This window comes from Orcinus orca, chromosome X (genome assembly GCF_937001465.1).
Source record: "Orcinus orca chromosome X, mOrcOrc1.1, whole genome shotgun sequence".
NCBI lineage: Eukaryota > Metazoa > Chordata > Mammalia > Artiodactyla > Delphinidae > Orcinus > Orcinus orca.
In genome coordinates, this window is record NC_064580.1 from 121,169,045 (window position 1) to 121,241,133 (window position 72,089).

At 39.2% G+C, this 72,089-nt stretch overlaps 1 protein-coding gene and 1 pseudogene across 1 annotated transcript; one reads left to right on the plus strand and one right to left on the minus strand.

The window, feature by feature from the left end:
• Positions 1–29,495: 29,495 nt before the first annotated feature.
• LOC101278498 (cerebellar degeneration-related antigen 1) lies at positions 29,496–31,161 on the minus strand. The gene is given in 5 exon segments (XM_004286957.2): positions 29,496–29,723; positions 29,725–29,847; positions 29,849–29,904; positions 29,907–29,972; positions 30,009–31,161. Coding segments are annotated over 5 exon segments (891 nt in total). The 5' UTR covers positions 30,427–31,161.
• An 8,286-nt stretch (positions 31,162–39,447) lies between these two features.
• LOC101278259 (52 kDa repressor of the inhibitor of the protein kinase-like) lies at positions 39,448–54,396 on the plus strand (annotated as a pseudogene).
• The last annotated feature ends 17,693 nt before the right edge of the window (positions 54,397–72,089 follow it).

Sequence of the window (72,089 nt, forward strand, 5' to 3'; positions counted from 1 at the left end):
AATTTTTATTGGAGTATAGTTGCTTTACAATGTGTTAGTTTCTACTGTACAGCAAAGTGAATCAGCTATACAGATGCATATGTCCCCTCTTTTTTGGATTTCCGTCCCATTTAGGTCACCACAGAGCATGGAGTAGAGTTCCCTGTGCTATACAGTAGGTTCTCATTAGTTATGTATTTTATATATAGTATCAGTAAAAATAAAATTTCCTTGCATTTCCAAAAATGTCCACCATAAATGTATAGGAGTTTTCTTAGTAGGAAAAATAAGAAATGCAATAAAAAAGGTTTATTTAGGTAGAGGGTGGGATGAACTGGGTTTTATGTCTTTTCAAAGCTTGGAGCTCTGGACCACAGTCATTGTGAGCATGTTAAGCCTGGTGTCCTGACTTGGATCTTTGTTCCGTCTCAGCCACCGGTGGGAAGGGATGCCTGTGTGCAGCTGCCTTCACTAAGAGCAGAACTTGGCCATGGGCAGTAAAATTCCTCTGGTGCCCTGGCCCATTTGGCTATATCCCATCCCCGCCTTGGACTCTGCTCTCCCTCTCACGGGCCAACAGTCTGTTAATGAGGAGCAGAGTGTATGATGGATGACAACGCCTTATGCACTTAAAGGCACCTCATGCTCCTTTACGGGTAAAGAACTGAGATAAGAAGAATGTAAAGTATTAACCTCCACTCCAGAAGGAACCATCTCACTTTTCTTTTTTTTTCTTTCTTTTTTTTTTTTTTTTTTGTGGTACGCGGGCCTCTCACTCTTGTGGCCTCTCCCGTTGCGGAGCGCAGGCTCAGCGGCCATGGCTCACGGGCCCAGCCGCTCTGCGGCATGTGGGATCTTCCCGCACCGGGGCACGAACCCATGTCCCCTGCATCGGCAGGCGGACTCTCAACCACTGCGCCACCAGGGAAGCCCTCACTTTTCATTTCAATGAAACTTTATTAAAGTTATGAGCTTAACATTTAATTTAAATAATCAGGAAACTGCTCCTTGGGTAGATGAAGTGAAACCATGAGGCAGCAAAGGTATTTCATTGAGTTTCAGTTAATGGCAGCCAGTGGACACTTGATCTGGGAGTGGTACAGATCTCTTCCTCTGCATATTCAATCTCTTTCTCTTCCCTCAACCCAATCAATTAAGGGTCAGTTCTCTGTTGTAATTTTACCCAGTTTCTTCAGACAATAAACATCTTATTATGGAATGCCAGACAATTACAGTTTACCCCATTCATATTTACTGGCCACAATCATGTTGAACAGTGTCGGGAGGGGGAAATTTCCTCCTTAGCCTTCTTGAGTTCTTTTGGCCGGTCTAATAATTAAATTGACATAAGACAGATTAACAGGAGAAAAAAAAGAGTGATTGAAGGAGGTAGAGAAGTCATATCTGTGCATAACTACTTGGAAAGTATTTTAAGTTTTGCCACTTAAAAACATGACTATTTATAGAGGACTGTTTAATCTATGAAATACACTGTGAGTCCAAAGTGAGATGCGTGTGATATAAAATAAGACCTGAAAATCTCTACTGGTTTTCTCGTGGGCAGAATAAGTTTTGAAGAGGCTCCAATTTCTTGCCATGGCTGGATGAACAATTTGCTGAGGTGGAGTTTCAGGGGAAACAAGAAGATTAGCTTTGTATGTGATGCAGAGTATTAAGGGCTTTCTAAAGAGATTAAATCAAAACCTTATTACAGTCCACTAATGCTTTATTAATATAGCAGACATTTTTTTGCTTTTCAAGCTTTTCATTTAAACTTGTGTTTGTGAATATTATTAAATTTCTTGGGATTAAGGACTTTGAAAGCCCCTAGTTTGTAAAGCTCTATTATTCAGTGCTCTGCAGGAGCTCAGAAAGCCCTCTGCACATTTAACCTCGGAGTCCTCATTATTACATGGGGGCTTAAGAAAGGCAGAGGATCTGAAACAGCTTTGGGAGAGAGAGGAACTTGGCCCAGGGAAGAGAGATGTTTGCTATTGTTCCTTCACCTGCGCCATATCATCCTATCACCCTGCTCCCTGATTCCTGAGTGATGATTATTCTAGGGACAGGGCATTAGATTTAGCCCCAATGGAGAACTTTGCCTCAGCCTGTTTAATGGGCTTGCAGGAGTTCCTGATTTGGAAGCGTAGGATCGCCGCCTCGCTCTGGCTCCTCTCAGTTCTTTAGGCTTTTCTCCCTCTCTCCCTTTGTGTGCCACTGCCTTTGCCTAGAATGTTCCTCTTCCTCAATTTGCCTGTTCAAACTCATCCCATCCTTAAAGGTTCATCTCAAACGCTTTGCTATCATCCCTTCCACCACCAGCAAGAAACAAAATCTTCAGTGATCTCTGGTATTCCCAGCTCTGCTCACTCAGTGGCAAAACCTAAAAATTTTATCAACTCCAAGGTCGAGAGAAGGAGGTGGAGAGAGCGAGGCCCTAGACTTTCCTGTGGGGAAAGGCTTCTCTGTTCCTAACATCAACAGTCCTGCACTGTGCTTATCGCTCCAACTGCCGGGCACGGTCATTTGCTTGTATCTTCCCAATAAGACTCATGAACACTGCCAGATTAACTGGGCTCTGTGCAAGCCCCATGATGAAGATTCTCTTGCTTCTGCTGGGCAAATGGTTAATGTCTTATAAATATATATTTGACTGGGAAGGCTGTCTTTCACATTTTTGGTGAAAATTCACACCCAACTCCTTCGGGGTAATGCAAAATTGGACAAGCAAGAATGCATTACTTTTCTGGGTAAATGGGGATTTTCTCACCACTGTGTAATTAAAGCAGAATAAACTAAGGCCGTAGCTTTCATACTTATGCCCTGATTTCAAGTGTTGGAGTTTATCAAATCTGCCTCTCTTCTCCCCCTGTCATGTCTGTGTCCCTCTCTCACCCAGATCTAAACACAAACTATATGGATAGAAAGCTGTAAAAAGATGCATCTCCCATAGTGTTGCATATGCATATCTCTGAACACTTAGTTTGGGGGGATCTATTTCAGCTGTTTGTATGTTCCTTTCTCAGGCATCTAAGACTCCTGAGGGTAGAAGTTCTATGTCCTTTACTTCTGTGTCCCTTGCAGGGAGTGCCCAGTCAATGACTGAACACACAAAGGACAGAATCAGTGTGTGTCAGTTTGTATCTGAGTGTTGGCTATTTGCACAGTTATGTGGTGTAACAGTGACAAGCCATAGAGAAGCCAACGATGAGTGAGGCAGACCTGTCTCCAGGTTAACCCCAACACAAAACACTGGGGAGAATAATTAAAGGAACAAATGGGACCCAGACACATCGACCCACAGCTCTCTCTAGTACACAACTGCAAATTAGGGAGGCGCATGTTGAAGAGTCTTTTCTTTTCTTTTTGTTTTTGGAAAGAGTTTTTCATTACCACACACTCCTGAATATCAGGCCGGTTGCTATTCGTATTTAAGTGACCTTGACTGACTCTTGTTTCCTTACAAAACAGATGAGAAACTGTAACCAACCAGTGGCCTTTAACACCTCAGACACCCTTTTGTTTAACACAAGTCTGTTCATGAGGCTTCTGATTGCTCCTTCCAGGTGTGTGGATTGTTCCAGAAATCAATCACTCTATTCAGCTGGGAACCTCCTGAGTTAATTTGGCCCTTGACCACCTCATTCGTTGCCTGTGTGTTGAAACTGAAGTTGAGGAAGCATCAGATAAGCTGGCCCAAGCCTGCTACACTAATAAGAAACTCCAACCAAGTGAAAATTCGGTATTTTAATTTTTAACGTAACATGAAAAGCTTCTTAGTTTCTTTGTTTTATTCAGCACTAGAGAAAACGCTTTTTTGCTAATCCAAAAGAGGGCGACCTAGGACAGACACCACCTTTTCAACTACTGATCTCTTTCAGGATAGTGAGAAGAGCCTAAAATTCCAGCACAAATTCTTTGCGCTGCCATAAATTATCAGTACAATCTGGTATAAGCCTTCCACCTTTGGGCCTCAATCACTTTGTTAATAGATAAAGGAGTTGGACCAAATATCTACAGACCCTTCCAGCAATTCTGTGAAACACCTTTTATTACTATATATGATGCCATTCTGGAGTGGTAGCCAATAGGGACGTAAAAACCATCCTCATTTGGGGTGTATCCCTTTGAACATATTCCCATGGTAGAAGAGTGCCTTTGCTCCTAGAGTCATGCTGTCCAGTACAGAATATATGCTGTACATGTAAAATACACACCGAACTTCCAAGACTTAGTTGCGAAAAAATTATAAAGTTTTCCATTATTTTTTTATATTGATTACATGTTGAAATGATAATATTTTGGATATATTTGGTTATATAAAATATGTTATAAAATTAATTTACCTGTTGCTTTTCACTTTTATCCATGTGTTATCTGAAAATTTTTAAATTATATTCATGACCCATATTATATTTGTATTGGATAGTCCTGGTCTAGAGAGTTACTCCTACTGCATGTGAAATGAGTTCCAGTTACTTAGAAACCTCCCAAGGTTGAAACCATCTAATCCTGTGGTTCTCAGTCCTGGAAGCATTTTAGAATCACATGGGGAATCTTTTTTTTAATTGAATTGGATTGAATTTACATTTTATTATTATTATTAAAATTTATTACGTGGGGAATCTTTTAAAAATACTTAATTCCCTCCTCCCTATGATTTTGATTCATCTAATACAACTCATAGTGATCTTTCTTCTATGCTCTGAGTTTCTTCCATAAGGTCATAGATGGTGTGATCATAATGAAATAAGACTCTGTTACATGAATGCCAGAAACATGTATAACCCCAGCTTGGACAGCTGCTGGATGAAAGGTGGATGCAACACTCAAACAGGCTAAGTTCAGACCCTGAACTAGTTCTCAAGAGTGAAAGGACCTTTTCCTTAGCTCTTCAGTTGTTAAAATTAAGCAAAGAGACAGGAAACACTAACTTGAATTAATTCTGTCTTACTGCTACTTCTGAAAATCAGCTTACTGCATTCCAACTGGCCTCCCAGGGAGATACTTAGTATTACTTGGTCTGCTTTCAGAGAGGAAAATGGGGCTCAAGGAGTTTGACCATCTCTTTGGTTAAGAGAATTCCTTCTGCCAAATTTGTGTTACTTTGTTTTGCTTTTGTTTTAGTGGAGAGATTTTTTGGAGGGGACTCTTAAGGGGTCTAAGGAAGGGAACATACAAAAGGTGGCTTGATTGGAACTGGCCCGTCCTCTAGCATGGAGCAAGCAGCCATCGAGTTCATGTTGATTCCTCGTAGCACAGGCTGCATTTTCTAGCTGGACCCTCAAATGTTGGGAATCACCTTCTCCGAGGTCTGCCATCCCCATCTGCTCCCTAAATCCACAGTTACCTGTGGCTGGGCCCTATCAGGGTAAGAAGGAAGCTACTCCTCTCTTCTCCTGATATTCTTCTTAATTCGCAGGGCTGCCAGTGCCTTCCCAGTCTCTATGGATGACCAAGGTTGGACACCTGGTAATGAATTCGAAATAGGTTGGCAAAATAACTAAAAACCCTAGGCTTTTAAATCAGATCCTACTGAATTGTATCTTGGGATCCTGGGAAGTCAGAGCACTTCCTGACTCTAGGGGTGCTTGAAAAAGACGTGCTGAATTACTGTGATCATGAATGGCCAAATTTGGTGCCACCTACAGTGGTGGTAATGTCTTGCCAAGGCAGTGCGAGTTAATAAGGGAAAAGTTCCAGTAAATAATCCTATGTGTCCACAGTGCTCTGAGGCTTTACCAATCTTCTGCCTAGGATTTTTGATTAAATACCACTTCCCTGAGTGAAAGATTGAGTAAAAGGTGTCCTGTTGTCTGAGTTATTATGGGGCAGCTCTGCCACTTACTAGCTATGTGACATTGGGCAAGTAACTTCTCTAAGCTCCACTTGTAAACTAGGAATCATAGTAGGACCTACTTCATACCTTTGTCAGGATGTGATGAGTTACTCTACATATCTCCAGCACCTTGCACAGTGATGTGCCCAGAATAGCAGCTGAGGAAAGCTTTGTGGAATGAATGAATTAATGAATATTAATATTGCAGTGGATCAATGTGAAGGTGCCGGGGTGTTATTGGGAGTGAATTGCTAAAAGCTAATTAGTTTCTCTATCAAATATTTAGACTCAGTGTGTCTTCATTCCCCTAGCATTTTCATAAAAGAGATACTAGACGTAGATGGAGAGCTAAAGATATCATCTTTTGCCAATGGCTTTGAGTCTCACAGTGGCCAGAGTACACATTTTACTTTACAGAGATGTTTTAGGGGATCGAATTGTTCTCAAATATGAAAAATGATAAATACAGCTAATTTATAGCCCGATGTAAGTAAATTCTACTAAGTAAGGAGCTATTAAAATGGACAAGCAAGAGTTAGAATGGTAATTAGTAACTATATATTATTGAAACATGTACCTTTAAGTGCTTGAAGAAAAAATAATTCTCTGAACTTCTTATATAACCTCTCCTCACTAAAAATAGAACAAACAAGTAACAAGTACCCAACTTTTTCTTTTTGAGAACAGTCATAAGAGGATAGTGATGTTAGCTCAACAAAGAGATATTACAGAGTCATGGGTTTAGATTTTTTTTAATATTAAGGTGAAGTTTGAAAAAATAACATCATGCTTTTTTTTTTCTGAAAGTCCATCTTTATATTATAGTCATAACCCAAATCACATTTGAATGAAACTTCAGAAAGGATGAAATTGGAAACCTCTTGTATTAAGAGATAGTTGTGGCTACAGTGAATAAAAGTGATGTGCTTTGAAGTCAGGTCAAGCGTAGAGAGAGTCAACCCTGGCATACTGCAATGGAATTCCAGTTTTAAAGCCAGATCACCTCCATGACTTCATTATATTTTTTCTTAATCCATGGATCATTTTGTCTTGGAATCTCCATCACAGGAGCTCTATGGAATGGGAAAGGGAGCAGAGAATAATAGAACTCCTTACACGTGCAGAGACAAAGTGAGAAATCAAAAAAGAGGTGCAACAAGTGTAAGGGAGGCTGAATATATAGCCAGCCCAGCAGGTACTACAGTGAGCTGGGTTGCAAAGTCATCTGGGCTTTACCCTGGGCAAACATCAGGAAATATGCATTTACAATGCCATTACTTTATTTTCAATTTCGTTAACAGCTTTTTAAATCAACATATTTTATAGCAATTAACTATACTTACAAATCTTAAAAACATTTTTATGGGAAATTATACACCTAATTATCGTTCCTTCATTTTCATTTAATTCTAAAAGAAATTAACTCTGCCGTGTTGACAAGTGCTTAGTGTTTTCAAAACTGTGAATACTCTATTACTTAAATTTGTTGTTATACATTTTCACAAACTTTTCCCCAGTCTGAAACTGTGTATGATACCTTAAAGTAAGTCCCCTGTCTACATGCTGGTCGCATACTACTCTCACGTCTGTGATTGCTTGGAAGGGGCTGTCACCACTGCTACAGAAAAATGACCCACCCAGTTAGTCAGTGGCAGACCAGAGGAGAATTGGGCTCCATATTTTCCAATGGCGGTTGTTTGGCCATCTGGCAGCTGGCCGCCAAGTGAATTTTGATCCATTGGAACATCTGGATTGCCACGATTGGCTTTCTGTCTTCAGGCTACTTAAACTGTGTGTTTGGGGGAGATGAAAAAAAATTTTTAAACACTACTCTGTAACTTAACGTGTTTAGGCTAACTACAGTAAGATATTTGATAGGCATTGACAATAGGGTGGCTTAATCGAAGACATACTGAGCACTGGGACTTAGATGTGTTGAATGAATCTCTGAAATTCAATGAACTGGCCCAGATAGCATCTGAAATGCTAGGGAAAAACCCGAGCGAACTTTTTGGCCAACCCAATAATATACACTTTTAAATTTATTACTTTTCTTATAGTACTAGGTGCTAAGATAAATTTTTAGTAATGTGAAAGGAATTCTACGTTTGGGATACAGTTGCACTGGCAAATGAATGCACAGTTCTTTTTCTAGAACATGTGCAGCTATTGTATGAACCTGAAACTAATTATTTTCTTATAAGCTTTTATCACATTGTCTTATTCTCTTGGAGAGTGGTGATGTTTGTTCTCCTAATTTCTCCAGTGGCAAAGCAAAGAATAATGAATTGCCTCTAATGTCAGTACTGACAATGATAAGTGATGGCCGCTTGTTTGTATCAGTGTCCATGACAGGTCCTATAGAGCTCACAGCCCTTCCATCACACACAGCTCACCTCAGCCTGGATGGCTAATTCCCACCCAGCTCAGCCTTCTTTCATTTATTCTTTGGGGCCTATGAGCCCATCATTAAGGGGCTACATTCATTGTGATGAATCGTTCATTCAAAAAATATTTATTGAGCCCATTTACTGAACCAGGAATTCTGCCCGGTGATGGAACCATAGAGATGCCTAAGCCTAACCTGAAGGTGCTTATAGTCTAACAAGGAGCTAAGACTTGTCTATGGATAACTCTAACACAAGGTAAGAAACAAAAATGTCACAAGGAAGAATGAGAAGCTATTGGAGTTCAGAGAAGGGAGTGATTACTTCTAGTTGGAGGAAATCAGGAAAGGCTTCACTCATTCATTCATTCAAAAAGCAAATGAGCAAGAGGCTACGCTAGGCTGAGGATACAAAGACAAAAAAACACAAACACCCTCTGCGCTCAAGGAGTTTACCTCCTAGGGAAAGGCAGATAGATACCCAAACTATGACAGCACTCTGGGGTAAGGTTGTTACAGACAATTAAGGTAAGAACAAAGTGATGAGGGAGCTTAGGAGTTAATATCATTGGGGAAGCTGTGGAAGAAGTCATGGTTGAAGTAGAGTTTGAGCTGGGTTTTCTTTACTGAGTTTATAGTCTAGTGGATGTGACTGCCATGCACATAAATAGTTCTAGTACCATGTAAAAAATTCTAGTACCATGCTAAGTGCCTAAGAGAAATTTAGACAAAGGGTTATGAGGGAGGATTCAGGGGTGGATGCATTTACTTCCAGCAGGGGCCTTAGGTACTGGGTTGGCCAAAAAGTTCATTTGGGTTTTCCATATGATTTTACACAAAAACCTGAACGAATTTTTGGCCAACCCAATATTTACCAAAGGGACAAAATTGGAGCTGGGCCTTACAGGATGAATAGAAGTTCAACAGGGAAAGGGGTGTTGGAGGGGATAGTACAGAAGGGACAGCATAAATAGAGGCATGGCCTGTTCCTGTTAATGAAGCCCAATCCAGCCTCTGTACCCTGGCACCGAATTAACTCTCAGAGACAGAGTTTTGGGTGAAGTAGAAAAGAATATCTTTATTGCTTTGCCAGACAAAGGGGACCACAGTGGGCTAATGCCCTCAAAACTGTGTGACCCCACCTGGAGGGGTAGTGAGAAGTTTTATAGTAATGGTTCAAAGAGGGTGTGATCAGCTTGTGGACTTTCTTCTGATTGGGTGGTGGTGAGATAAGTGGGCATCAGCATCATCAACTTTCTGGTTCCAACCGGTCTGGGGTCTACGTGCTGGTGGGCAGCACGTTAACTTGGTGCCCTTTAACATGTGTTTCAGCCTCTTGTATTTCTTTAAGTTAGTGGTTAGAGGTATAAGCTTGATCAGACTAAGTTAATTTCTCCCACCTGGTGGGGGTTTCAGTCTCTGCAAAACAGCTCAAAGATATTGTTAAGTGTATCCCTTGAAGGGGAACCAGGACCCTGCCCCAAGGCTGCACTGTTGTTTCTTGACTGCTCCCCTTTTGTCTCCGCACCCCCTCCCTCCCCTAATTAGCAACTGTTTGAACCTGCCCCTTGGAACTCGGGGAAGGTCTTGGAGGCTGAATGAAGCCTATTTCCTGTAATCAAGAAATGGATGACACAGAAAGGTGTTTGTGCCCAGGAGCCCCACAGGGTCCTGCTCGGTATCAGTAAGTTCTCTGAAGTGGCTGGAGTGGACTAGGCTGGGCGGTGGCACAGTGTGAGGAAAACATAAGATGCAGCCGGATCATGGAAGGTAGTGAATGCCAAGCTGGGTCGTTGGACTTCATTGAGTAGGCAGTGTCTTTTCTTCTTCTGACTGTGCTTTCGGATTGAGGCAATATTCATTAAAAGCTAGGGTTCTGGAATCAGACTGCTTGCATTCAAATATTGCTCCATCATTTATATTCAAGTTCACTAGTGAATTTGAGCAAGTCTCTTAGCCTGTCTGGGCCTTGATTTTAAAATCTGTAAAATGGGGGTGACAACAGACTGTATCCCACAGGTACAACCCATGAGGATTGATTTAGTTCATGTCTATGAAGCTCCTAGGACAGTGCCTAGCAAAAGGGAACACTATATGTGTCACTTGTTGGTGGCAGTAGTAGTAGCAGTAACAATAATAGTTGTGATGCAAATAAGTAGCAACTTCAGGGAATTTTTGTGCTGTGAACTTATAGGGACAACTTAGGATGACCTGACTTGCTTAAGAAAACCGGTAGTGAATCTCAGGGGCTATTTAACAGTGATCAGTACTATCCTCTTTGCATAATTGTTGAGGTACACCTGAGTTGAGCCATGTACTAGCCACACACGTAGTCAAGCTTCAGCAGCTAGAAATGGCTCAACCAGAATGTTGGCTGCCAAGACAATGGGGACAACCAATAAAACAGGTCCAAGATCATGTCCAAGTTAGAGTTTCAGGAAGCTCCTACATATATGATACAAATCATATCAGCAAAGCTTGCAAACAGTAGGGATCATCTGTGGTGAACTTAAGACTGTGCTGAAAGTCTAGCAATAAAAGAACTTAATTCCCATGTCCCAGGTGCCTTAGTTTTCATACCTGTAGCTCAAGCTAAAATTTTAATATGAAGTGCGGCTGTTTCCAAGTACAGTCTGCCCTCCTATCCGTGGTTTCCACATCCACAGATTCAACCAGTTGAATGCACAAATTCAGTCTGTGGTTGGCTGAATTCGCGGATGTGGAACCGGCAGATACGGAGGGCCGACTGTACTACACCATTTTATGTAAGGGGTCTTGAGCATCTGCGGATTTTGCTATCTGCGAGTAGTGAGGTGGGGTTCTGGAACAAACCCCCCGCAGATACGGAGGGATGACTGTAATACTGAAGTGTTCCCACTGGGGGCATGTTCACGAGGAACAGGCACAGCCTGAGAACCATGATCTGCAAAGCTGTGGAAACCGTTCTTTCTCATTTGACCCTTTGGGCATTTTTGGACACACTCAACCAGTACGGCTGTGTTTAGCAGGTGGCCCGTGATTGAGTATATTCCCATTGTGTGTCCGACTGTAGTCAGCAGATGGATGTCATCGTAAACATGACTCTTTCTTATGGGTTGCCCTAACCTTTGGTTTACTTAATCTGGTTCTTGGTCATCACTAAGCACACAGGCTGCTGTTACAAGACGGAGGCACCTTAATAAGCCCTGGAAGAGACCACAAATCTCCTTTTTCAAATGAGCTTTAGCGCAGCGAGCTCAAAGTCCCCTTTGCAGATTCGCAACAAGCCCCCGGAAGTTCCTGAGACACAGAGCAATTAAAATGGATCTCTTTTTGAGACCTCTATGTCTTACACTCTTAAAGTTCTGTGCAAACATCATTTTGTAGGCCTAAAAGTAAGGGGGTCATATTGCATTGGAAAAATGGTTATTATATGTCTTCATTGAAAAGGATTTAAAGGTGGCTGGTGGCAGGTATTCTGCCAGTGATCAAACAGCCCTCCAAGGATTAAGCCTTAAGCGTCTTCTGCCCAATTTGTGCACCTTCCATCAGAAAATGGATCTTAACTCATATCCTGTTTTTGATAAACATTAATTAAACATTTACCTAGAAAAAATTGTGATGACCTCCTTAGAATTCTTTTTCTTGAGGGGATATTTTAGATGGCTCATGTTTGTTTAAAAAGACTATCCGTGGAAGTTTCCTAAAATAACTGTATTTGCGGCAAATAGAAGCTTTCAAAAGCATTCATAAAGTAGAGCTAGAAATGTAGAAATGAGGGAACCTAAGTTCAGAGGGCTTCGGCGAACACTTAGGTTTCAGCCCACCGGTATGACCCTGAATAAATAAGCTAATGTTCAGACTCAGCTTCCTCATCTGAAAAATAGGGCAAAGAAGATCTGCTTATAACATTGCGTTGTCCTGAGGGAGGATTAATTAAAATACTATACGGGGAAGTGCTTTGTAAATGGCAAACTACCATTCAAATGTAAAGAATTACTATTATAATCATCACCGTCCAAGGTCCTACAGCTTAAAGCTAGCTAGTCAGTTTACCTAAATTAATTCACTCACATCTTTCCCCATTAGGTGGCAGGCGAACCACTTGGATCAAATGCTGTGCGAGTTAGGGATATAAAAACTACAGAGATTGTGGTTTGCGAGGCGGTGCAGCAGTGGACAAAGGGTGAATTAGAAACTGTGAAAAGCAGAGATGGCCTGTATTGTTACAACAAATCTCATTCAAATGCCATTGATTTTCAATCTACCAACATTTTGTATCTGTGAAAACATGGTCTTTTTCTTTTGACTGTTAGAAAAAGGACAGCTAAGCAAATATTTTCTGCAAATGAGGAAAATGTTTAGTCCACTCAGAGTTATAGCTGACTGAGTTAACAATTATTTGTAACAGCACTTTACAGGTAACGGTTTCCTCCATATCAGAGGTTGACAAACTTCTGTAAAGGCCTAGATAGTAAATATCTCTGGCTTTGCAGGTTGATTAGTCTCTGTTGCAATGACTCAAGTTTGCTTTTATAGCCTGAAAACAGCCTGAGACAGTAAGAAAATGAGTGGGTGTGGTCTAATTACAATAAAACTTTAATTATGGATACTGAAATTTGAAATTCATACAACTTTCACTGGCCACAGAATATTATTCTTCTTTTGATTCTTTTCTACCATTGAAAAATGTGAAAACCATTCTTAGCTCAAAAACCACACAATAAAATGGCTGCAGGCCTGATTTGGCCCCCAGGGAGTAGTTTGTAGATGCCTGCATTAATACCCTTAACTACCCGATTTGACGATCTCCTCAATTAATATAAATAAGCTTTTTACTGCTTTCCTAATAAATATTTCAAAGTGACCATTCATTTTTGTGTATAAATTAGTAAGAATCCTTGTGATAATTTTTGCCTACCTCTCCATGTAGACTTGCATCTTGTTTGTTGGACTATAAACAAAAGAATTCAAGCAGTCATTGCATTGTTCTTAGAGCTGCCAGAAAAAAAACAGGGCACCCTGTTATATTTAAATTTCAGTTAAACAACGAAGAGTTTTTAAAGTATAAGTGTGTCCCACATATTGCATAGGACATACTTGCATTAAAAAATATTTGTTTATCTGAGGTTCAATTTGAACTGGGCGACCTGTGTTTTTATTTGCTAAATCTGGCATTGGTTCTTGTACTTATGGACTTTGTTACTTATTGACTAAGGCCTGAAAAATAACCAAAGATCTAAAGACAGGCCTTCGGAAGCAAAATATGTCTTTTGCGCTTTGAGGGAAATGTACACCTTAACACGTTAAAACAACTGTGTGGCGTAAACAGCCGTTTTAGGCATCCATTTTTCCCGACGTATTTGTTTAGCATTCTTAGCTGCCAGTCTCACTTGGACAAGACATTTTAATTGCTTTGTAAGAAACCCAACCCACAGGCACTTGCAGAGAGCTTCAGAGAAATTCGAGGTCTTATAAAGGAGTTGAGTGGAAACAACAAATCCAATCCCCCCCAGGCTGGTGTTCTAAGGGGCTAGGCTTACTTTAGGACAGCTCCCCCCGAAACCCTTCCCTTCTCTAAACTTTTTTTCGTATCTCTTGATGGCGATTTCAAGGGTGCACAGGCAGCGATTGGGAGGGCTTGCTTTGACGGGTTTCTTTGTGTGTGTACTTGTAGGATGCACTACCAGTACTAAATGTTGACACATATTTCATTTGCTCGATGACTTTTCACGAAAGACATCGAAAGCTACATCCTACCCAAATCTGATGCTCCGTCCTGCTTTAAGGTTTGCCGCCCGCCCAAGCGACTGTTACCGCTATGGAATTACAGACCCTCACGGAGTCTCTAATCACTTTGGGCTTGACCGAGTTAATCGCGTGCCTCTCGGCTGCAGCTGTTGGGACCGAGTGGGGCGCGGGGTTGGGTGGGTCGAGGGTGTAACTGAGGAAGTGTCCTGACACACAGCGAGCAGGTCGAAAGTGACAGCAAACGGTCCTCCCAATCCTGCGGAGGATGAGCCGGCCCTGCGCGAGGGTGTGGGCCTCCCGTGGGGGCAGTTCTCTCACGAGAGCAGCCGGTGGATAAAGGCTGCGCCGAAGGGCACTGCTTCAGAGCAGGCGCCCTGCCCAGACGAGACGCATCCTCCCCACGGGGAGCAGAGCGGGCCTTGGCGGTTAGGAGGAGATCGTGGGGGTCTGGAGCATCCAGAACAAGGTAAGCCGACGTCCTTTCGGTATTCTCCTTTAACCAAGCTGGTTTCCCTCGGGGGCTGCCACAAATTACCCGAGCGAGCGGAGCATCGTCGGCTCCCAGCCAGCCAGCCGGAGCCCTCCTCTTCGGCCACCTCCTCCTCTTCCTGCGGCAGCCCAAGCTTCGGCTCCCAGGAGCCTCCTCCGGGCTGCCTTTTCCCTGTCTCTAGCTGAACGATCACACCCATCACCACGGGATTTGAGTGAGGCACAAAATTTAAGGGGGCAACGAGACACTCAGTAATGAAGATAAAAGTTTTAATGCACTACCTTTAAAATTCAAAGTTAAACGCAAAAAATTCCAAGATGAACAAAATATGAAAATATCACATAAAGACATGATCCGACCCTGACTTGGGCCTCACCCTAATCCCCGGCGTTGCAAATCAACTCTAAAGTGATTCCCTCCTCTCTCGTCGTCCCGAGTCCTGGACCTCTGTGGTACTTATTTATTTGATCTTCCGTTGCAATGAGTTGGGTTTTATTGTGTATGTGCCTCCTTGGCTCTGGGGAAGGGACTGCTGCTTCCCCGCCCCGGCTTTGCTCACGGAGGCGGCGGGGACACTGTGGCACTTGGAGGAGATGGAAGGTGAGCGCTTACATAATCGCCCCAGGTTGCAAAGCTCTGCATTGGAACCGCCGAAAAAACCCCACGGAAGTAAGGCACAAAAGGAACCGGTGATCCCTTAATTAGGGCTTAGGAACCCATTCAGAACTGGGTTGGGTTGAATATAAATACCTTAAAGGACCCACAAGTAGCAGGGAAGGGCTTTGAAATGGTTTTGCAGAAAGAAGGATGCCTCTGAACTTGGGGACGCCTCGTTCCACGCTGGCCTGTCATGAGCATTCCCTGGTATTGCAATTCAGTCTGAAATTGCAATGATAAAAACACCTTTAATAAGGATCACACTCCGTAATTTACAGTGCGTCTCCCCCTATCTTACCTCAGACACTCTGCTAGGCCAGACACTCTGCTAGGTGCTGGCTAAAAGCGCCTTTTAATCGTCATTACCTCCTGGAACCATTTTTATGCTGATCTTGTACTGTTCACTGTCCTTAAGGTTAAGAGAGGGGACAAACGGCGCATCTAGCCCGGGTTTTGGAGATGGCCTGGTTATATTCCAGATTGGGACGAGGCCGGCCACTAGGTCCATGATTGCCAGATTCCTTAAAGGGTTCCTTAACTAAAAGCTTTCTTTTGTCTTACGCAGGCCAGTGAAAATGAGGTAAAGAGGACGAGCAAATGGAGGAGGAGATCAGGAAACTATTGTTTAAACTTATGTGCCTTTTCTTAAAAAAAATCTTTGGAAGCTTTGGGTGTGGCTAGTCCTCCAAAAGATCAGGAAAAAAGGTGAAATTTGTTGGAGCACTTGCCGGATTCCTGCCCTGCTAAGACGAGTTTGCTTACCTTGAGGAGCTCCTAACTCAACATTCTGCTTAACATAAAAGGGGAAAAAATTGGGGAAGTGTGGACATTGTGGGCCTTGTCAGGCAGAGCGCACCGCAGACCCCTGAGCTGTTGCGTGCCTTCTCTCCCCGGCTTTAACTGTTCCTCTCTGTAGCCAGAGGAGGGCACTATTGCTACGTAGAATCTATTTTGACTTCTGGGGTGGCGGGGTGGGGGAGGAAGAATTTTAAGAGCTGTAAAGGATGCTTGGATCCAGTAAAAAATATGCATGATTCGCCATGTAATTTTAATGGGGAAAATAGATTATTATTAAGAACTTATGGATGTCTATTTGATTAATACCCATTGAACCAGAAAAGGGAAGTGAAGATGTTTCATACCTGTCTTTGTTATCAAGGATTAAAATAGCAAGAACATAATAGCTAAGTGATAGTAAATATCAGCACGATATCCCTAAATTATTTAGGACACAACTAGTTAGGGCTTTTTCTCCTAGGAATGTGTGTGCTGAGACCTAGTAACAGGGAAGAATAGGTCTGATTTATCCTAAACACCTGCTTTTTTATTCATTGCAAACGTAAACGCTTTCATTAATATTGGGACAGTTAAACGCAACTCCATCTCACCAAAGAAATCTGGCATCGGAGGCCCTCCATGATACGCCTCAACAGACTTTTCCAATTTTATTTTTGACGCTCCACTTCAGCCACCCTCTGTTTCAGGCTCATCTAATCAAACCCCCATACTTCCCTAGCAGTTCCTGCCTCTGCCTTTGCCGCCCTCACCTCCCACTCACTTGCCCCTTCACGCACTGGAAATCCTACCCAGTCTTCAAGGTCCAATTCAAATGCTGACCCTTTTGTGAGTGTTACGTGTAGCTCTTACTCTCTCTAGTGGAAGCATTTATGCAATAAAATGAGGACCTCTTCTGTTCCAGATACTGTCGAGGCATTCACAAATGATGAAAACACAGGGAAACAGATGGCGCTACAGGAAATGTCATAAATGCTGTAATCAGAGTAAGCATGGGAGGGAGGCTCTGAGAGCTTCGATCAGTGCTTCCGAGATGGCCAGAGGGAGCGGGGAAAGCTTCCTGCAAGAGATGGTACTTGAACTAGCGTTAAAGGTTAAGGAAATCTGGATGATTGAAATAGCCCCTTAACTGGCTGACTTGTAGATTACAGTGGAGGAAGGGAAGAGGTAGTGAAAGATAGGACTGGGAAAGTAGGCAGGTGCCATTGTACAGAGGGAGTTGGACTTTATTCAGTAAGCCATGGGGACTTCTTTCATGGGAGTGATTTAAAGTGGAGGAAGTACTGGATCAGACTCTATTTAGAAAGGTTGCTCTGGAGGCAGTGTCGTCGACAGGGTTGAGTGGCAGGCAGACTTAGGAATTTACACCACTCTTCAGATGGAATGAGAAGGGCCTGTATCTAAGTAGGAGTGGACATGGGAATTCCCAGGCGGTCCAGTGTTAGGACTTGGTGCTTTCACTGCGGTGCCCGGGTTCAATCCTGGTTGGGGAACTAGATCCTGCAAGCCGCACTGTGCAGCCGGAAAAAAAAAAAAAAAAAAAGGAATGGACAGAAAGGGGCAGATTAGGCCCCCATAACACATTGTTTGCAACTCTTTTGGAATGTGTGGCTTTCTACCTTATATTGTGTTCTATTTATCTTCCCTAGGAGACTAAGTTCCTTGAGATCAAGGTTTTTAAATTCATTCCTTTATTCCTCATATCACTTGGCCTTGTACATGATAAGTTCTTTGTCAGTATAAGTTGACCGAGGAGAAGGAATGAATGGCTGAAAGTTTTGATCATGAGCACTTTTGAAGTGCTCTACTATTGCCCTCTGGTCTCAAAAGTCAGTTGGATGACATCTTTGTTTAACATATTAGTAAATTCGTTTGGGGTAGTTTATAAATTTAAAAAAAAATAAGATTTCTCATGGAAACCTCACCATTGGTTACCATTTATGCGTACATACTTTAGAATGTTAAATGATTCTGACGGTCTGTACTTTTTGAGCTCACCACTTGAGTGTGTGTGTGTTTTAAGATTTTTGAAGGAGGAGGATGATAGCTCCGCACAGCTTTTATAAAAGCAAACTCCTTAAGACCAAATGTCCTTTCATAACAAAAGCTGCAGTGAACTCAATCTTCTTTGTCCATACAAATCCTCACAGTGTGTGGCGTTTTAAAAAATCCTTTGTTCTTGGTTAAAATGCTGACAGAAAAACATCCTGAGATCCTTCTGCCCTTTTGGGCACTTGAGCAGGATGAGCCCCAGCTCTTGACTACAGAGCTCAACCAGCCAGGCTCTATTTCTCCTCACAGAGGATGCCAGGCATTCTCGGACTCATGAGGACTAGAAGCACGATGTTACACTCTCTGGCTAAAGGTACTTTGGAAAAATACCTTGAGAAGAGGTGCACTTGATTATTCCATTATTTATTAGCATCCTAACAGCTTCAAGTCTCCTTACAGCTTGCAGAAGTGAAAGCTAACATGGGAAGTTTATTTCAGTCTTTATTCCTCACATTAACTTGGCTCCAGCATCTTGCAAAAGTGACGTATCTTTAGCAAACTCAGAGAACACAGGATTAAACTCTGACCCAAAGTGAGTTTTATGGGTAGAAGTATAGCTACCATTGGAAAGTTGGTTGAATGAAGTTTTACTCAGTGATTTAGTTAAACATAGAGTAATATCATTCTCCCTACCTGGAGTTATCAGTTTTAAAGCTCCTACTTCCTCCTTATTTCCTTTCATAAATCTCTATCTCTTGAATGGTATAGAAAATAGTTATTAGTATTATGAAGTTGAATTATCCCCAGGTTCAAATAATCAAGTTTCTAGTAAAATTGCTATAAACCTTCTGTTCAAATTTGGTAGAGAAAAAAAAAAAGACTTGGAAATTGAGTCTCTTACCTTCAAAATGATATTGGGATTCAGCTTCACAATGCCTTAGTATTTAATTTATTGACTAAAAACAAAGGAAAATATTTCATTTAAAGTGATTTCCCTCCAGCGATCAGTTGGTCTTTAGTTGTAACTCTTCATGTTGTATTTAACCTGAAAAGCCACTGATGTATATGGGATAGTGCCTAAAACATAGCCATGAAACATGAGATTATTACTTTATGCACATATGTGTATGCACACATACACTTTTTATTATGAGAACTTTCAAACCTATAGAGAAATAGAATAGTGCAATGAATGCCTACCTACCAACTACCTGGATTTAACAATTAACATTTTTCCATAAAACAAAACTGATTACATAACATGTGTTTACTTCAGCTCCCCCGCCAAAGTGAATATTTGCCTATATTACCACAGTTCCTTATTATACCTAATAGAGTCAATAGTAATCACCTAATCTCATCTAACGGACAACTCATATTCAGGTTTCTCCTGTTGTGCCACCAGAAGATCAGAGATCTGAGAACTCGGTACTGTCACTCAGTTGATAAAAGTTAGCAGTATAGATTGGTAGCAGAATGGAACTTAAGCCAGCAAAATGTATAGTAATTATTTATTCATTTGGAAACATCACCCTCCTCAAGCTATGCTGACCTCCAGAGAAATTGAGTATCAACTGCAATCAACTTGAGCCCCAACTTGGTCATCTTGGGGCTCTGACTCTACCAGAAGCTCCGTGGCTCTAGTACAGAGGAGAAATGCCATTGAGAGAGGCCTTCAGACATTCTTGTAGATGGATAGTCAGTTATTCCAACACCATTTATTGAGTAGTCCATCCTTTACTCAACAGCTTAAAATAATACCACAGAACTATGAAAACAATGAAAGAAAATATGTGAAAAATAAAAATGTATTTTTGTATGTATTTTTATTTTTATATGTTTTTTATCCTCTTAGGGAAGGGAAGATTTTTCAAAGCAAGGCATGAAACGTTTGACTACATAAATATTTGAAACATCTTTATGGCAAAAGACAAAATAAAATGTAAATGACAGGCTTCGAGAAAATGTTTGCAATATAGAATTACAAATAAGAGTTCCTTAATATGCTAATAGTGCCTACAAATCAGTAAGAAAAACATTAAAAACTGGGCAAAGGATATGAACAGACAAGTTAAAGATGAAATAGAAATGGCTTACCATATGGAAAGATGATTAAAGAAATGAAAATTAAAACCAAAATGAGATACCTTGTTATTCACCTTCTGCTTGACACAAATTGCAGAAGCCGATAGTATTTCATGTTGGTGAACACATGGGGGAAAAGGACTCTCATCCACTCTCAGTGAGCATGCAAATTGGCACAGCCTTTGAAAGGGCAATTTGGCATATATTATTATTATTATTCCACATTTCTGTTCTCCTCACTAGCTTATTACCTACTTGTGCACACTGCTTCTGTTCCTGACTCCATTTCCTATTTTTGTGTCTGCTTTTTCCTAGATGGTGATACTTGTTCTCATCTCAGCCTGCTAGCCTGACCTTGACTGCTGAGTTCTGTGGTGCCTTCACAACTACAAGTCATTCTCATATGAAATTTGAGTTTACCTAGTCTGCACCTTTGAGAGTTTTGTAACAATATGCAAATTCAAGTTACCATCATGTTGTCTTACTGACTATCTCATGTGACAAGACCAACGTTTGGATTGCTTGCTTGTACCCTGGTTCTTCTGCCTATTGTTCCCTCTGCGGCCGTCAATCACACACATGTGTAGTCATGCAAAAGCTATTTTGCCCTTTTTATTTGTCTTGTGAATGTCATCATTTGCTCCTTATAGTGTTGTGTATTGCTCAGTGATAGAAAACTTGCCGTAACTGTAAACTTGTGTAAGTTTGGGTGAGAATGGCATCCAAGCAAAAAACCAAGGAGGTAAATGATAGAAATGCAAGAAGAGTGAAGAGGTTAAGAAAGGTGGTGCCTATAGCAAACAAAATGAGAATTCTTGAAACGCTTGATAATGGTGAAACCAGACCTCTGTAGGGCGTTTTTTTTTGTGTGTTAATGAATCAGTAAAGAAAAATGAGAAAGCTATTAGGGCCAGTGCATCGAGGGGCACACCAGAATCACTGAGACAATCAGACATAACTTGAAATGCCAAACTAGAGAAAATGGAAAGAGATTTGCATTTGTGGCTTCTAAAACATAGAAGCCTGAATAAGCCTCTTTCCATGTGTATAATCTGGCAGTGAGCATCACAAAAATGCAAGTTTAAATTTTGATCTGGATGGAAAATTATAACATTTATCGTAATGGGTGGTTGGATAGGTTTAAGAACCGCTATGGTCTGTATGAAAAGAAGTGGCTGGCAGAGGAAGCAGATCATGAAGCCGCTGCAGAATATCCTGAAGAAATGGATAGAGAAAAATGGTTATTTGCCTGAGCAGGTCTTCAATGCTGATGAAATGGTCTTGTTCTGGAAGCGCATGCCTACTTGCACATCTATTGCAAAGGATGAGAAAAGGACCAGAGACTTCCAGCCTGGGAAAGAGAAGCTCAAAGTTCTTCTTTGTTCCAATGCTTCTGGTGACTTTCTGACTAAACCCATGTTGCTTCACAGATTCCGAAATTCTTGCCCTCTTAAAAGAAAATGCCAGAAACACTTTTCTGTGTACCTGAAAAGAAACCATAAAATATGGATCACTGAGAAACTCTTTTTGGACTGGTTTTTGAAATGTTTTGTTACTGAGGTCAAACAATATTTCAACCCAAAACATCTTGAATTCAAAGTGTTGCTGATTCTGGACACGGCTCCCAGTGACAAAAGCGTGATAGTAAATGCTGATCTTTGTGCTGAAGTCGTCTCCATTCCCCCCAGTACGACTCCACTCCTTCAATCCATGCACTTGTGAGTATATTTGACTACCCGGCAGATCTTATGAGAGAGACATCAGAAATTACTCTGAAAGTAGCTTGGCAAAATTTCTCCGTTTGTAACGCTTTAACTGTGGTAGAAGAATCAGTGAGGGAAATAAAACAATCAAACCTTAATGGAGGCTGGAAGAAACTTTGGAATGAGGTTGTAACTGATTCTGAAAGGTTCCTTCCAGTTGCAGAAAGAATTGAAAATGTTGTAGTATCTGCAAAACGTTTTGGTGGTGAAGGATTTGAAGACAGTGAATTAAGTGACATTGCTGAACTGTAGATTCTCACCCTCAGAAGACAGTTGAGAAATATTTCAGAGATGTGATCACATCAAAAGTTGATGAAAGAGGTCAGTATAGGTTAACTTCCAGAACTCGAAGAATGTTGAAGCACTCACTCTGCAAACCAAATTGCCGTGATGATTCAGAGAAAAGAGATCCTTCGGTGGAATATTTATTGACCTTCAGGCAAGGCTTAAATGATTACCCATAACCCTATAAAGCAGTAATAAGAAACCTTCAAACAAAGGCCAGTAAGTGTTTTCTCTCTGCTTGCTTCAACAGGGAGAAGAGGCTGGACCATCGGGCTGTGTCATGCAAACCCATTCTACAAACAGCAGGCAGAAAGACCTCACACAGATAGTTGAACCTTGGGATTCAGACTGACAACTCTGATGACGTGATGATCCACGTGCTGAAGGATGAAGGTGGAGCGGGAGACTGAGCTTACTCATATTCAGACAAAATTCTGTTTTTTCCATTCTTTCCCTGTCACTACTGTGATGATCAGCATTTTCATTGATGCATGACATTCCTCACCTCAGAGAGAAATAGAAATTAATTGCCCAACAATCACTATTGCTAATGTAAAATTAGTGAAATACCACCAAGAGTCACTTTACTTAGTGTTTTATTTCAGTGAACAAACCAATTGTCTGGGCTTTCATAATACTCTCTTCTCTCCCCCAATTTCCCCCCAAACCTTATATATTCCTCCAACACAAGTTCCCCTACAATGAGGGTTTCAGGAACTCAAGTCTAAGACCTAGGGAGGGGGTACTCAACTTGATTGGAAAATTTTGTATTCTTGATCCTGAAATTTATTTTAATTCTGTTTAAGCCTAACTTGCTATCTCAACCGAAAGGATACAAATCTTCCCCTTTTAATTAGCTTGGTATAAGTTAATTTGTTTTGCAGCAATTGTATCAGGTCCTGAAAGGCAGTACATTTATAATGGATTCCTGGATTTACTTTGGCACCTAATCAAGGAGGAGAAGCTGCTAGAGTTCATTTCCATCCATCTTCTCTGTTCTCATATCTGCTCTTCCCAGTGATTTGAATGCTTGAATATCCTCTTCCCTAAAGATGTTGGAAATCCAGTAATTTCCCTCCCAGCCTGGAGGTCTGAAAGATAGGCTACCTATATCTGAGTTTGAAGTGATCAGAGAAAAGGGAAAAAATACAAAAGTTAAAAGGCTTGCTCGCATAGTTACAGTCGAGATGACAGACATTCCTCAACATGTTCACAAGAGGCAGATGAGAGTTGAAAACCCATTATAGGGCGAGAGGGATCTAGTGACTTGCCACCGTGCCATAGGAGCTTACACTCTTCTCTAAGCCACGGTGGTTTTCAACACTGACTGCCCATCAAAAGCATTATGGGGAGCTTCAAAAAACACAGATTTCTGGGACCTGCCCCTGGACATGCTGAGTCAGAGGTGAGGCCAGCAGCTGTTTATTTTGAAAGCTTCTCAAATGATGTTTTAATATAGTTATGGTTGCAAACCACTGCTCTAAGTTTACACATAATTATGATAGAAAATGTAATACAAATGATAGTGGGCCCAGGGGCTAGGAAAACTTGATTCCAAGTTTCTCCTCTGCCACTAGCTCAATGGATGGTCTTATTCAAATCACCCTACTCTTTCCTTATCCGTCAAAGGAGAGAATAGGACCGCTTGGTCTCTGATGTCCTTCTATCTCTGACATTCTTACCTTGAGAGAAAGGTGCATCAGCCTCATTGGTTGATTTTGAGACTACCCAACCCCTTTCATAGAGACCAAGGTAAGTAGTAATATTACTGTCTTATACTGTTGTTATTTTAAAAATTGTTCTTGTGGTTCAAGCTTTATCATGTTTTAGCCCCTCTCAGAAAAGAGAGTTAGGCATAGATGCCATAGAAAAAAGGGAGACCAATATAACATCAACTCTCTGAAAGGAAAGATAGAGAGTGCCTCCTGTGAGTTTTTCAGTGTGATAATGGCTCTTTTTCTTCTGAGTTATAGGGTTTGCATTATGTATATAATGCATAGATATTGTGAGTAAAGCACTTTAACATTTTGTGTCATTTCCATAAACCAAAGCAGAGAAATCTGTGTTAACTGTTTCAAGGTTCCATGGATAATCGGTGTACTCTTAATCATACCTAGAGGTAAATATTTTTAAGTTAATGATTATTTTACCAGCATAATCAGTAGTTCCATATACTTTTTTTTTTTTGCGGTACGTGGGGCTCTCCCTGTTGTGGCCTCTCCTGTTGTGGAGCACAGGCTTTGGACGCGCAGGCTCAGCGGCCATGGCTCACGGGCCTATCCGGTCCGCGGCATGTGGGATCTTCCCGGACCGGGGCACGAACCCGCGTCCCCTGCATCGGCAGGCGGACTCTCAACCACTGTGCCACCAGGGAAGCCCTCCATATACTTTTAAAGAATGTAGTTTCTTGATAATTTTGCCATTTATTGAGATTATTTTGTTGGCCATTTTTTTTGTCTTAATTTGACCAGAATTAGATAAATCAAATTTTGAGTTGAATAGCATCCATCGGGACCAATTAGTATAAAATAATACAATGGGAAACTGACTATTGTATGATTTTGATTGTGGTAGGAATGCCTGGACTTTGGCTTGATATATGGAAACATTTGTCTAGGTCCCAGGCCATTTGAAATAAAATATTGGGATAGGTCTAATTCTTGTTTAAGGCAATATCCAGTTAAAATAATCTGAGAAGTATCACTGGTGAGGGTAAAAGAACATTTTAATATGGTTCAGTTTAACAAGTCAGCAGAACTTATAGGAGGATGTGAAAGTTGGTTTAGGCTAAGTGGTAGAAATAGAAATTAATGACAACAGTGCCATGTACATGGGTGTTTCTTTTTTCTTTTTTAAGTTAAGAATAGTCCCTAAAATTGAAATTTCTTTTAGTATATTTTATACACAGTTTGAGCGGAAAGAATCTTTCTCTTGTCAAATGGTTCAGGTAAATTCTTGTGGTCAATGTTATGAAGTGCATGGTAATTTCCTCCTTTGCAGATATTTAAAAACTTGCAAGAAGAAAAAAAGAAAGAAAAAGGGGGTAGAGAGAAAGGACAGTCCAGGTTGCTGAAATTTGTAGAAAATATTAGAAAACTGGCATTACATTAAAAAAGAGCTTTTTGTTTACTTAAAATCTTTTAAGATCAAAATGCAGAGAAGGCTCTTTAAACTACACATTTGGATTACATAGCTGCCGGCACCTGAATGCTAATAAAGGGCTTCTACAGTGTGTATAGTCTAAGAGTGTGTGGGTCATATTTGTGCTGTGAAATACATTACTCACTGAACTTTGCATAGTTTTTATTACCTTTTAATGGCCTTTGATGTCAGTTTGTTATGGTTGTTTTTCTAAGAATTCAGAAATAAATATGATGTGCTATGAACAGAATGTATATGTTCTTGGGAACCATAAAATCAAGTAGAAATAGATGAAAGGATTAATAGTACATTTCATTAGCATGAATAACAAATATTGAGAAATTAAATATGAATCTAGTGTGCTTGAGACACTGCACTTCATTTTTCTTGCATTACTACATAAAGCCAAAGATATAATTAATCTATCATTGCAAACACCCAGAGTTGGCTTTTGATTAACTGGCAGTGGTATGATGAGTGCCCTAATGACAGGAACATGGGAGTTAGAGTTAGGGCTTTGCCAACAGCTTCTTGTCTGCCCTGGGCTGGGGACTCCCTCTCTTTGGGTGAATGGTGCTTAGTCCTGGTAGGATAACCCTTGGCCTATTGGGGTGTGAGAAGTCAGCATGGGCCTAGGCTTTGGAATCAGACAGATCTGCCTACTTTCAATCCTGTCTCTCCCTGCCAATTACCAGCTATGTAACTGTGGCCATGTTTTTAAACCATTTCAAACTTGAATTTCTAATCTGTAAAACAGGGTCAAAAATACTTGCATTATAGGATTGCTATGAGATTGTATGAAATGTTTAGTACAGTGCCTGGCACATAGTAAGTGCTCAATAAATTGTTGCTATTATTATTATTATAACATGAATAATCATTATAGAATTAGAATATGATCGTTTACTCTTTGCCAAATTTTACCATTTTGATATTTTATCTAATTTCCCTCAAAATAAGTTATGCATGATGGTTTTAAGAAGAGAGAATGACTAAAAATTGATGTTAAATATTTTTCTTTGTTTGCTTATGAGAGATACCTGAAACAATAATTCCTCCGTCCCTGTTACACCTTGACCTACAGAGATTCTATATACTATATTTATAATGTGGTTATTTATTTAAATAGTGATTAGAAGTAATGACTTTTCTCACATGGATGTATTCCTATTCTTTAGAAACTAATTCATCCACTTGATCCCACTTTTAAGATAAAGTCACTCTGTGTTATAGGAGCCAAAGATAGAGCTATATAGGACCTACTTTGCTTAAACCACAAAGTATTAGCTCAGCTGCCTTTGAGAAAAATTGGATGTCTAAGTAATCTTACTAGGTGAGAACAAGACAATTCCTTATAACTAACTTCTGAACTTCCTCATATTTCATGTATTCTGTGTTGGCAATCAAGAAGTTTGAAATAGTGGTATTCAGAATTCTGAGTATTCATCATAACTCTGACGCTATATGTGCTGAGCAACAGAACTGTAATTCAACTTAGTTCAACCTTAATTCAACTGTAATGTTATAACTCACATCCCAACCTTTTAAGTGTTCTAATTTGGAGTCTTCGGTGTTCTAGTGTATTTATCTAGTGGTCTTTGGCATTCAGCATCTTGCTGCTTGACTAACTTTCCTTATGCCCAATTCTGATTCTGGTACTTTCTTGTTCAAAAATCATCAATGGCTGCCCATTGTCTATATATTCCATTATTTAACCTAAGTCCAGGCCTAATCCCAGTGTACCTTAACCAGTTTTATCTACCAGTGTTCTCTTTTATGCAATATATGTGATAGTACCTCTCTTCCTCAGCCCTATCTAAGTACTAAAGATCTTCTGGCCTATAGCTCAATCCTGCTCTCTTAAGCTTGTCAGTCTTGGATGGGTAAGATCAGAAATCAGATTATCTGAAGCCAGAGTGCCTGAGATGAGCCTACCAAGCTGTAATCTCCTTCCTGTTCTCCATCACTGCAAGCACCTAGAGTTGGCTCTTGATTATTTGGCAGTGGTATGATGACAAGAACATGGGACATAGAATGAAGGCTTTGCCACTGGCTTCTTGTCTCTCACTGGCTGGGGACTCTGTCTCTCTTTGGGTGAGTGGTGCTTAGTCTTGGCAGGATAACCCCAGTCTTTAGGGGTGAGTTTCTTCTTTTTTTAAAAAAAATATTTTTTGTGAGTTTCTTCTTAAGCTTCCAACCTACTAAATTAGGGCATCCTCACTGAACCTTATGCCCCTGGCCAGGGGCCTTGAATGCTACCCACTTAATTTTGGCTCTGAATACAAATCTCTTTGTTTAGGGCCCTGAAACAATTAATTGGAGATCTAAACTACATTCTTAGGTTCTTGCCAGCTTCATCTCCAAATATCATCACATAAATACTATCTTTATTTACCATTGGGCTTCAGATTGCTCTATCCATTCTTTTGCATGTGAATGCTAGCCTGGAAGTAGTTAAGTTTACCATTCCCTAGATTTGGCATCTAGAGCTGAGCCTGGTAAACTAAGGCCCATGGGCCAAATCTGGCCCAACTCATTTACGTATTATCTAAGGCTTCACTACAATGCCAGAGTTTAGTACTTGCAACAGAAACCATGTGGCCTGCAAAACCTTAAATATTTACTATCTGATCCTTTACAGAAAGCTTTTGCTGACCCCTGACCTAAAGTCAAGTAGTTCCCCTGCCATGTTGCTTATTCTTTGATAATTCCTCATTCCTCATGCTGTCAATCAATAAACCCCCAGAATCCCAGTTCGTTGAGACTATGAAGTAGGTTCCAACCCACTGAAACTACTCACTTTTAATTGAATTTCCCTGCTTCCTCTTTGTCATCTTCCTAAGAAGTCCTTTCTCTGTATTTTACTTTTTAGTGAAAGAGATGCCATAGTCATAAAGACTGAGTAGCCTTATTATGTCTTTTAATGTTACATCAGGTCCTAATATGATAGTCTTTCAACATTGCCAATATTTTTCAACATGACCTTCCAATAGCTCTAAGATTAGGCCTTTCAATTCTTCAGTGTCTCTAATATCAGGTCTTCTGAGCTACATAGCTTCTGATATCTCCAATTGCCAGATCTTCTAAATGTTACAATATCCATGTCTTCTACTCTCTGGCTTGCAGCATGTCCAGTGCTAATGTTTTTAGACTCCTCAATATCAGAGTCATTAAAAGTCTGGGTCTTCTAATAACTCCAAGAATCAATCTTCAAGTTCCAGGTCTTGTCTTTCAGGGGCCAGAGTTCTAATTTCCAATTTTTCTATGTTCCCAATCCTCCAATACCTCCTAGCTACAGGTCTTCTAGAGTCCATTTATTTCATTGTGTCCAAGTCTAGCTCTTCTAATATCTTCCAGCACATAAATAATTCAGTTCCTACAACTTATAGTATCTTCTAAATCCTGATTTTACAAAGTCTTGTCATCACAAGTTCCTCTAATGCCCAAGTCTTTCAATATCTCCAAGAGCCTGGTCTTCTAACATTCAGGTGTTCCAACATCCCCAGTGTTTGAATAACTAGGTCTCTCTTAATATCCCGATCTTTTAGTGTCCAGGTGTCCTAATGTTCAGGGCTGCCAACACTCTTGACTTCCAGAATCCTGAAAAGTACATCTTCCAAATTCTGTGTCTTTTAACATGAATATGTCAATATCCAGGTTTTCTAGTGTCTCCCAACATCCAGGGATTCTGATTTAAGATTTCTAAATGTCTAGGTCTTCTACTGTCCATACCTTCCAATGTTTAGGGCTTCCAAGGTACAGGACTTGCAATGTCTCTAGTGTTCAGGGCTTCCAGTATCCATGGCTTCCATATCCATTAATTCCAACACTCAGGGCCTCCAAAGTCTCCAATGTCCAGAATAACGAATGTCCTCAAAATCTAAGGCTTCCAATGTCTCCAACATCCTGTGCTTCCAATGTCTCCAATGTCCAGGGTTTCCAATGGCGCCAGTGTCAAGGTCTTCCAACGACTCCCAAGTCTTCCAGCAACTCCAAGTCTTCCAACTAATTCCAAGTCTTCCAACAACATCAAGGTCTTCCAGCTAACCCAGTCTTCCAGAAAATCCACATCTTCCAGACAATCCATGTCTTCCAGCAAATCTAGTCTTCCAGCAATTATAGGTCTTCCACAAAATCCATATCTTCCAGGAAAATCCATGTCTTCCAACAATTTCAAGTCTTCCGGCCAATCCACGTCTTCCAGAAAAATCTATGTCTTCCACCAAATCCAAGTCTTCCAGCTAATTTACGTCTTCCATAAAAATCCAAGTCTTCCAGTCAATCCATGTCTTCCAGAAAGAAATCCAGGTCTTCCTCTCAGTCCACGTCTTCCAGAAAAATCTACGTCTTCCATCAAATCCAGATCTTCCAGAAAAATCCATGTCTTCCACCAAATCCAGTCTTCCAATCAATCCATGTCTTCCAGACAAACTCTATGTCTTCCACTAAATCCAGGTCTTCCAATAAAGCCACGTCTTCCAGAAAATTCATGTCTTCCACTAAATTCAGGTCTTCCAGCAAACTTATGTCTTCCTAGAGATTAACGTCTTCCAGAAAATTCATGTCTTCCAGTAACGTCCAAGTCTTCCAGCAAATCTATGTCTTCCAAATAATCCAGGTCTTCCGGACAATTCGGGTCTTCCTGAAAATCCATGTCTTCCAGAAAAGCCATGTCTTCCAGGAAATCCATGTCTTCCAATGACCTCCAGGTCTTCCAGCCTATCCAAGTCTTCCAGAAAATCCATGTCTTCCATCAAATCCTGGCTTCCAGAAAATCCACGTCTTCCAGGAGATCCATGTCTTCCAGCAAATCCTTGTCTTCCAACAAAACTGTGTCTTCCATCAAATTCATGTCTTCCAGCCTACCCATGTCTTCCAGAAAATCCACGTCTTCCAGAAAATCCATGTCTTCCAACAAAGGTGCGTCTTCCAGAAAATCCACGTCTTCCAACAAAGCGGCATCTTCCAGAAAATCCACGTCTTCCAACAAAGCCGTGTCTTCCAGAAAATCCATGTCTTCCAACAAAGGTGCGTCTTCCAGAAAATTCACGTCTTCCAAAAAAGGTGCGTCTTCCAGAAAATCCATGTCTTCCAACAAAGGGGTGTCTTCCAGAAAATCCACGTCTTCCAAAAAAACCATGTCTTCCAGAAAATCCATGTCTTCCTACATCTCCAGGTCTTCCAGCATCTCCAGGGCTTCCAGCATCTGCTCGTCTTCCAGCATCTCTGTGTCTTCCAGCATCTCCACGTCTTCCAACATCTCCACGTCTTCCAGCATCTCCATGTCTTCCAAACAGCTACTCAGTCTTCCAAAAGCAGGCTCAATATCCACGTCTTCCAACGTCTCCAGTGTACCGGTCTTCTAACATTCAGGTCTTCCAGTGTCTACGATATCCAGGTATTTTAACATGTTCCATAGTTCAGGCCTTCCGACCTTTCCCCAGGTCCAGACGTTTTCAAAATTAGTCTTCCCAAGTTCGAGCCTTTCCATGTTCAGATTTTTCCATATACAAGCCTTCCAACTCAAATATTTCTGCTTCTAGTTGAATTAGCTTCAAAAAATTGAATAGGGCATTCCTTCTTATAGACCAGATCTTATGGATCAACTGTACTTCAGCTCAATAGTGTTTTTGCTACTAGGAAATGTGCATTCATTCTTTACAACTTTTAAAGATAGTGTTCGTAAAACAGCTTCTATAGAATAAACACATAGATGGGATTGCTGTGACAAATTTTGCTAATTTACTAATGCTCATATATTTTATACAGTCAACTCTGTTTAGGTACAAGTAAAATTCTTATTTTGATGAGAAAAATTCCTGTTTAGAGACTTTATTATTTTAGATAAAGCTGACATACAGTGTATTTATCCATTTTTTATAACATCAATTTTTGTTGTTTGGTCTTATGTGACATAAATAATAATAATAATAACATTAACATAGCATTTACTATGTCCAGGCACTGTTCTAAGGTCCTTACATGCATCAACTCATTTAATCTTCACAAGAACTCATTGAGGTAGATACTATCATCCCTGTTTTACAGATGAGGAATCTAGCACACAGAGGTGAAGTAACTTGTCCAAAGGACACAACTAATAAAGTACAGCACTGGGATTTGAACACAGCTAGCCTGTTTCCAGAGTCTATGACCCTATCCATTATGCCATAATATCTGCTATTGAAAATCAAGATGAGAATTAGAGGATCCGAAGCTTGATTGCTCCCATTTTATGTGTAAATTATTATAAGATCTTATATATAAATGGTCTCACTTTATCCTGTCACTTATCAGAACCCATTTGTGTTCCTCAAATCTCATTCCTCAACTAGCTACTATCATTTCCTTGCTCATGTATACGGAACTAGGCACAAACATTTCCTGATATCATTTTCAGTTTGGGCAGAAATAACACAAGGGAGAACTGAATTCAAGTACCCTTTGCTTTAGAATCATATTCATAACTCCATGATTTGAGCACTGATGCCTGGAATTTAACTCTCCCATCTACTTTAATCCGTTCTCCAGTTTGCACCTTACTATCTAGACCATTTACCATTAGTTTGTTTCTGACCTCCAGGATCCACCTGCTTCTTCAAATATCACTGACATCCTGGATTCCTGACCACTGCCTTGTGTTTGTTTAATGGTAACTACAACTCCTTAACTCCCAGCTTGGTGACCTAGAGAACTAACTACTTGGTTCTCCAAGTCTCAGCTCCTACCAGGTGCTTCCAGCAACGTTGCTACCTGTGCCTCTGGCTGGCATGGCAAGCATTAACGCTACATAATGAAATTATGGTTAGGCAAGGAACCTCTAAAGATCTAGAATCATCTATACAAATTAATAATAATAATAATTGAAATACCTTCCAAATAAATGTCTAATGATTTAGTTTACAAAGTGCTGTCACTTCATTCCTCCATCTCCATCCATCCATTTTTTCTTTCATTCAACAAATATTTATTGAGCGTCAACTGTGTGCCAGGCATATTTTAATGGAGCTTAAAATCATTTGGGGGAAACAGACAATGTACAAATAATTGAACAATTATTTATCAGTTGTTGTAAAGCCATGAAGGAAAATTAAGTATAGGATGCTGTAAGAGTCCAGAAAGTTAAGAAAAGCATTCCTGAGGAAGTAACATATATGGTTGCTGGAGGATCTATTTTCTTATTTGATTATCAAAATAACCTTGTGACTAAGCTAAGACAGATGTTTTTATATCACTTTTACCTAACTAGAGGTTAAACAGCAAGTACTAAAGACGGGCATGGGATCCACATATTTTGACTTTTTTTTTCTACTTCTCCATGCTGCCTTAAAATATATAGTAAATACAGTTTTGGCAATATATATCAAGGTATACGAAAATGTTGGTACTCTTTGACTTAGTATTTTCACTTCAATAAATTTACTCAAGGAAATGATCTAAAATATGGATAATTCATGCACAAAGATATTCTTCCCATAGTTACTTGGTATAGTGAAAAACAGAAAAACCTAAGGGTCTAACTTTAAGGACATGATTAAGTAAATGTGCTATTTCCGTGTGATAGACTATTCTTCCATTAAAATATTTATGGTATGTTCATATTATATAATGTTAAGTGAGAAATCAGCATATAAGATTATATGGAGTATGGTTGCAATTATTTTAAATATATATAATCAGAGAAAAATGACTAGAAATACACACATTGGAGATTGTGAACTAATTATCTCTAGGTGGGTAGGATTATGTGTGATTTTTGTTTACTTCTCTATGTTCTTATTTTCTGCGAAAGTTCTTACAGTGTGAAAGTATTTTATATTCAGGAAAAATATTTAAATGATTGTGCATAAAATTCATTATTTATTCATCTTTTTATTATACATGTAATCAAGTTTTACTGTTGAAAACACTTTGAAATATAAGTAAGCAAAGTGAAAAAATTAAAAAAATAAACTCAATACTCAGACAAACACTGTAAAATTTTTGGTGTATGCTCTTCCACACTCTATGTATGTTAATTTTTTTTACAAAATGGAATCATACTGCCTTTTATCCTATTTTTTCCACTTAATAAATTGTAAACATTTCATGTCAGTAAACATGCATCTGTATTATAATTTTAATACATAGCTTATTTACTTCGTCTCCTACTGGTGGGCATTAAATTCTTTCCAATTTGTTTTGTATTCTAAAAACTGCTGTGATGAGCACATACATTGTGTAAGTTGTGCAGAACACAAACTGTGTTGTCCCACGTGGTAGCCCTGTACATAACTGTGTGCATAAATGTTCAGATATTACTTAGGATAAATTCTGAAAAGGAGAGTTGCTGAGTCAAAGGGTATATGCATCCATATTGCTTATGGCAAAAAAATTAAAAGCAATCTGGATGTCCGACAGTTGGGGGTGGTTAACTAAAATTATGTTGCAACAATATGATGACATATTATGCAGTCATTTAATATTCAGAAGAATATTTACTGAAATGGGAATATGTTCACAAGATCTCAGTAGTGAGAGAAACAGGTCACATGAAAGTATGTATAATATTCCAATTTTGTAGAAAGAAAACTATATAAATGTCTTCAGAAAAATGACCAGTAGAATATACACTAAAGTATTAGTAGTGAAAGTTCAAAAAGGATTGTGGTATATTTACACAATGGAATATTATACAGCAGAGAAATGAAGGCACTACAGGTAAATAATAATAATAATATGGGTAGATTTTACTTCTATCATGTTAAATTAAGGTATCAAGTCCCAGAAGACTACATATAATAGAATATTCCTTTTTTACTATTCAAAAACAAGTAAAACTGAAGGCTATATTATTTAGGTGTACATATATATTTGGGATTAAAAATATTTTATTAGAAATCAAAGGAATAGCAAGGAAAACTTCAGGATAATGGCCACTGGGGCTGAGGAAAGGGGGTTGGAATAGGAGGGGATCAGAGAAGTAGGTGGAAGTTATTGTCAGTATTCTAGTGCTCAGATTTGATGGGTGGGTGGGTAGGTGGGTATTCATTCTATAACTAAAAACATATCATTGACTATTTAGTGATTGTATGAGTATTATGAAAATTAAATAAAAGAACAAGTTCTTGGATCAAAATAAAAGAGGGCATGGGTCAGTGAAACAGTGTGCATGTTCTATGACAGTGTGGATGCATGACTCATAATTCAGTTCTGTGCACTTGAATTTCACATTTTCTTAAGCAATTATCTCTGGGTGGTGGAAATACATGGGCTTTTTATTCTCTGTGTCTCTTTATTCTCTGAATTTTCTATAGGGAAAATACAATATCATCTTAGTTGAAAGACAAGCCCCAAATTATGTAGAGTAAGATCTCAAGTATGTTAAAAATGCATAACAGGGACTGAAAAGACAAGTGGTGACACTAATGCCTCTGTGTGGTGAGAATTCATATCGCTTTTCTTCTGTTTCCTTACAGTTTTTTTAAAAATCCAAATGTTATACAGTGAGCTTATGTTACTTTTTCTGTTAGAAAAGTAATACATGCTTATTATAAAAGTAAAAAGTACAGTGGTTTATAAGGTAGCAAGTGAAAATATCCCTCTCCTAGTCCCACAGCCCAGAGACAGGCATGATTATTTGTTTTGTATCTTCCAAGTACTTTTTCTGTTTATGTGTTCTTGTGTGTCTTACAAAACGAAATTATCCTATGCATGTTATTCTATCTACAACTTGATCAACCCATACCTCTCATCCCCAGATCAATAGAAAGTCATTGTAACAGCTAGTAGAATTCTATAGTAGGGTGTACTATATAATTTATTCAACTCTTTCCACATGATACATCTTTAGGTTGTTAGCAGTTTTTTTTTCTATTACAGATAATGCTATAAGAAATGGTCTTTTGAATCTATCTTTTGCACATTTAGAAGTATTTTCATAGGCCAGTACCTTAGAAGTGTAATTGATAGATCAAAGAGTTTGAGCTAAATTGCCTCCCAGCATGCTAGACACTATTATTCTTTTTAATTTTTGTCAGCACTTTGGATGAAAAATCGAATCTCATTCCTTTATTTTTCCCTAATCGCCAGTGAAGTTAAGCACCTTTTAATATATTTATTAGCTATTTGTATTTCTTCTGTGGGAGATTGCTTGTTCATATCCTTTGCCTATTTTTTCTGTTGAATCATTTGTCTTTTTTCCTTCTTGATTTGTAGGAGGCCTCTGGATATTAGAGCTGGTATCCTTTTGTCTGCTATATGTTGCCATTGTCTGTCATTCGTCTTTTTTTTTTTTTTTTTTTTTTTGCGGTACGCGGGCCTCTCACTGTTGTGGCCTCTCCCGTTGCGGAGCACAGGCTCCGGACGCGCAGGCTCAGCGGCCATGGCTCACGGGCCTAGCCGCTCCACGGCATGTGGGATCTTCCCGGACCGGGGCACGAACTCGTGTCCCCTGCATCGGCAGGCAGACTCTCAACCACTGCGCGAAGCCCCTGTCATTTGTCTTTTTAAAAGTTTATTTATGATGGTATTTGGCATAGATTTTAATTATGTAAAAAGGCAAACATTGTAATCTTTTGTGTACAGTTTCTTGGTTTTGTCTTATATTTAGGTAGGCTTCTGTACCCAAAATTATTTTCCTCTACTAGTTTATATATTTGTATAGCTTAGTGCTTTAATCCATATATGTTGTGTATGGTGGAAAGTAGGAACCTATGTTTATTTTTTCAGAAGAGATAGCTAGTCTTCCCAACTTATTTATTGTATTGAATTATATCTGCACTGATTTGGAATTCTCTCTATGGGTATGCTGCTTATGTTTCTTTTCTATTCAATTTTTGTCTGTTACTGAGCTAGTACCTCACTGCTTTAATTATTGTAGCATTGTAATATATTTTTGAAATCTGTCCACCCTTCATTATTCTTTTTTTTTCCTAGAATTTACTTGGTTGTTTTTGTACATTTTCTTTTTCCAGACGAATTTTAGAATCAACTCATCAACTTCTGTAAAACTAAAAAATCCCTGGAAGTGCCTTGGACCTTTTGAGTAATGCGTCAAAATTGGCATCTTTACAATATAGAGTTTTGTAAACTCAGTTCTGTGGGGGTTTTTCCAGTTAGTTATCTTGAATTCTTAGATATGCAATCATGTCAGCAGTAAATAATGAAACATTTGTCTTTTCCTTGCTAATGTTTACATCTAATTGTATTCATTTTTAGCACATTGGTAAAGATCTTATGACTTCCAAGACAGTGCAGATTTATATGGCTTAATAAAGAGTAGGGGGGCTTCCCTGGTTGTGCAGTGGTTGATAATCTGCCTGCTAATGCAGGGGACATGGGTTCGAGCCCTGGTCTGGGAAGATCCCACATGCCGTGGAGCAGCTAGGCCTGTGAGCCACAACTACTGAGCCTGCGCGTCTGGAGCCTGTGCTCCGCAACAAAAGCGGCCGCGATAGTGAGAGGCCCGTGCACCGCGATGAGGAGTGGCCCCCGCTTGCCACAACTAGAGAAAGCACTCGCACAGAAACGAAGACCCAACACAGCAAAAATAAATAAATAAATTAATTAAAAAAAAAGAGTAGGCATCCTTCTCTTGTTTTTGACCTTAATAGAAGTAACTCATTGTTTCTAAAATATGATGATTGCCATTGTTTCTGATAGATACACTTTTTCAAGTTATGGAAATGCCCTTCTGGTCCTTATTCCTGATTGACTTATAGTTTTGTCAGGAACAGATATAGAATGTTATCAAAGACCTTTCCTGGTATCTGCCAAGGTGATAATATTGTTATTCTTTTTAACCTGTTAATGTATTAATTACACTAATAGATTTCCTAGTGTTGATCTATTCTTGCATTCTTGGAATAAAACTGACTTGGTAGTGATGTTTTGACTATGTTGATATTTCATTTAGAATATAAATCTCTGTATTAATAAGTCCCTAGAGCAGTGCCTCCTTACCTTTTTCAAATCATGGCAATTAAAGCAAATGTGTATTTTCTTTTTGTTTGGTAATATTATATTTCTACATATTAAATCAAACTTGTTAATTGTTATTTAGATTTTCCCTTTTTAACTGCTTGATCTAATTTTTCAGATAAAAGTATGTAAAATCTCTCACTGTTGTTTTGTCACAGCCTCCTATTTTTAACGTTTTCTGCTTTACATATTTGAACTTCTTTTTCATTGTGTTAAATTTCATGATTTTCTTACTGCATTGCGTTAATTCACAACATAAAGAAACCTTCTTTAACCCATTTAATGCTTTTTGCCTTACATTTCTTCCCCCCGCCACTTGATTTTTGTTAGCATTTTTCTGGTGTATCTTTATCCACTCCCATATTTTCAACATTTTTGTGTTTTGTTTTAGGTGTATCTTTTCAAAACAGCATGTGATGCGATTTTTTAAACTTCATCTGAGAATGTCTGCCTCTTAATTCATAATTAAACCCTTTACATAGATTACAACTGTAAAGTATTTATTATTAATCTGTCAATTAAATTTTTTTTGTTTTCTTCTTCTTCCTAGATTTGTCAAAGTGTGTTTCCTCCTTTTTCCTATATAGTGGTTTAGGAGTTTGAAATATAGCTTCTAAGAGTGGTTGCACTGATATATACATATTTTAGTTCATGTATTTTTATATTGTTAAAAATTTATATGTTAAAAATATGTTTAAGGTGAGCATATAATACTTCTGTAATAAAAAAAAGCATCTGCTTTTAAATGTGTCCAGTATTTGTTCATTCCTTACCAGTCTCATTCTCCTTGCTCAGGCTTTCATCATCTAGATTTTATATCCTTCCACAAACCTCTCAGTCTCTCACTACACCTGTCCATCTTGTATACTGCTACCAGATCATCTCCTTAAAATATAAGTTTCTCCATACAACTCAATTCCTAACTAAATCTAAACTCCTACACCTGACATCCAAGTTCTCCATGACCTTATCCCTATAACCATAACCGTTCCTGTTCTCTACTTGACCATGGACCATCTATTCCAGGCAGGCTGGTTTCCTCACTCCCTTATAAATCAGCATTTGTTCCTCTACTTTCATTTATTTTGTTTCCTACTTTTTTCCTATGTTTACCTGGAGTCCTACCCAACCACAAAGAGTGTAGATACCTGTCTTAGAAGATAAGTTATTCTTCTGTCATGATAGTTTTCCATTAGGGAAGACCTATGTCTTCAGGGATGCAACATTCTGGTCACAAAACTATGGGAACAGACTTCATTTTTGACCAGGAAACCTTAAAGCATTTGATGTCTATTGAAGAGGGACAATTTTGACTGTGTTCTAAAATGCTTTAACATTGAGGTTGATATTAACCCCTCACCCAAACCAAAGGTTTCTTTACAGTTCTTCCTTAATAACAGTGCAGGACAACATCACCTCAATGTAAACCTTTCCCGAGTTTCTGTAGTTTCTGGATCCTCTCTAACAGAGGATAGTCAGTCTCTCATTTCCTTGAGAGTTATTTGGGGGCATGTCAGCATTTAGTCCATGACCTTAAGCTCCTCTGGAAGTTTCTGTCAACTGCTCCAGGCCTGATTCCTCAACAGAGCTTTTGCTTTCATTTCAGTTAGTGTGACCCTTCCTTCCCCAGAATGGAGCTGGGAATGGGGCCCCAAATCTCTAGGCACTGAGGAAACATTTTCTTATCAGTGCCAAGAAATAATCATTCATCTACAGTGCTCCCACCCCCAAAAGACAAGGTCTTTAGCATACTTTGTACTTTTATTTCCCTTACCACCTCCTCCAGATCACTCTGCCCCCAAAGTTCCTAGAAAGGAGTACAGCTGTAAGTAATGCTATCCTCATGATGTGGTGTTCTCTGGATCAACAAAGCTGAATTCTTGATGAACCACTGCCCCTTTTCTAGACTTCAAAATATTTTTGGTTGTTTACACTATGCTCTTTCTACTTTATGACTTTAACTTAATAGTTGACTTAATTTCATAACCACATTACCAGTAATTATTGAGACCATATGTTTTCCTGGTTACCATTGTTAGCACCAAGTCGTCTCCCTTCTTGCATGCATTTCTCATTTTTCGTGAATAAAACACATTTTCCCTCCCTGGAGTGTGGTATAAAGTCTCAGCTTTTTCATATCACAACCAAGCTTCTCTTGGGTACCTAGATCACCAGGAACATATAGGTGCAAAAGTCCACACAGGTCCTGACATGTATAAACGCACTACAGCAACCACCTTTTTATACGTGGGTCTTATTCCTGAAGAACACAGCAAAATTGGTGCCTCCATTTTGAACCAAGCTCAGCATCAGAAAGTTTCCATCCTCATCAGCATTGTGAAAAATGAGGACGAGCTCAGGTGTTCATGCTGTATCTGCCCCCAAGTCCCCAGCAGGTGAGAAAGCCCACAGATTCAATTTAATATCCAGACTCAGATGGTCCTAATACAGAGTTTGTCTGAGGATTGTGATCATATATGCATTTTGTATTGCCTGCTTACTTTATGTCGCCCCTGTTGAGTATTGTCATGGACATTTGGCCGTTCACAGACTCCATTGGTTCCAGGAGACCAAAATCACTTTTTTAATGTTCAAATTTTCATAGACCAGTGGTGATGACTTTAAGCTGACTCTTATTCCACAACTCAGACACCTTCGAAAGTGTCCTTGCTTCCTCCAGGAACAGGATGTTTCAGGCTGATTTTAAAGTATGCTACTATCTAAGGACCCCAGTTCCTTTTTATTGAAAAACAGAGAGACCAAACTCAGGATGCTAAGAGTGAAAATAGTTTCACATGACTGCTTGGGGTAGAACACAGTAGCGTGGTGGCTACTATTCACTTTCATGATGAATCAAAAATATTACTTTTGGGCTTCCCTGGTGGCGCAGTGGTTGAGAGTCCGCCTGCTGATGCAGGGGACACGGGTTCGTGCCCCGGTCCGGGAAGATCCCACATGCCGCGGAGCGGCTGGGCCCGTGAGCCATGGCCGCTGAGCCTGCGCGTCCGGAGCCTGTGCTCCGCAACCGGAGAGGCCACAGCAGTGAGAGGCCTGCGTACCACAAAGAAAAAAAATTACTTTTTTTCCAAAATAACACCCAAGTTCATGTTATTGCTTTTAAGCCACTGTTTCTTTTTATCTGGTTTAATGAGGGCTTATTCATCCAATTTTTCAGTTGTGTTTTTAAGCTACTAATTTTTTTTTCCTTTTCTACTGGCTTTATTATACCATGATAGGTGTTATAAAACTATGAGTTCAAATGACAGCACTGGAAGCCTTATATTTCTTTGAAAAGGCCACAATTCACATGTATACAATGGAATATTACTCAGCCATAAAAAGAAACGAAATTGAATTATTTGTAGTGAGGTGGATGGACCTAGAGACTGTCATACAGAGTGAAGTAAGTCAGAAAGAGAAAAACAAATACTGTATGCTAACACATATATATGGGATCTAAAAAAAAAAAAAGGTTCTGAAGAACCTAGGGGCAGGACAGGAATAAAGACGCAGATGTAGAGAATGGACTTGAGTACATGGGGAGGGGGAAGGGTAAGCTGGGACGAAGTGAGAGAGTGGTATGGACATATATACACTACCAAATGTCAAATGGATAGGTAGTGGGAAGTAGCCGCATAGCACAGGGAGATCAGCTCCGTGCTTTGTGACCATCTACAGGGGTGGGATAGGGAGGGTGAGAGGGAGATGCAAGAGGGAAGAGGTACGTGGATATATGTATACGTATAGCTGATTCACTTTGTTATACAGCAGAAAGTAACACACCACTGTAAAGCAATTATACTCCAATAAAGATGTTAAAAATAAAGAAAAGGCCACAATTTGTGTAGCTCCAGACAATCTCCATCAATAGTCTTCAAACCCCAGTGATCTGAAAAGAAAAATCTCCATCCCCACCAAAGGAATCCAGAAGTGTGGGACATGACTAGCTCAAATAGATTATCAAGCAGTTGTCTAAAAGTTATCATTAATGCTTTATTTTTATGGGAACTAGTGTTTTTCTGTTGTTGCAGGCAGCTTTAATATTGAGCTCCAGTTTCTTAAAGGCTTTTAGATAAATACAGATATTTATTATCTCAGTACTGTACCAGTGCATCTTTGCAAATAGCAAGTAAGAATATCAGAAAATGTAGCCAATATAAAAAATCATCAAACTTAAATTTTATCCAGAAAGTTCAAGTGGGCTTATTTCTGTATGCCTGTATAATTCACAATTCTGTTTGTTTACTATAAGCACCAAAACATAAAATGCCAGAAAATTAAGATAGCAAACTTCAATTGCAATTTTATGTCCAAGTCACATTTACTTACCCTCCTTTTTCTCACCCTCCGCTGATTCCCACTAATCCAAGTAGTGACATTCTTTACATGGTTTCTTATTAAAACAAGGAAAAATAGCTATTTAAAGTTTTAGTGCAAAGATCAACATGGATTAAGATGTCTCATTTCAGTAAGCCCAATTTTGAGTTCAGTGGTAACTTGATCACTACAGAAAAGATATACAAAGTCACTCTTCTCTGGGTTACTTTGCTGATAGGGCCTGTATTGCTTACTTATTGTGGTATAAAAAACCACTTCAAAATACAGTGGCTTAAGTTGATAATCTTCTATTATCATGAGCCTATGAGTTAGCTGGGCATGCCTTCTTATCTATGCTAGACTCACTTATGTGTCTGCAGTCAGTTATGGGTAAGCTAGGAAGCAGCTCTGCTGATCTTGGCTGGGTTCTCTCTCATATTTGGGAATTTCTTAGAATAATCAGTTTCCCATTTACATGGCCTTTCCTTCTCCATCAGACTAGCCCAAGTATGTTCTCACAGCATGGCAAACTTCCAAGAAGGAGAATAGAAGTGTGCAAGTCCTCTTGAGGCCTATAGATGGAACTGGCACATTATCACTTCTTCCACATTCAGCTGGCCAAAGGAAGTTGCAATGGATCCCAGATTCAAGGTGTGGGGAAATAAACTCCACCTTTTAATGGGAAGAACTGCAAAGTCACATTGCAGCAGGTATGGATACAGGGAGTGTGTTAATGGTGGCCATCAGCTGTGGATGAGCTCTTCACTGTGCTCTTACATATTTGGGGGTCACTAGCCTTATGCTGCCCTAGGATGACCTCAGCTGGGACAACTGGGGTTTGTTCCACATTTTCTTGTTCTTCAGCAGTCTTGTTCTCAAGACGTGGCAGGGATCCAAGAGAGGATTTAAAAGGACTAAGCCTTTTGATGCCTAGAGATGGAACTGGCACATCATCCCTCTGCCACATTCTATTGGCCAAATCAAGTTACAGGGTGTTATCAACTGAATGTTTGTGTCCCCCTCCAAACTCATATGATGAAACCTAATCCCCAAGGTGCAGGTATTTGGAGATGGGGCCTTTGGGATATGATTAGGTTATGAGGGTAAAGCCCTCATGAATGGATGTTTCCATTTCAGAGAATATATTCAAATAGAATCCCTGAGCTATTGAAAATTGTCTCTGCCTTTATGTCCCTGTCCTGATGAGTTACTGAAAATTGTCTCTGTCCTGTTGCAAGACGGCAAACTAGGAGGTCCCAACACTCATCCCTCCCACAAAAACAACAAAAACAGTGAACTTCATGCCAATAAGAATGCCTCTAGGAGAGCTCCAGAGTACAAAAAAGAAGTACAATAAAGAAGCTGAAAGAGAGGAACAAAACAACTGCAAGATAAACATACAACAATTTAAAAAATTGCAACAGTAAGTTCTCACTTATCAATAATTACCTTCAATGTAAACAGATTAAACTTACCAAACAAAAGGTATAGAATGGATGAATGGATAAGTAAACATGATCTAGTCATATGCTACCTACAAGAGACTCACTTTAGAATTAAATACATAAGCTGAGAGTGAAGGGGTGGAAAAAGATATTTCATGCAAATGGTAACCATAAGAAAGCAGGGGTGGCTAAATTTATATCATGCAAAATAGACTTTAAGTCAAAAACTATCTCTAGAAACAGAGAAAGTCTTTACATAATGATTAAAAGGGTGATTCAACAGGAAGATATAACAGTTATAAATGTATATGCACCCAACATCAGAACACTTAAATATATAAAGCAAATACTGACAGATTTGAAGGCAGAAATTGAGAGCAATAAATAAAAGCAAAAGACTTCAATACCTCCATTTACAATAATGGATAGAAAATACAGACAGAAAATCAATAAAGAAACAGCTGACTTGAACTCTAGACCAAATGAGCCTAACTGATATATACAGAACTTTCCATTTAGAGCAGAAGAATACATATTAGTATCTCACACGATATACAAAGATCAACTCTAAAAGGATTAAAGATTTAAATGTAAGACCTGAAATCATAAAACTCCTGGAAGAAAAGGATCAGAAAAGTTCCTTGACATTGGTCTGGGGAAGGATATTTTGTATATGACAGGAAAAGCATTGGCAACAAAAGCAAAAATCAATGAATGGGATTATATTAAACTAAAAAGCTTCTGCACAGTAAACAAAGCAATCAATGAAGTGAAAAGGCAACCTATGGAATGGGAGAAAATATTTGTAAATCATGTATTTGATAAGGGGTTAATATCTAAAATGTATAAGAAACACATACAACTCAACAGCAAAAACAAAACAGCAAATAACTCAATGAAAAATGAGCAAAGATGTGAATAGATATTTCTCAAAAGAAGACATACAAATGGCCCACAAGTACATGAAAAGTTTCTCAGCACCACTAATCATCAGGGAAATCAAATCCATAATGGAATAACATTTCACTCTTGTTAGAGTGGCTATTACTGAAAGACAAAAGACAGCAAGTGTTGGTGAGGATGTGGAGAAAAAGGAACCCTTGTACACTGTTGGTTGAAATGCAAAATGATGTAGCCACTACAGCATGGAGTTTTCTCAAAAAATTAAAAATAGCACTACCATATGACCTAGAAATCCCACTTCTGGGTATATATCCAAAGGAAATGGAATCAGGATCTCAAAAGGATATCTACACTCCCACATTCATTTCAGCATCATTCACAATAATCAAGATATGGAAACAACCTAAGTGTCCACGGATGAACAAATGGATAAAGAAAATGTAGTGTGGTGTGTGTGTGTGTGTGTGTGTGTGTGTGTGTGTGTGTGTGTGTGTGTGTAGTAATGGGCATACCTTGTTTTATTCTGCTTCACTTTATTGCGCTTCACAGATATTGTGCTTTTTTACAGATTGAAGGTTTGTGACAACCCTGCATCAAGCAAATCTATCAGTGCCATTTTCCTAACAGCATTTGTTCACTTCATGTCTCTGTGTCACATTTTGGTAACTCTTGCAATATTTCAAACTTTTTCATTATTATTATATTTGTTATGGTGATCCGTGATCAGTGACTTTTGATGTTACTATTGTCACTGTTTTGGGGTGTCACAAACTGTGCCCAAATAAGATAGTGAATTTAATCAATAAATGTGTGTGTTTTGACTCTTCCACTGAACAGCTGTTTCCACCATCTCTTTCCTCTTCTCAGACCTCCCTATTCCTTGAGATACAATATTGAAATTATGCCAATTAATATTCCTACAATGACCTCTAAGTGTTCAAGTGAAAGGAAGAGTCACAAGTCTCTCACTTTAAATCAAAAGCTAGAAATAATTAAGCTTAGTGAGGAAGGCACGTTGAAAGCTGAGATAGGCCAAAAGCTAGGCCTCTTGCACCAAACAGGTAGCCAAGTTGTGAATGCAAAAGAAAAGTTCTTGAAGGAAATTAAAAGCACTACTCCAGTGAACACACAAATGATAAGAAAGCAAAACAGCCTCATCGCTGATATGGAGAAAGTTTGAGGGATCTGGATAGAAGATCAAATCAGCCATAACCTTACCTAATCCAGAGTAAGGCCCTAACTCTTCAATTCTATGAAGGCTGAGAGAGGTGAGGAAGCTGCAGAGGAAAAGTTTGAAGCTAGCAGAGGTTGGTTCATGAGGCTTAAGGAAAACAGCCGTCTCCATAACTTAAAAGTGCAAAGTGAAGCAGCATTTTCTGATGTAGAAGCTGCAGCAAGTTATCCAGAAAATCTAGCTAAGGTAATTAATGAAGGTGGCTACACGAAACAACAGATTTTCAATAGATGAAACAGCCTTCTATTAGAAGAAGATGCCATCTAGGACTTTCATAGCTAGATAGGAGATGTCAATGCCTGGCTTCAAAGCTTCAAAGGACAAGGCTGACTCTCTTGTTTGAGGCTAATGTAGCTTGTGATTTTCGGTTGAAGCGAGTGCTCAGTTACCATTCTGAAAATCCTAGGGCCCTTAAGAATTATACTAAATCTACTCTGCTTGTACTCTATAAATGGAACAACAAAGCCTGGATGACAACACATCTGTTTACAACATGATTTACTGAATATTTTAAGCTCACCTGTTGAGACCTATTGATGAGAATAAAAGAGTCCTTTCAAAATATTACTTCTCGCTGACAAAGAACCTGGTCACCCAAGAGTTCTAATGGAGGTGTACAATGAGATTCATGTTGTTTTCATGTCAGCTAACAGCATCCATTCTGCAGCCTATGGATCAAGGATAAGTTTTGACCTTCAGGTCTTACGATTTAAGAAATACATTTTTGGGGGTGGTGGTGTGATGAATTGGGCGATTGGGATTGACATGTATACACTGATGTGTATTAAATTGATGACTAATAAGAATCTGCTGTATAAAAAATAAATAAAGGGCTTCCCTGGTGGTGCAGTGGTTGAGAGTCCGCCTGCTGATGCAGGGGACCTGGGTTCGTGCCCCGGACTGGGAGGATCCCACATGCCGCGGAGCGGCTGGGCCCGTAAGCCATGGCCGCTGAGCCTGCGCGTCCGAAGCCTGCGCTCCGCAACGGGAGAGGCCACAGCAGTGAGAGGCCTGCATACCGCAAATAAATAAATAAATAAATAAATAAATAAAATAAAATAAAATTCAAAAAAATGTAAAAGAAATACATGTTGTAAGGCTATAGCTGCCCATACCTAGTGATTCCTCTGATGGATCTGGGCAAAGTAAATTGAAAACCTTTTGGAAAGGATTCACCATTCTAGATGCCATTAAGAACATTCGTGATTCATGTGAACGGGACAAAATATCAACGTTCACAGGAGTTTGGAAGAAGTTGATTCCAACCCTCATGGATGACTCTGTGGGGTTCAAGACTTCAGTGGAGGCAGTAACTGCATTTGTGGTGGAAATAGCAAGAGAACTATTAGAATTAGAAGCGGAGGCTAAAGATGTGACGGGATTGCTGCAATCTCATGATAAAACTTTAAGGGATGAGGAGTTGCTTCTTAAGGATGAGTAAAGCAAGTGGTTTCTTGAGGTGGAACTACTCCTAGTGAGGAAGCTGTGAAGATTGTTGAAATGGCAACACAGGATTTAGAATATGACATCAACTTAGTTGATAAAGCAGTGACAGGACTTAAGAGGATTGACTCCAATTTTGAAAGACGTTCTACTGTGTGTAAAATGCTATCAAATAGCATTGCATGCTACAGAGAAACTGTGAGAGGAAGTGTCAATCAATACAGCAAACTTCATTGTTGTCTTATTTTAAGAAAGTGCCACAGCCACCCCAGCCTTTGGCAACCATCACCCTGATTGGTCAGCAGCCACCAACATCAAGGTGAGACCCTCTACTGGCAAAAATATCATGATTTGCTGAAGGCTCAGATGATGGTTAGCATTTTTTAACAATAAAGTATTTTTAAATTAAGGTATGCACATTGTTTTCTAAGACAATGCTATTGCACATGTAATAGTTTATAGTGTTAACATAACTTTTATATACATTGGGAAACTAAAAATTTCATGTGACTTGCTTTATTGCAATATTCACTTTATTGTGATGGGCTGAAGCCAAACCCGAAATACCTTCCAAGTATGCCTGTATAGCACACAATGGAATACTATTCATACTTTAAAAAGAAGGAAATCCTGCTATTTGCAAGGACTTGGATGAATATGGAAGACACTATGCTAAGTGAAATAAGCCAGATAAAGATGAATACTCAATTACATGTGGAATCTAAAATACTGAGTTGGCCAAAAAGTTCGTTCCGGTAAGATGTTATGGAAAAAACGGAATGAACTTTTTGGCCAGCCCAATAGTTGAACTCATAGATTATGTTTTCCCATCTCTCCTTTCTCTCCTTCACCATTTGGAAATTCTATTAGAAAGACTTTTGACTCACCTATATCTATTCTCCATACCTCACAACTTTTCTTTCTTAGCTTTCCTATCTCTCCTTCCATCCCTCCCCAAATATTCTAAAAGAATGCTTTAATGGAATCTTCCAGACATCTAATTTGATTTCCTGCTATGTCCCTTCTGCTATTAGGCCTTATTTTGAGGCAATATTTTCTTTTTTAATCCGGCAATTATATTTATAATGTTCATAAACTGTTTGCTTTACAATTATACCCTTTTATCGCAGTAGCTTGTTCTACTCTTTTATGGATACAAAATTTTCTTGAATATCACTAAGGATTTTTTTCCTAAAGTTTTCTTCTGTTTCCTGCATTAATCCTTTGGAGTTAGTAACCTCTATTCAGCTTTGCATCACTTTTTCATGCTGTCATTATCTTCAGGCAATGGGCAATTATTTTTCAGCTGGCCTCTTCTGAACTGCTCAAGTTAATTATCAATGATCATAATATGAATACTATCCCTGTTGTTACTCTGGATCACATAACATCGAGTTATCTATTTGAGAAATAATTCAATAGAAAAGCAGTGCTTGTAATTTGGAGTATCTGCCTCTGTGACTTTCAAAAAGGGGCTTCTCTTTAAGCACTGTTTGATTTTTTCTCCTTGGCGTCTTAATGCATATGACAGTGCTTTCCTGATTAGCAGTCATAGAGGCCTCTGCTATAGCTGCTTTGAAGCATGTTTTTATGAAGTGAAGTTTCACAAAAAGTGAAGCTCCTGTATTTCAAAGAGCCTATGTTTTGAGTCAGACTATTCTAAACATGTCCTGCAAATTTGGTGAAAATTTATCCAGCCATTTTTATGTGATATGTGGTGATAAAAATATTCAACACAGCATAGTTTGCAATTTCAAATGATTGAAAACATATTAGAAGATCTTTTGGCATATTATACAGCATATATATTGATATATGTGCAGTGGAAGGATGCACTACTATACCGTTTGAGTTTTCTAATCATGTGTGTAACTTTAAAAAAAATGTCATCTGGGGTTAACTGATAGTACAGTTATGTGGAACTTTTGTTTCCTGTCTTACATATTTTAAACTAAGAGGAAGAAAGTTATTTAAAAAGCAAATTATGCAATGTTAGCTCAATAGCGTAAAAATGCATAGAAAAAAATGGGAGAAAAGATCCCAAAATGTTAATGGTAATAACAGAGTAATAGATGGTTTTTAAAATGTTTTCTGTATTTTAAAATATCTTTAATGAGTATATAATATTTTCTAAGCAGAAAATAAACAGTTGAACAAAAATAAGTTTCACAAGATGAACAAAAAAATAGGTCTTTTTGTGCTCATACTGTGTAAGTTATGAGTTTATCATTATAATGTTGGTGTCTAAAATCATTTAACTAAAGAATGGTTGATGCATTTCTGGAATAGTGAGGAAAGACAACTATGGTTTTGCTGAAACATATTAGGGATTAAATGGAGAAGATATCTAGATTTTATCCACACTCTGGCCCCAGGTCAAAGTTGTCTGTCTCTCCTCTGAACTCTTGGAGGGTTTATTTTGCATATTACTCATTAAGTGCATGTCCTTTACTCCAGTATTCCCAACGAAGTGGTTTCATGGGGACAGATTCCGTGTCTTTAAAGCTGTATTTTCTGTAAAGTCTAGTGCATAGTTATTCAATGAATACGTGATGGCTGATGAAAAAAGTGGCATAGCTCATTTTATGACACTGAATGGACTTTGACACAGCAACTTGCTCTTTTACTGTCATGGAGACTTAGATGATACATAACATGAAGAAATGACGACACAGAAAGTTTATGCACATTGCCCGAGATCACACAGTTCATAAGTGAGAGGGTTGGGATTTATATTCAGGTTGTCTTACTCTGGAGTTTGAGGCGTTTACTGATACACAGTATGTCAGACTCCATGACAGATTCTGCTGGAAAAAAACCCAATTAACCCAAATAGATTCAGACAATGTATTACGTAGTCAACAAAACCAAGATCACTATAGGGTCAGCTCCCCATACCCTTTGTGCCACAGAGAAACACTGAAACAATAGGGGGAAGGTGACAGGCAATATAAGTAGCGGAGTACATTGTTGCTGAGGGGCCAATTCCACACCACAGCTGAGAAGTTTTATAGCTTGCAGCTCTCCCTTAAGGGGATTGGCATGGAGCTCTCCTCTAAACTCTACTATCTAGATAAAATCTGATAAGTGGGCAAATAAGTCAGCTCATTTGAGTAAGTGGGAGATGTAAGGAAAGAAAAAGCAACAAACTGCACGTTTAGTTGATAAGGCTACGAGACAAAATGCCCTGATAATGTGAGTGAGGAGCTTGGTCTTGGTTTACAGCATCATGTAAAGTTCTAAGGAAGGATTATACAAGGCTGAGGTGTCCTTCAAGGAGAGCATTGTGTCAGAATAGCTGTTGAGGGCTTCCCTGGTGGCGCAGTGGTTGAGAGTCCGCCTGCCGATGCAGGGGACACGGGTTCGTGCCCCGGTCCAGGAAGATCCCACATGCCGCGGGGCGGCTGAGTCCGTGAGCCATGGCCGCTGAGCCTGCGCTCTGCAATGGGAGAGGCCACAACAGTGAGAGGCCCGCATACCGCAAAAAAAAAAAAAAAAAGAAAAAGAATAGCTGTTGAAGCCAAATCAGAGAAAAAGTTTGAACGGTTATATGATTATACTGTCTGCTCTTGAGAGTTTATTTTTTTAACATCTTTATTAGACTATAATTGCTTTACAATGTTGTGTTAGTTTCTGCTGTATAACAAAGTGAATCAGCTATACATATACATACATCCCCATATCTCCTCCCTCTTGCGTCTCCCTCCCACCCTCCCTATCCCCCCCCCAGGTGGTCACAAAGCACCAAGCTGATCTCCCTGTGCTATGCACCTGCTTCCCACTAGCTACCTATTTTACATTTGGTAGTATATATATGTCAGTGTCACTCTCGCACTTTGTCGCAGCTTACCCTTCCCCCTCCCCGAGTCCTCAAGTCCATTCTCTTGAGAGTTTAGAAGGATATATTGTGGCAATGGGCTTCTATGAAGTCACTAAAAAGACCCATGTGTTTGTCATTGCTGTGCAATTCCATTTTCAAGAAGAGTTTTCTGTTTACCTAGTTTCTTAGTTTCTCTAAAATAAATTAACTGGTACAATTGTCTTTAGAAGACCACAGAAATGATTCTATAGCTAATTGCTTGGTACGTAACATTTTAATATAAATCTAAGAAGTCACATGTGAAAAATTATGTTTATAAACAATGGAAAATGCTTGTAATGTGGAAGTTCTCCCCATTATCTTTCTTTTTCTTCCAAATATGAATATGTCACAGGTGAAGAACTAACAAGAGTTAATATCCATAAATGGGAACTTATCTCTATGAAACTTGGTTAGATTATGATTTGCTCTAGAGAAAAACCTTGGAATTAACCAAATTGATATGAACCTCAAACAGGAAATATATTTACTGAAATGCATGCACACACACACACACACACACACATACACAAATAAAAAATCCCAAACTTGGAAGTATACTGGACAGGGATCCAGAAGACTACTGACTCCGAGACTAAGTCAGTGATCTGAAGCAGCACTTCCTCTGAGAGCTCTTCCAGTTCTGACATACTGAATCTAAGGTTTTCATTATGTACCATGGTCCATTAACCTGTTTTCTCTAGTAATTCTTTAGAATAGTAACATATTTATTACATAGTGCCTTATTGATATCTCATTGTTGAATTCTAATTGTTTATTACTCTAGTACTGCCAAATATTGAGGTTAATGAAACCCATAAGAAGAAATGTATGATTTGTGCAATTCACACGCTTGGCCAAACCTCAATCACTGCTTCCTGGGAAGCAATAATAGTTGTGATAAAATAATAGGACTTTAGTCCAAACAGATAATCATGGTCTGTAAGGGAAATGTAAAAAGACTCCAACTGATGAGTTTCTTTTTGGGCGTTTCATATTTGCAAATGTTAACTGACTGGGTTTTTAGTCAATGATAAATATTAAAGTAAATGCAAATTTACAAAGTGGTAGGTTTTTATTTTAGGCAGTACCCCAGAATCTCTGCTTTGCTTTTCAGCAGATGTATCTTGTAAGGGCTCCCTGGGTATTAGAAATACAGCATATGGATTCACAATCCTCACTTTCAGAAATGTCTTTTTAAAAACTGTAAGGCCTCCCCTCTCCGGCCCCTACGGGCGGGCTGGCTGCCCTGAGGAGGCGGGGAGGGGAGGGCTGGGCCGGCCGGCATGCAGAGGACGATGCCCCCAACTGCACGGGGATGAGCACGCAGTCGAACCTGGCCTTTATCAGGTTCCGGCGGGATCCAGCCAGATGCCAGAAGTGGGTGGAGAATTGTAGGAGAGCAGACTAAGAAGATAAAACACCTGATCAACTAAATAAACATTATCGATTGTGTGCCACTTTGAGACTTCTATGATCTGTAGAACTATACATTTTGCAGAGGCATCAGAAAATGAAAGAATGATTGGGTTATTTTATTCTCAAAATTAATTGAAGCAGATACTTGTGAAGTCATTGGGAGAGTCCTTATAGAACAGTTCTTCAAGATAATGCAATACCAACAATATTTGATCTTACCAGCTATTTGAATAATCCACACAGTAGACACAGAAAACAAATAAAGAATTGAGTGAAGATGAAATCACGACACTGAAACAGAAAAAAACTGATGAAACTTCTGAACAGGAACCAAATCATAAGGAAATAAACAACAGCAATGTTCAGAACCCCAGTGCAGAAGAAGGGGGTGAAGAGCAGGATGAAGACATTTTACCTTTAACCCTTGAAGAGAAGGAAAACAAAGAATACTTAAAATCTTTATTTGAAATTTTGATTTTTTTTTTTTTTTTTTTTTTGCGGTACGCGGGCCTCTCACTGCTGTGGCCTCTCCCGTTGCAGAGCACAGGCTCTGGACGCGCAGGCTCAGCGGCCATGGCTCACGGGCCCAGCCGCTCCGCGGCACGTGGGATCCTCCCGGACCGGGGCACGAACCCGTGTCCCCTGCATCAGCAGGCGGACTCTCAACCACTGCGCCACCAGGGAAGCCCTGAAAGTTTGATTCTTATGGGAAAACAGAACATACCTCTGGATGGACATGAAGCTGATGAAATCCCAGAAGGTCTCTTTACTCCTGATAACTTTCAAGCACTGCTGGAGTGCCAGATCAATTCTGGTGAAGAGGTTCTGAGAAAGCGCTTTGAGACAACAGCAGTTAACACATTGTTCTGTTCACAAACACAACAGAAACAGATGATAGAGATCTGTGAGAACTGCATTCAGGAAGAGACCCTCAGGGAAGTGAGAGACTCACTTTTCCATCATCACTGACAATGTGGTGGACATAGCAGGGGAAGAGCACCTGCCGGTGTTGGTGAGATTTGTTGATGAAGCTCACAATCTGAGAGAGGAATTTGTGGGCTTTCTGCCTCATGAAGCTGATGCAGAAATTTTGGCTGTGAAATTTCACACTATGATAACTGAGAAGTGGGGATTAAACATGGAGTACTGTCGTGGCCAGGCTTACATTGTGCCCAGTGGATTTTCTTCCAAAATGAAAGTTGTTGCTTCTAGACTTTTAGGGAAATATCCCCAAGCTACCTACACACTCTGCTCTTCCTGTGCCTTAAATATGTGGTTGGCGAAATCAGTGCCTGTTATGGGAGTATCTGTCGCATTAGGAACAGCTGAGGAAGTTTGTTCTTTTTTCCATCGATCACTAGAACTGCTTTTATTTTTTTATTTTAGTTTTTTTTTGTGATACGCGGGCCTCTCACTGTTGTGGCCTCTCCTGTTGCGGAGCACAGGCTCCGGACGCGCAGCCTCAGCGGCCATGGCTCACGGGCCCAGCCGCCCCGCGGCATGTGGGATCCTACCGGACCGGGGCACGAACCTGTGTCCCCTGCATCGGCAGGCGGACTCTCAACCACTGCGCCACCAGGGAAGCCCCTAGAACTGATTTTAGAGTTTGACAATGTAATTTCTGTCCTCTTTCAGAACAATGAAGAAACAGGCAAAGAACTGAAGGAAATTTGCCATTCTCAGTGGACAGGCAGGCATGATGCTTTTGAAATCTTAGTGGACCTCCTACAAGCACTTGTTTTGTGTTTAGATGGTATAAATAATGACACAAATGTTAAATGGAATAACTGTATAGCTGGCCTAGCATTTGTACTCTGTAGTGTGGTAACAGATTGTGATTTCATCGTTACCATTGTTGTTCTTAAAAATGTTCTATGTTTTACAAGAGCCTTTGGGAAAAATCTTCAGGGGCAAACCTCTGATGTCTTCTCTGAGGCCAGCAGTTTGACTGCAGTGCTGCATTCACTAAATGAAGTGATGGAAAATATCGAAGTTTATCATGAATTTTCGTTTGAGGAAGCCACAAATTTGGCAACCAAACTTGGTATTCAGATGAAACTCCCAGGGAAATTTCACAGAGCTCAGCATAGTAACCTGGAATCTCAGCTAACCTCTGAGAGTTACTATAAAGAAACTCTAAGTGTTCCAACAGTGGAACACATTATTCAGGAACTGAAAGATATATTCTTAGAACAGCACCTCAAAGCTCTTAAATGCTTATCTCTGGTACCCTCTGTCATGGGACAGCTCAAATTTAATACATCAGAGGAGCATCATGCTGACATGTACAGAAGTGATTTACCTAATCCTGACACGCTGTCTGCTGAGCTGCAGTGTTGGAGAATCAAGTGGAAACACAGAGGGAAAGATATAAAACTTCCACCACTATTTATGAAGCCCTTCATCGGCTAGACATCAAGTTTTTTCCTAATGTTTATGCATTGCTGAAGGTCCTATGTATTCTTCCTGTGATGAAGGTTGAGAATGAATGCTAAGAAAATGGGCAAAAGCATCTCAAAGCATACCTGAGGAACACTTTGACAGACCAAAATTCAAGTAACTTGGCTTTGCTTAACATAAATTTTGATATAAAACATGATTTGGATTTAATGGTGGATACATATATCAAACTCTATACAAGTGCTTCCTACAGATAATTCAGAGACCATTTAAATACTTAAGAGACTTTTTTTTTTTTTTTTTTCGGTATGCGGGCCTCTCACTGTTGTGGCCTCTCCCGTTGCGGAGCACAGGCTCCAGACGCACAGGCTCAGCGGCCATGGCTCACGGGCCCAGCCGCTCCACGGCATGTGGCATCTTCCTGGACTGGGGCATGAACCCGTGTCCCCTGCATCGGCAGGCGGACTCTCAACCACTGTGCCACCAGGAAAGCCCCTTAAGAGACTTTTAAAATAGGCTTTTTCTTATATTTGATATTTGAAAAAATCTGTAAGAAATTTGAAAATATCTTACAGAAAAGTTGTAAGGTGTACGTAGGCCACTTAATCACTGAATATCTTGACCTGTAGGCCTCCCATTGAGTACATTAGTCATTGATAACCTGCCTGTTTAAATGGCCCGTTTGAACTCCCATGCTTTGGAGACCTAACTGTTCTTCCAGAAGATAGCACTGAAAGTACCATGTTACACTCTGTGTGATCTTTGCTAATGGCAGTTTGGAATTGTATTAAGTAAGTCATTTTAGACATAAAATTTATCACTGTGGATCCAATTGTCAGGTATTGTGTTATCAGTTCTTTGAAGAAATAAACTTTGAGGAGTATGGGAGGAAGGAATACATTTTATGAAACGTTACAATGAAGCTCATGACTGATCTTTGAATAGTAGGAGTTTTTAGTATGCTGTTAAAAATCTGTAAGGGACCATTAAGAAAATTGTCAGACTGTAAGAGAAACGTGTGAGATCGCCATACAAGGATTTCAGTGTAGATTTTGTCTTTATCAAATGAAGTTAAAGGAACAAGTTATAGCTAAAGTTTGAATGGAAGAGCCTGCCATTGTTCCACATCTGGTTCTTGCTGTTTACATTCCTTTATTGAGCCTACATCTTCATAAGCTTTTTGGCAGGTATATGTTGAACACTTCTGTTTCATGGTCAAGACAGGATCAGAGGTCATTGATAGTGACAATTGATACATCTGTTTTCTTCTGTCTTTTTCCATGACTGTATCTATTGCCTCATCTTGATTTACAAGCAAAACCTGGAAAACCTACAAAGATAAGTGTTTTGTGGTTTATCTAGGAATAATACAGAAAATATTGCTGTTATTTTTGGTGAAGAAAATCAATTTTGTATAGTTCATTTCAACCTAAATAAAATGTGAATTTTGTTTAAAAAAAACAAAAAAATGAAAAACTGTAAGGCCAAGCTCTTAACTTACTTTTATTTATTTTTAATTGACAAAGGAATTAAGAAGCAATTTCTGGTTTTATACTTCATTGCCTCTGAGCTGGCATTCATGTTTTATTCTTGTGCTGCATACATTCTTTTTTTTAAGTTTTATTATTTTATGCAGCAGGTTCTTATTAGTTATCTATTTTATACATATTAGTGTATATATGTCAATCCCAATCTCCCAATTCATCCCACCACCACCCCTCACCACTTTTCCCCCTTGGTGTCCATACGTTTGTTCTCTACCTCTGTGTCTCTATTTCTGCCTTGCAAACTGGTTCATCTGTACCATTTTTCTAGATTCCACATATATGTGTTAATATACGATATTGGTTTTTCTCTTTCTGACTTACTTCACTCTGTATGACAGTCTCTAGGTCCATCCACATCTCTACAAATGACCCAATTACATTCCTTTTTAGGGCTGAGTAATATTCCATTGTATATATGCACCACATCTTCTTTATCCATTCATCTGTCAGTGGGCATTTAGGTTGCTTCCATGACCTCATTATTGTAAATAGTGCTGCAATGAACATTGGGGTGCATGTGTCTTATTTTTTTTAACATCTTTATTGGAGTATAATTGCTTTACAATGTTGTGTTAGTTTCTGATGTATAACAAAGTGAGTAAGCTATACGTACACATATATCCCCATATCCCCTCCCTCTTGCATCTCCCTCCACCCTCCCTATCCCACCCCTCTAGTTGGTCACAAAGCACTGAGCAGATCTTCCTGTGCTATGCAGCTGCTTCTGACTAGCTGTCTATTTTACATTTGGTAGTGTATTTATGTCCATGCTACTCTCTCACTTCGTCCCAGCATATCCTTCCCCCTCTGTGTCCTCAAGTCCATTCTCTACGTCTGCGTCTTTATTCCTGTCCTGACCCTAGGTTCTTCAGAACCAATTTTTTTTTTAGATTCCACATATATGTGTTAGCATATGGTATTTGTTTTTCTGTTTCTGACTTACTTCACTCTGTATGACAGACTCTAGGTCCATCCTCTTCACTACAAATAACTCAATTTCGTTTCTTTTTATGGCTGAGTAATATTCCATTGTATATATGTGCCACATCTTCTTTATCCATTCATCTATTGATGGACCCTTAGGTTGCTTCCATGTCCTGGCTATTGTAAATAGTGCTGCAGTGAACATTGTGGTACATGACTCTTTTTGAATTATGGTTTTCTCAGGGCATATGCCCAGTAGTGGGATTGCTGGGTCATATGGTAGTTCCATTTTTAGTTTTTTAAGGAATCTCCATACTGTTCTCCATAGTGGCTGTATCAGTTTACATTCTCAACAACAATACAAGAGGGTTCTTTTTTCTCCACACCTCTCCAGCATTTGTTGTTTGTAGATTTTCTGATGATGCCCATTCTAACCAGTGGGAGGTAATACTCATTGTAGTTTTGATTTGCATTTCTCTAATAATTAGTGATGTTGAGCAGCTTTTAATGTGCCTCTTGGCCATCTGTATGTCTTCTTTAGAGAGATGTCTATTTAGGTCTTCTGCCCATTTTTTGATTGGGTTGTTTGTTTTTTTACCATTGAGCTGCATGAGCTGTTTATATATTTTGGAGATTAATCCTTTCTCTGTTGATTCATTTGCAAATATTTTCTCCCACTCTGAGGGCTGTCTTTTCATCTTGTTTATAGTTTCCTTTGCTGTGCAAAAGCTTTTAAGTTTCATTAGGTCCCATTTGTTTATTTTTGTTTTTATTTCCATTACTCTAGGAGGTGGGTCAAAAAGGATCTTGCTGTGATTTATGTCATAGAGTGTTCTGCCTATGTTTTCCTTTAAGAGTTTTATAGTGTCTGGCCTTACATTTAGGTCTTTAATCCATTTTGAGTTTATTTTTGTGTATGGTGTTAGGGAGTGTCCTAATTTCATTCTTTTACATGTAGCTGTCCAATTTTCCCAGCACCACTTATTGAAGAGACTGTCTTTTCTCCATTGTATATCCTTGCCTCCTTTGTCATGGATAAGTTGACCATAGCTGCATACATAGCAAGTCTATTAGCCTCACAGGGATATTTTGAGGAGCCAATGTAATGATATATGTGAAAATAATATGGCATAAATATAAAAATATTATCACATACTTAAATGTAAAGTATTTAAAGTGCTCAAACTTGCTTTGCACTAAGGATGAGAAAGAAGCCTCTTCTCTATTATGTTACACTATTTTGATATTATTCTGGCTAAAATGTAAAACTCAGATGGTTACATAGTTATATAGACTCTTACCACATGGAAAAAAAATCCTTTAAATAGGGTAATTTTTCAAGAAGGTGTAGAAGCTGCAAGTGGCAACCGGTGGCATGATTTGCGACTAATAAGACCTTGTGTTATCTGAAAAAGTTACTTATTTGGAACAGTGCTCCAGGAAATCTAATTTGAGATCATTTAAATGTCAGTAAATTAAGGGGCCTAGATGATTAAATATAGTGTACAGATATTAAAAGCTGCAGGGATGAAGGGCAAGAACATTATTCTCATTCTGATTAAGAATTGCTACACAGAGTTCTTTTTCTAGTATAGTAGAAATTAAAAGCTATACCTTTTGTTTTACATTTCTGAAAACTTAATAGTGGATTAGGAAATGTGGAGAGAAGAGAGAATAATACATTGTGATATCCTTAAGATCTTGAGTGCTTTCCCTTGCCTTTAGAGTAAAATTCACTGAAAACTAAGTTGGAGAAGGTATTGTAAAATTCTTGGGATTTGCATTTTTGACTTCCATTCCAAGATCCCCTTGTGGCCACATTAAATTAATATGTAAATTTGTTTATTGAATGATTACTATATCCAGGGCAACAGATACAAAGGGAGAAAGAATCCACAGAAGTATGAGGTATGATTCTTTTGAGGGGTGTCTCAGTGTAGGGCAAATGCTCTAGAACTTAAGTAAGCCTAAGAATCACCTGGAGAGCTGGTGAAAATGCAGATTTTCAGCACTCATCTGCAGAGCTTTTGATTCTACAGGGCTGGGGTGGAGCCCTGGAGTCTGAATTGCTACCAAGAACTCCAGGTAATTCTGATCCACACTACAAAACACTGGTCTGGAGGAAGCAGCAGTTATGTACAAAGAACTGTGGTAACAGTAGAGCTACAGAGCCTAACGGGAGTATTGGGGATGGGGAAATGACTTGTGACTGGTGAAATTTAAGGAAGTCTGCAAAAAGAAGGCTGGTTTGAGCTGGGCAATGAGGAAAGGGCAGGACCGCTACAGGTGGATATAGTGAGGTAGCAGGGTGGGGAGGATCAGAGAGGAGGTGAGAGGAGGCATTCCAGGTGGAGGGTTAGCAAGCAAAAAGGTACATATGTGAAAGCACTTGGGGAATGGCAAATAATCTGATATGGCTGGATTGTAAAATGCCTGTAGGATTGTAGTGGGAGATACATTAGGAAAAAAGAGAGCTGAGTATAGACAGTGGAGTTCTTTGAAGGAGTCTGACTTTGTTTCAAAGGCAACAGGAGTCTGAGGTCTTCTAAGAAGGAACATGGCATCATTACTTTTGCTTTCACTAGTGACTCATGAATTCTTCACAACAACCCTTTAACAGTTGTCGTATTATCTCCATTTTACAGCTGAAGAAACTGAGGCTCAGAGAGATGAAGTCCTGTGTCTGAGGTCTCCTAGCCAGTACCTAGCATAGTCAGAATTCGAACTCAGGTTCCCAAACACAGTCCTTAGGTGGCTGTAGAGGTAACAGGCAATGTGAATGCTGCTCACTACAATGGGGAACATGTCCATTATTCATCATTCAGTAAAAGGTTGTCATGCACAGTGTTAGGCACTCAGTTTATTTTACAAAATTCTTCCAAAAAATCATATATTCAATTACACAATTTAAAAAACTAAATTGTATTACAAGTCTTGAAAAGAACAACAGGAGTGCCTTACCCCCATGCCTTAGTCCAGTCCTGTTCTCCAGAGGCAACCACTTTTATCTCTTTCAGCATTTTTTCCTGCTCTGGTATATATTTCTGTTGTTACCAAACCAAACTCGGGTTTGCTCGCCAGATGCACAGCAAAGCCAATCTACTGACACCAGGTTGTGATGAAGTAAAAAACAGTGTTTGGGCTTCCCTGGTGGCGCAGTGGTTGAGAGTCCGCCTGCCGATGCAGGGGACGTGGGTTCGTGCCCCTGTCTGGGAGGATCCCGCGTGCCGCGGAGCGGCTGGGCCCGTGAGCCATGGTTGCTGAGCCTGCGCGTCCGGAGCTTGTGCTCCGCAACGGGAGAGGCCACAACAATGAAAGGCCCACATACCGCAAACAAAACAAAACAAAACAAAACAAGTGTTTACTTGTAGGGTGCCAAGCAAAGGAGTGGGAGACAGCCTTAGATCCACTCCAAGTTTCCAAGTTGGTCTTTGAGTTCTTTAATGGGGAAGAAACAAGAAACTGTGGTTAATCATTGTCTTGTGACATTTCTTAATCACAGTTTTGGCAGTCAAGATGCCTATGCTTTACAAGTCTCTGGTCTGGTCGTCTACGACGGGTGGCAGGGGGGTTTCTGTTAGCTCATCTTGTCCTGGAGAAACAACCTTAGTCTGTATGTTAACGATGTTATCGACAACAGCAGTTGTAGTCATCTGATTCTGGTTGGTTAGTATTTAGGTAACACAGGATTGAGGTCAGAGGGGACAAGAAAGGGAATAAAGCTTTGGATAGAGAGGTTAATCCTAAACTTGGCAGGAGAACTTGGGTTTTAGGGGGACTCAGTTTCATTTCCATATTTTTTAAACAATTTGCATCTACATCTGTTTATCTATTTTTACATTTATGCAGCTATTATGTTGCAACTATGGAAAACAGAATTTATTTTTCTTATTCCCTCCCACCAAACCTATATCCCTATTCTCTCATTAGTTATAATTTTAAAATCAATATTATATGTGCAGAAAAGGAAACCATAAACAAGATGAAAGACAACCCTCAGAATGGGAGAAAATATTTGCAAATGAATCAATGGACAAAGGATTAATCTCCAAAATATATAAACAGCTCATGCAGCTCAATATTAAAAAAAACAAACAACCCAATCAAAAAATGGGCAGAAGGCCTAAATAGACATTTCTCCAAAGAAGATATACAGATTGCCAATAAACACATGAAAGGATGCTCAACAACACTAATCATTAGAGAAATGCAAATCAAAACTACAATGAGGTATCACCTCACACCGGTCAGAATGGCCACCATCAAAAAAATCTACAAACAATAAATGCTGGAGAGGGTGTGGAGAAAAGGGAACTCTCTTACACTGTTGGTGGGAGTGTCAATTGGTACAGCCACTATGGATAACAGTATGGAGGTTCCTTAACAAACTAAAAATAGAGCTGCCATATGACCCAGCAATCCCACTCCTGGGCATATATCCAGAGAAAACCGTAATTCCAAAAAATACATGCACCCCAATGCTCATTGCAGCACTACTTACAATAGCCAGGACATGGAAGCAACCTAAATGTCCATCAACAGAAGAATGGATAAAGAAGATGTGGTACATATATACAATGGAATATTACTCAGCCATAAAAAGGAATGAAATTGTGCAATTTGCAGAGATGTGGATGCACCTAGAGACAAGTAAGTCAGAAAGAGAAAAACAAATATCATATAATATTGCTTATATGTGGAATCTAGAAAAATGATACAGATGAACTTATCTGCAAAGCAGAAATCGAGACACAGACTTAGAGAATGGACGTATGGATACCGGGGTGTGGGGGGGAAGGGGAAGGGGGGAGGTGGGATGATTTGGGAGATTAGGATTGACATATATACACTACTATGTATAAAATAGATAACTAATGAGAACCTACTGTATAGCACAGGGAACTCTTCTCAATGCTGTATGGTGACCTAAATGGGAAAGAAATCCAAAAATGACAGGATATATGTATAGCTGATTCACTTTGCCCTACAGCAGAAACTAACACAATATCGTAAAGTAACTATACTCCAATAAAAAAAATAAATTCAATATTATCTATGCAAACATTATTTTGATTATTGTGCATTGCTGAGTCATACAGCGTAATGTGACTATTAAAAATCATATGATTGGGATTGACATATATACACTAATATGTATAAAATAGATAACTAATTAAGAACCTGCTGTATAAAATAATAAATAAAATAAAATTCAAAAAAAATTATACAGTTTTACTTTCCATAGAGTTAACAATTCCCTTGTTTTCTGTTTCTTTGTTTTATTTATATATTTCTCCGTACATTTTCCCTAGTCTCTCTACCAGATAGCTAAAACCCCTTGACCGGTGTTCTTGCAGCCCGATCTCTCCCTTGCTCCACTCTTCTCCCCACCTTTCATATCCTGCATCTCCTGGCTCAGACCTTCTTCATGCTGATCTGGACTGGTTCCTCTCCAAGCCAGTTCCACAACTGCCATCCTGCGGGCTTTCCTTCATCATTGTGTGGGGGAATTTTCTTCATCTCTTTCTTGTGTTGATCCCCACTTTCCTGGACTCCACTTCTCGCTCAGTTTTGGTTTACTTATTTGTTTCAGTGCAGCCCATCTTAAATAGCTTGCTAAGAAGGTGTCATGTTGTGATTTATAATAATAAATTTATATTTGATCTTTATCCCCTTTTTGTGGCACAGAGCTCCTAAAACCCTTGGAATTTCCCAAATTTCCTAAGTGTTGAGAGCAACAATGGTGTCTTCTGTTATGTTAATAAGGTGATTTAGGAAAGCCCCAGTTTCACAAAAGGGTGGGGGCTTGTTGCTAGGGGAACCAACCCTGGGAGTAGAGTGTTGGAACTTTCAGTCCTGCCCCGACCTCTTGGCGGGGAGATGGGCTGAAGATTGAGTTCAATCACCAATGGCCAATCATTGAATCAATTACATCTGTGTAATGAAGCCTCTATAAAACCCCAAAAGAATGGGATTTACAGAGATTCCAGTTTGGTGAACAAGAATGCATCCATATGCCGCCCAGCCGGGGCCCCAAACTCCACTGGGATAGAAGCTCTTTTGTTCTGGGTGTTGCCCTAAGTATCTCTTCATCTGGCTGTTGATTCGCATCCTCTAATATCCTTTGTAATAAATCGGTAATCTAATAAGTACAGTAGTCCCCTCCACCCTTATAAGCGGTTTCACTTTCCGTGGTTTCAGTTACCCGGGGTCAACCACAGTCTGAAAATCTTAAATGGAGAATTTCAGGAAGTAAACAATTATAAGTTTTAAGATGCACACCGGTCTGAGTAGCACAATGAAATCTCGCATTATTGATCTTTGTCCCGCCCAGAACATGCATCATCCCTTCGCCCAGAGTATCCCGCCTGCCCGTAGTCAGTTAGTAGCTGGCTCCATTATCAGAGTAACTGTAGAGGTATCACAGTCTTGTGTCCAAGTAACCCTTATTTTACTTAATAATGGCCTCAAAGCTCAAGAGTAGTGATGTTATCAATTCAGATACACCAAAGAGAAGCCACAAAGTGCTTCCTTTATGTGAAAAGGTGAAAGTTCTCAACTTAAGAAGGAAAGAAATAACATCGTATGCTTGAGGTTGCTAAGATCTACAGTAAGAACAAATATTCTATCCGTGAAATTGTGAAGAAGAAAAGAGAAATTCATGCTAGTTTTTCTGTCACACTTCAAACTACAAAAGTTATGGCCACAGTGTGAAGTAAGTACTTAGTTAAGATGTTAAAGGCATTATATTTGTACAATAAGATATTTTGAGAGAGAGACCACATTCACATAACTTTTATTACAGTATATTGCTGTAATTGTTCTATTTTACTATTATTAGTTACTGTCGTTAATCTCTTACTGTGCCTAATTTATAAATTAAACTTTATCATAGGTGTGTATGTATAGGAAAAAACATTGTCTATATAGGGTTCGGTACTATCCATGGTTTCAAGCATCCACTGGGGGTCTTGGAACACATCCCTGGGAATAAGGAGTGACTAGTGTATTCAGAAATTAAAAATAGTAATAAAATAAAAAGAAGTCTTTTTTTCTAAAATGCTTTCCCCCATTGAGTTTTCCTCTGGGCTTCATTGAGACTATGCTTTATTACAGTACATTGTTCAATTTTATTATTAGTTATTGCTGTTAATCTCTTACTGTTCCTACTTTACACAATAGACTTTATCATAGGTGTGTATGTATAAGAAAAAACATAGTATATATAGGGTTCAGTACTATCCATAGTTTCAGGCATCCACTGGGGGGATCTTGGAATGTATCCCCCTCACATAAGGGGGGAACCACTGTAAAATGTTTCTCTGACTTCTGTGAGCTGCTCTAGCAAATTACTTGAACCCAAAGTCTTTGGACTCTCCGGTTTATAAACAGTCAGAAGCATAGGTGACAACCTGGACTTGCTGTTGGCATCTGAAGTGGGGGGCAGTCTTGTGGGACTGAGCTCTTAACCTGTGGGATCTGCTGCTATCTCCCTGTGGATGGTGTCAGAATTGAGTTGAATTGTAAAATGCTGGGCTCCTGTGCGAGAATTGCTTGGTGGTGTGGGGAAAAGCCATATTTCTGGTGTCAGAAGTGTGAGTGTGGTAGTAGTGTGAGAGTAAAGGAGAAACACAGGAGGGAAGAGCATGAGTTTGAGTTTTTCCAACTTGGAAGGATTTATGGGGGATAGCTTTTTCTGGTACTTTGTATCTCTGAGAAAGTATTCTGATTTATCACTTGGTATAATAGTTCACGCTGGGCACTAAGTGGGTGTTCTTAATATGGAAACATATCCTTCTGTTCTGGGAATTTTTCTTGTATTATTTCTTTGATTTCCTACCCCTATGTTTTTCCTGTCTTCTATTTCTGAAACTTCTATTATTTGGGTGTTGGTTCCCCTCAAATGATTCTTTAATTTTCTTACATTTACTCACTTTATTCTATCTCTTTTTCTTCAGTTCTACTCTTGGGAAATATTCTCAACTTTATCTTTCACCACCTGTAATGGATTTTAAAATGTGGCCAGGATGCTTTAAGTTTCCAAGAGCTCACTCTTAATTTCTAATCATCATTGTTTTTCTTTTAAAAAAATATCCTGGATTCAATTTTTCATAGATTCAACAATTATTTCTAATCTCTCAGGCTATTAATTATAAATATTTTGAAGTTTTTTTCTACTTTATGGGTTGTCTAGTTCCACTGAGTTGTTTGCTTATCTTGGTCTTTATGTTGGAGACTTTCTTTAGATTTGCTCTCATTGTATTTAATGGCTATGTACAAAAAACTTATAAGCTCCTTGTTTATCAGTGGTGGTTTTGACTGGTAGTCTGCACTGTAGGAGAGTTATGAAGGGCCCAGCTGTCAGTATCTGTCACTTCAGAGAGAAGTGCCCCATTCTTCCTGGGTGATAGATATAAACTTGGCTAATAGCATTCTTGGAGCCAAGCAGGGAAAGGGGACTGCTGGGGCTCCTTGCCATTTATTTATTATTAATTTTTTTTTCTGGTTCAGGATAATTCATTACTTTTGTTTAGTCTCCTTTAATCTTGAATAGTTTCTCAGTCTTTCTCTTTAATGGCCTTAACATTTATTTTTCCAGCTGCACCATGGCATGTGGGATCTCAGTTCCCCCACCAGAGATTGAACCCGTGCCCCCTGCAGTGGAAGCAGGGAGCCTTAACCACTGAACTGCCAGGGAAGTTCCCTCTCAGTATTTAGACTTTCACTCAAGTCCTCTGTTTTCAGCCTGGTGTCCCTAAATTGTTTAATTTCTTCAGAGTCTAAATATAAACTTCCCTTCTGTCCATATAGGGGAGAGAAGTAAGGAGGGAAAGGAGAGGGGTGAGTAGATGTGTTTCTTATGCAGGTTTTCAATCCCACAGTTCGCTTCCTGAGAAAAACAGAACAGGATCTGTCTTTGCCTACCTCTGCCTCTCTTTTCTTCCCACAAAATTTATTGAGTGGCTAGTATGTTGCAGACTCTACCATCTACCTAGAATAAAATGGTGAATAAAGACAAATGTAGTCTTTACCTTTGTGGAGCTTATAAAGAGAACCTAATTAATGGCAAAAATTAATGTAAATTTATAAGTAAGACAAGTGCTAAGAAGGAAAAATAAGAGGTAAAAATAAAAACAACAGCCATAATAACCATAACAGCTAATAGTCTCTTATTCCTATCCTGGAGGAGTGTGTAATGAGAGGTTTGACCTAATTAGAAAGTTTGGAAGTTTTAGCTGAGATCTGAAATGCAAAAAAGGAGTTAATTAGGGGACGGTGGCGTGGGAGCATTGGTAGCCTCAAGGAAGACAGGGAACAACTTGTGGCAAATACCTGGGGTGGGAAGCTGTCTAGAGAAGCCTGAAAGAAGGCCAGTGTGACTGGGGTATACAGTGAAGCTACACATAGCTGTGATTACATTAATATTCACTAATTAAAGCTCTAAGTTTAAAATCAAGTTTTTCCTTAAGCCTTTAAGTTCAACGTAAAGCTTTGTTATTCTATTCATAAACCTGGTATTTTTGTATAAAATTAAAAAAAAACACTTTCACTTGTTCTTTAGCTCAGTAGATTTTCCCTTAAATTTTTTACCTTAAATACATTTGGAAATTTAATAAATTGATTCCCATAAACATTTCAAATACTTGACAGGGTAATCTTACATACCTAATAAGCAAAATGTTTCTAAGTCCTATAGTAATGCTGATAAATTTAAACCCCAAATTATAATGGTCTAAATTACATTCTGGCGAGCATTCAAAGTTTGTATATACACGTAACAAAATTTTCTTACTCCTTTCAGTAGTTTAATGATATTTAAACATTTCAAATTACAAATATAATTTTAGAATCTCTAATAGGTTAATTTTTATTAAATGTCTCAAATACCTTAATTTGCAAACACAGATTATCAAGATAATACCAAAGTGTATTCCTAAAATGAGAACAGTTATTTACTGAGGGTTTGGTTTGCTTCAATATTTATATACTTATTTCTGTATCTTATTGGCTATTAGGGTTGCCAGATTTAGCTAATAAAAACATGAGACCTAGTTAAGTTTGAATTTCAGGTGAACAACAAATAACTTTAGTAACTGAGGTTTAATTAAAATGGGTGTCCTGTATTTTATCTGGCAGCCCTACTGGGTTTGCAAAATCACCTACCCTACTAGGAGAGCAGTTAGACCATTTCTGGTGGGCTGTACTTACTTGGTCAGAGATTTGTGGTCATAATATTGTTACAGGGTCAAAGATTCATGACTATAATATGGTTACAGATTAGGGATCTTACTCAGAAATTATAGAGACCTGGGTTCTACTTCATGGATGATTCTACCCAAGTCACAGTTTAACACGATAAGCTATTTCAAATTACCTGAATTTGACCTGCTATGTCAATGGTGACCCCAAGCCCATGCATTTTAACTTGGATATAGTTTTGCAGCCATGGACATCATGGATTCTTTTGGGTGTCTTCTAGGTTTCACCATTACCTAATTTTTTTTATTATAACTGGTTTTAACTTTTTATGTCATTTGAGTTGATGGAATTGGAATAATGTGGCTTTTTCCCCCTGTAAAAGCAATGGGGAACCAGAGAAGAGTTTAAGCAACAGTGTGATGTGACCAAATTTTTGTTTTTGGAAAAAAAATCACACTGGTTGCTGCACGGAGAATAAATAGGAGGGGTTTGAAGTGGGTGACAGAGACTACTTATGAGGCTTTTGCAGTAGAGGAACTCAGAGATGTTGATGAACTTGGTCGATGCTGATAAACAGGACAAATTTGAACTATTTTGAAGGCAGAATCAATAGTGATGGATTGAATATAGGCAGCAAGAGAGAGGGAGGTATCAAGCATGACTTCCAGGATTTCTGGTGTGAGTGACTGGATGAATATTGACGCCATACACCCAGATAAGAAACAAGTGAGGAGGAGAAGAGCGGTTTGTTTTATTTAAAAATTTTTTAAAAAGAATGTATATATATGTATAACTGAGTCACTTTGCAGTACAGCAGAAATTTTAATTAATTAATTTATTTATTTTTGGCTCTGTTGGGTCTTTGTTGCTGTGCGCGGGCTTTCTCTGGTTGCAGTGCGTGGGGGCTACTCTGTTGCGGTGCGCGGGCTTCTCATTGTGGTGGCTTCTCCTGTTGCAGAGCATGGGCTCTAGGTGTGCAGGCTCAGTAGTTGTGGTGCACAGGCTTAGTTGCTCCACAGCATGTGAGATCTTCCCAGACCAGGGATTGAACCCATGTCCCCCGCATTGGCAGGTGGATTCTTAACCACTGCACCACCAAGGAAGTCCTGAGCCATTTAAAAATATTCTTCATTCGTTGGCTCTGAGGGGAGAAACAGTGAGTCCAGCCTGGGCATACTAAATTAAAGATATGTTTGGGACACATAAGTGGAGATGGTCAGCAAACATCTGGAAATGCATTTCTAGATCATACTTTGGTTTCCATCTATGGCTATAGAATCCAGAATTTCCCACAGCAACATAATTACAATTTGTGTTTTCAAAAGTTTTCTACCTGGCCATGTTTCTCCAAAGAAACTTGTAATGTGCAATGTGTCCAAAATCCATTTTAGCATTAGAGCGGCTGTTCTGAACTGGAACATTCTTCTCTCTTGTTGGTTGATGATAGTATTTAAAAAATGTCACTTCATTGATGGATTCAGGGTCATACCCCTATTTTTGGTACTTATTTGATTGATGTGTATTTATATGAACCAATATCCAGAAGAACACTGTTTATATGACCTAATTTAGTCTTGAATTTTGTGCCTTGTTACTCTGTTTAACGATGCTAAGCTATTTAGAAGAAGTAGGTAAATAATAAATCTTTAAGCTTGGAAGACCTATTTACAGTCAATTGACTTCTACCTTCAGGAGATGGGAAATTAATGAACTCAATGCTTTCTGTGACAACAGATTTTACTCAGTTCTTTTCAGGTTGTTGCAAAGAATTCTTTTACCTTTTTCAATTAGCCAGGACTTCCTGACTGATGTTTTTAATGTAGGGAATCCCTGCTCTTCAAGACATAGCTTTGTGGTTTGTACACTTTGCTGGTATGCTTTATGTAGACAGTGGCTTGAATAATATTTTGGTCTGTTTCACACTTTGTTTTTCCAAGCTCATGCATCTTTTTAATTTATTTTATTTTATTTATTTTTGGCTGTATTAGGTCTTTGTTGCTGTGCACGGGTTTTCTCTAGTTGCAGCGAGCAGGGGCTACTCTTCATTGCGGTGCGCAGGCTTCTCATTGCGGTGGCTTCTCTTGTTGTGGAGCACCGGCTCTAGGCGTGCAGGCCTCAGTAGTTGTGGCTCACGAGCTCTAGAGCGCAAGCTCATTAATTGTGGCACTTGGGCTTAGTTGCTCCGCAGCATGTGGGATCTTCCAGGACCAGGGCTCGAACCTGTGTCTCCTGCATTGGCAGGCGGATTCTTAACCACCGTTCCACCAGGGAAGCCCCAAGCCCATGCATCTTTCATTCTTATTCAGAATAAGTAGTTGGAGCTGTTCATGGCAGTTTTCATTCATTCTTCTATTTATTTATTTTGTGTAGGATATCTTGGGATAGTTAATTGCAAGGACAGAGTCCTAAAAATAGCTAGTTTCTGAAGTGAACTTTTATAACACTATGTTAATTATTTTGATTTTTATTCAGCTGTGGAAAACCATTCATCTGTTCTATTCAAGCTATTTTTCTGATTACTGAAAATGAGAATATAATTCTTATTTATTAACTACCATCAGTACTTTTTCTGGGATAAAAAGTATTGCTGTTTCTATACAATACAACTTTTGACTAATTAATTAGAATGTATGCCCATATTATCACGAATGTTTATCTCTATATTTGGAAAGAGGACAAGAACACTTTTAGACTTCTAATTTAACATGTAAATTCTTGGCAGGCCTGGTTCCATAGCTAGTCTGGGCCTTAACAAATCATCTTGAGAGTAAATTGCTTACTGATAATAAATGATGAATAACTCTAAAGTATTTAGTGTCTGGTAACCTGAAATCTTTCTTCCTAAATGATGAGTGGTTAGCAGAAAATAAAAGATAGACCATGATATCATTAAACAGGTAATCAAATTAGTTGTGATATAGTTTTCAGGAGCCAGGAGAGTATAGCAAGGAGCCTTTCCAAACTTGTGGTTAGTTTTTAGAGTGCTTTGTTGGCTAACGCAGGATCAGGGGTAAGATGATTACAATCAAATTTCAATGATATACAAAGAATCAAGCCAGAAAGCGGTGGGAGTCAGAATCAGGGACAGAAGAAAAATGAAAAAAGCAGGTCTTGAGAACAGTAGTCTAGAGACTAAAATCCATAGGAAGAGGCAACATGTGAGATGCAGATAATACCAAAGCGGTCTCAGGAAGAGGGGGAACAGGTCCAAGTGAGGTTATAATACTGTAATAGACCACTTTGATTGGGACGAGCATCTATAACTTAGGCTTAAATTTTCCCTTTACTCACCTAGTCATAGGAAAATCCTCAAGAGATCATAGGTGCAGGTTGAGGGAAACAGTAGTATGATAAGAGGCCGATCAAGACACTTACCACTCTGCTCATGCAATTTATTTGTGCCTTCAGTGGCTGGAAGTTAAGTTTGACACTTGGCCATCTGGGGCCCACTAGGCAACCAAGCAAAAAATTAAGTTATGGTTTTTGCTGGGTGATTGACATGTAGAAGAGTAAAGGTGCTGAAACATGGTGCAGCAGAGATGACCATGAAGGGAACTTGGGGGAATCTCCTGGGGTGTTCTGTTGTTCTACAAGTATGCTCACAGGTAAAGCATAATGGTCCATTAATGAAACTATGCAGGTAGGGCACTGAGAGTTCAGATCCCTCAGGAATGAAAATTGGATCATACCACCCAGGTAAACATCCTAAATAGTAAATAGCTGACTACCAGGAGTATTGATAGGTACCAGAAAAATGGTGTTTATAAAGTCTTATGAATTATATATTTTATGCATATTTAATGCAAACAATATTGAGCATGAAGTATTTAAATAGTAATATCCCAAACTACTTTGCCTTGGATGATGGTGGTCTATATTTCATTGTGTTACCCAGGAGGTATCAGAGCACTTTACAAAAGGAAAATCTTTTAAATTTGGATTCCAAGTAGGAAGAGACTTTCAGCCAAAGAGGATATAAATTCCTGTTTCCTCCCTGCCTCCACCCCACCCCTACCTCCTGTCACTGTGTTCAGAACCATGTGGTGTGTTGGAGAAAGAATAGAGTCATCTAAAAGTCCACAAACACAGAATGCTCAGGTTAAGGAAATATAGTTATTCTCACCCCTTAATTACCACCTTCTATTCCTCTGCTGAGGTCTATTGTCCTTGCTCCCATGGCCTGTAATGAGGTTAGCCTGTGTCCTGAATTTCTCCTATCATATGCTGATGGTATACGTCACTAATCAATTATGGCATGATTTCCTATTGAGCTAGACCGGTTACATAGCTACTACAAATTGTTTGGGTTGGAAGTTGAGATGAAATCTATTTGATGTCTCGGGTCTATAGTATCAGGAAAAAGAATTAGAAACAACTATAGGAAGGCCTGATCACCTGCTCACTCATTTCTTAGTAGGCTGACAGCAAAAGTATAAGGGTAAACAGTTGTGTCTATATAGTCTAATGCTAGGAGACAAAAAAAATACACGCGGGGTGAAGGCAGTAGACCAGAGAGCAAAATAAGCTATTTACTAAACGAGGGCAAGGTTTTTCTAATTCACCCAGTACTAGGAAGTACTGCTGAATAAGCACCCATAGTATTAAATCAATAGGTTATTATCCCATTTGATAAAAAGTGACCAGTTAAGAAGTGCAAGAAAGTGCAATTATATGGCCACTCAACACCTAGAGGAAACGTAGGGTGATTACAAGCATAAAATAAAACATACTACAGCATGCTTAGAAAGCCTATTACACTATGGGCTTATAATACAAATAATTGACAATAAAAATATCCTATTAAGAATACCAGGGGGATGTTCAAGATGGCGGAGGAGTAAGATGTGGAGATCACCTTCCTCCCCACAAATAAGTCAAAAATGCATCTACATGTGGAACAAATCTTACAGAACACTTACTGAATGCTGGCAGAAGACCTCAGACTTCCCAAAAGACACCCTCAGGCGACCTACAGACAGAGACAGGGCCAAATCCAAAGCTGAACCCCAGGTGCTGTCTGAACAAAGAAGAGAAAGGGAAACTTTTCCCAGCATCCTCAGGAGCAGCGGATTAAATCTCCACAATCAACTTGATGTACTCTGCATCTCTGGAATAACTGAACAGACAATGAATCATCCAAAAATTGATGTGGTGGACTTTGGGATCAACTGTAGACTTGGGGGTTTGCTTTCTGCATTTAATTTGTTTCTGGTTTTATGTTTATCTTAGTTTAGTATTTAGAGCTTATTATTACTGGTAGATTTGTTTAGTGGTTTGGTTGCTCTCTTACTTTAT